Raw genomic sequence first — 60,948 nt, 5'->3', positions numbered from 1 at the left:
TGATGAAGAAACTGAAGATGACACACACCTCTGTGTTAAATGAAACGAACATAGAGGGTGTTGATTCATTGCGTTTGCTAGATCAGGTACATTGTTTACTTGCTGTCATGTCATGAAGAAATGGAAGTGTCTAGATCAGGTACATCGTTTACTTGTTGTCATGTCATGAAGAAATGGAAGCGTCTGAGCAACAATCTGAGGTTGAAAGTGATTATTTATGTACAAAATGAAGATTAGTGAAATCATCACTGATATTTGCAGAGTAAATTGGAAAGTTCTTGTGTTCGTATAATAATAATGAACGGCTTGTGATAAAAATGACTCTTACAGTCTGTCTTGTATAATCTTATCTTACTTGGAGAGGCATTCTGACAAATTCACTTCGACCAAAAAAAGGGTTCTTTGTTTATGCAGTCCTTGTTTACTTGGAGATGCATTCTTGCATCATGCATTGCATTTGCAAGTTCGTACTTACAATTTTGCAATATATCAGGATCAGACTTCAAATTTAAATCATGAAGAGAAAGGAGTGGATGACGGTCTAAGAAACTGTGAAGCAGGCCCAAGCAATAAACCTGAATGTGAAGATGTGAGTGACAAGGTAGGTCTTGAAATTGTTTTTATATTGTGCTTCCTACATGGACTTGAAGTTAGGATCTATCTAGGCCTGGTAGTGTGCTGTCTATCATGGCGTAGCAGATGTTAGGTAGCTTATGTTTACGACCTCATGCGTAAAGATCTTGTGGATCCATACCTTATTGCAGTTGTAATAGGCTAATAGCAGTTGTCTTCCCTTGTGTTCCTGGGGTTATATGTGGAGTGGTCTGTACTAAGGTTACCGTGGGAGTAAGGTCCTTAGGTTTGGTGTCTACAGGATGAGGACATATAACAAGGGACTTTATCTATTGTTTGAGACCCTTCTGCTCGTTTTTGTACGCTACACTCCAATGGTATGGGTTTTGCTTCCGCAGGAGGGAGATAATGACACCGAAAATGACTGATGCTGAGCTGATAAAGTGCTTAAACAAGCAGGCACGAGGTGCCATAACAGCAGCGCGTGGAGGCCGGAAGAGTCTTTCCTCCAGAAATACCTACAAAGATAAGGGCGATAGATCCTCTTAACAATTCCCAAATCCAGAAACAATTCAGCAGCTGGAAGAATATATGAAGTCCCAGCACAAAATCCAAGATGTCCGTACAATCTGTGTGCCAAATCAATTAGATTTGCACGCCATGGAGGCTACCTGCATTCGTATGAATGAGAAGATTGTTTATGTTCATTAATCAATATTGAACATCGGCTTTGAAACTGGTTATGAAATTCAGCTTTGAAACTGGTTATGAAATTTCTTGCCAATGGAGGCTGCCTGCATTCGTATGAATGAGAAGATTGTTTATGTTCATTAATCAATATTGAACACCGGCTTTGAAACTGGTTATGAAATTTCTTGCCAGTATTTATATAGCAAGATCGTGCATAACGTATGTATATATTTGAATCTATGAAAATTGGGGCATGATTGAAAGTTAAATTTACAAGAAACACTAGATGACAAGTCAAATCTAGGTAAGTTATGGATAACAATTTAGGCTTTTACTGTTAAATAAATATTGGGACTGTCAAGGGCCAAGTCTTTTATTTTCACCTAAAATGAGCGATGCGTATTTATTTTTACAGAGATGAACAGTGCACACGTCCAAAGATTTCTAAAGTGCTTTATATGTGGCATTGTCGGTGGCAAACCTTCTTTCACATTGTACGTTTAATCCAATCGGTTTTTACCTATAAAAAGCTACTTTATGATGGCATTTTGATAGTTTTGAGAGGATGAAAGCTCAAGTAATGTAAATTCTTATTTTTTATCAGTAGTCACATCAACAACCGGAAGTAGAAAGAATTATTCTGAGAGTAAAAGGCTTAAACAAGAAGAATGTTTGTTTTTTATAAAGCATCATAAAAGAATGAAAAAAATGACACTCAACTAATAAAACAAAAAAACTTTAAAGCTTTGCAAGCTTACCTTTTTTTTTTTATTTAAATTTCTTTTGTAATCCAGTTTCTTTGTACTTGTATTTATGTTTAAAGCTTTGCTACATTGCCTGTAGTATCCATTTTCTTTAAGAATTTTTTTTTAAAGCACTTCAGAAGCATGCAAATTAGCCCGACTAGCAAGAAAGTTTGCCTGACCAGGTCTAATCTATGTGAGAATTGCATACTAAGTTAAGCCAAGAGTTAACCAATTTGTAGTTATCACTAGAAAGTTTTGCATGCGCGTTGCTGTGGGATTAAAAATTGTAAGAAAAATCATGTTTCAAAGATGTAAAGACTACACCATAGAAGATTAAAACTACTTATATTGAAAATGTTGGGAAGTTTTCAGAATAACAAAAATATGACAAAAGTTGCTTATACTGCACCACTATAAGTTTTCCTCTGGTAGTGTTGATTGTCAAGGAAGCATCCTAGGCAAGGGAAAAAAATTGAAAAATATGAAATAAATTTATATGACAATAGAATTACATCATAAACAAAATAAGGATAAAGTATGGTTACCTAGTGTTTTTATGCATGGAAAGGAATGCGGCTTTGCATGAATTGGAGATGACCTTTTTCCGGCAATTTTATAGCACCTTATCAAACTTTTGTGCGTTTGCTTTGTTTCAGCATCTTAAATGTATAACAAAGATTGAAAAAGATAAATGTATATTAGATAAAAGCTGGATAAAACATAGGAAAAAATATTGTTTAGTAGGGTGCTACCGCAAAGTTATATTCCTGTCCATCAATTAGGGTAGCAAAAGTTGTAAACTGAGATTTCAATTTAAGCATTCTATATCACTGTGCATCATTCCTTTCCTAGTTTCTTTTAGGTCAATCTAAACCAATCAAAACAAATTATATATTAAATATGGTTTATTATCTCTCTTTGGAATTAAAAAAATATGGTGTTATGCTAAATTCAATGAGAAAAAGAAACGAAAATGTTGAAGTTTATGATAGAAATTCAATTAGCAAAGCCAAGCCAGTGATTGTATGCATTTATAAATTAGATGTACTCACAGATAAATAATGATCTTGGTATTTGCAAATGTGCGTATGCTGATCTTGAAGTAGAACTTGTAGTATTAGTCATGAAACCTGTAAATTACCAACAATTTGTTAGGGAAATATTATTTTGTTTCTTCTGTTAATCCAGATGAGGCAAACACATGCATAGGTTTAACAAATCAAAGACAAATCTACCTCATATTAGATCAAGGTTTAAAACTAAAACATGTCAAAAGTTTTGTGTCTTTGAAGAAAACCAAAGAGTTTTATGGACCATGAAAAAAGATTTTACACGATTGGATATCACAACCAGTTAGGACAATAGTGATACAGAATTTGCACAACATTGAGTGGCATATCAAAAGAAAGACAACATCGAAACCAACAAAATAATGTTCCATAGCAAGAACAACATATCCTAGTATCCTACCTAATCAACGCACATGGCTCGCTCTTCGAAAGGTGAGAATCTCTTGCCATTTTGGTGAGTTGAAGCTACAATAGTTGCTCAGAGCATAACAATTTCGATTACTTAAAAATTAAAACGTAGTAATAATGTATTAATAAGTAGTCAATCATAAACTTGAGAACTTTGTGGCACATGTTTGGTTGCTGAGAAAAAAAAAAGGAAAATCTGAACAATCAACTAAAACTGACAAAGAAAGCTATCTAACCAATTTGAATCGGGATTCGGGCACTCATTTCTGAAGCGATTAATGAGAATCTCCAAAGACCGTCCATTGCTAAGATCTTCAACCATAGCTCAAGTTAATTTTGGACACCCAAATAAATTAACGAAAAATAGGAAATGGAAAATTAGAAATTAGTGTCTACTCAAAGAAATTGAATTCTGTTTTCAAAATTTGGATAAAATTGGAATTATCTAACCTCTGATTTTTCTTGGTAGGGCGTGCCTGTAAGCTTCATCTCAAGTTCCTCCCCTCCATAATGCATGCGTTTTGTAAAATGGAAGTTTTGAAAATAATATGGCATTGGACATATTTATAAGCTGCTAAACCAAACTGTTACGGTTTCGTTCAAATGAACACAAATTGAAAATAAAAACTCATATATAGTTGTTGTAGAATGTACAACCATAAAGTCTAAGATAACCTAGAATTTGAATACTGAAATCTTCAATTTTCTCAGACTTTGGCAGATTTTCCATCACTGATTTCAATAACCCCAAATTATTATTATTTTTTAATATAAAGGGTAAATATGTATATTTAATAACTCTGCAATAATAAAAAAAAAATTAACTATTTATTGATCCTTATTCATAAATCTGAAAGATAAAAAAAAACATAAATATGTACTAATCTTAGAACTTGAAAAAACGGAAAGAATTAAAAGGTGGTGATTGTAAATATTGCAGCTTTATTACCATGAACCTAAAGCATTAGACAAAAACACAACTTAGCAAAAGACCGAAACTCGAAGGTATACAAAGATTTAACAAATGAATATCAAGAGCTCTTTTAGCTGAATAACCAAGCAACCTCAATAAATTCTTATAGTGGACATGGCCAATTGCTTCCATGGTTGGCTGGTTTGGTATTGCTATGCTTTTAAAAAAAGCTGCTGTGAGAATAAGCGGCTGTGCTGTGAGAATAAGCGGCTGTGAAATAAAGCCAGTAGAGTGTTTGGTAAACTTTTTTGTGAAAGTGCTTTTGGAAAAAAAAGCAGGATGATAGTGTGTCTTTTCATTAAAGGAGCAATGTAGCTTCGTGTGCTTTGAAAAAACAGGCTTTTTTTCAAAGCAGCAAATAGCAGCTTCAGCTTTTCCTTTGATTTTCAGCTTATTCTCACAGCAGCTTCCAAAATAAGCCTTTTTTTTTCAGTTTACCAAACACAAAAATGACCCTCAGCTTTTTTTCACAGTGGCTTTTTTTTTAAATCACCTCAATCCCAAACGGGGCCTTAATACGCTGAACTCCAGCACAATTTCTAATGGTAGAGTTAGACCTAGTTTGGGAGTGAGGTGCTTAAAAAAAAACACACATGAAAAAAAGCTGTGAGGGTTTTAGGTGTTTGGTAAACTGAAAAAAAAGAGCTTATTTTGGAAGCTGTTGTGAGAATAAGCTGAAATCAAAGGAAAAAGCTGAAGCTGCTATTTGCAGCTTTGGAAAACTGGTTTTTTTTCAAAGCACATGAAGCTATAGTGCTTCTTTAATGAAAAGACCCACTATTAGACTGCTTTTTTTTTCTTTCCAAAAACACTTTTACAAAAAAGTTTACCAAACACTTTGCTGATTTATTTCACAGCCGCTTATTCTCACAGCACAACCGCTTATTCTCACAGCAGCTTTTTTTCAAAGCACATCAATACCAAACCAGCCCTTAGGCTGCTTAGCTTCAATATCACTGCATTATTAAGCATCCAAATATGGTAATAGTCATGTCTACATTTTTCCTCATATCGACTACTTGTACATTCACATGGTGTTGAGAGAATAACCTTGAAAATAAAGCATTACATATACACAAAATATGTTCAGTAATAAAAGCAATAAGAAACTAATGTAGTTTTCATGAAACTATTGTAATTTTTAGTTTCTAACTTATTCATTTGATCAATATCATCCGAATCAGTGTAATTTCGTCAAATTCTAATCCATAGGTTACTTGTGTGCCTAAAAACTGATCGACTGTAACATCCCACATCGTCCAGGGGAGTGATCCTTAAATGTATATTCTCATCCCTACCTAGCACGAGGCATTTTGGGAGCTCACTGACTTCGGGTTCAATCGGAACTCCGAAGTTAAGCGAGTAGCGCGCGAGAGCAATCCTATGATGGGTGACTCACTGGGAAGTTCTCATGTGAGTTCCTAGAAACAAAACCGTGAGGGCGTAGTCGGGGTCCAAAGCGGAAAATATCGTGCTACGGTGGTGGAGCGGGCCCAGGACGTAGACCCCGGACCGGATGTGACAAATGGTATCAGAGCCAAATCCTGACCGGAAGTGTGCCGACGAGGACGTCGGACCCTTAAGGGGGTGGATTGTAACATCCCACATCCCTCAAGGGAGTGATCCTTAAATGTATATTCTCATCCCTACCTAGCACGAGACCTTTTGGGAGCTCACTGGCTTTGGATTCAATCGAAACTCCGAAGTTAAGCGAGTAGCGCGCGAGAGCAATCCCATGATGGATGACCCACTGAGAAATTCTCGTGCGAGTTCCCAGAAACAAAATCATGAGGGCGTAATCGGGGCCCAAAACGGACAATATCGTGCTACGGTGGTGGAGCGAACCCGGAACGTGGTGGACCTCGGGCCGGGATGTGACATCGATTCTTGACAGCAGCACATAAAAAATAGGGTAAAAGACTGTTTACCACCCTCATGTTTCGTGGTTTTCAACATTTAGTACATCAAGTTTTTTTCGTCCCAGAGTCATACCTAAAGTGTAAATTTTGGGACAGTCTCATACATCTGTTAGTCAAATTGTTAGTTCTCCCGTTAAGTGATGACGTGGCGCCCTGATTGGACGCCACGTGTCATTAAAAAAAATTTATTTAAATAAAAATAATATTAAAAAATATTTAAATAAATATTTAAATAATAAAATTTTTTTTTCCTTCTTCTCTTCTTCTTCTTCTTCTGGGTTCGGTTCTCTCTCTTTTTTTTTTTTTTTCTTCTTCCTCCTCCTCCTTCTTCTTCTTATTCCTTCTCCTTCCTCCTCATTCTTCTTCTCCTTCTTCTTCTTCCTTCTTAAGAAGGAAGGAGGATAAGGAAAAAAACAGAAAAAAAAAAAAAACCGAACCCAGAAAAGAAGAGGAAGAAGAAGGAGAGAAGAAGAATGAGGAGGAAGGAGAAGGAAGAAGAAGAAGGAGAAGGAAGAAGGAGGAGGAAGGAGAAGGAAGAAGAAGAAGAAGGAGAAGGAGGAGGAAGAAGGAAAAAAAAAAAAAAAGAGAAACCGAACCCAGAAGAAGAAGAAGGAGAAGAAGAAGGAGGAGGAAAGACAAGGAAGAAGAAGGAGAAAGAGGAGGAAGAAGAAGAAGAAAAAAAAAAAAAAAGAGAAACCGAACCCAGAAGAAGAAGGAGGAGGAGTAAGGAGAAGGAAGAAGAAGGAGGAGGAGGAAGAAGGAAAAAAAAAAAAAAAAAAAAAAAGGAAACCGAACCCAGAAGAAGAAAAAGAAAAAAAAAAGAAGAGAAGAAGAAAAAAATATATTTTATTAATATTTTAATATTTAAATATTTTTTAATATTATTTTTATTTAAATAAATTTTTTATTTTTTTAATGACACGTGACGTCCAATCAGGGTGCTACGTCATCACTTAACGGGAGAACTAACAGTTTGACTAACAGATGTATGAGATTGTCCCAACATTTACATTTTAGGTATGACTCTGGAACGAAAAAAACTTGATGTACTAAATGTTGAAAATCACGAAACATGAGGGTGGTAAACAGTCTTTTACCCTAAAAAATACTTGGAAAAACGAAGTTGTGTGCCTAAAAGCTTCGTTTTAAATGACGGAGAAGAGCAGAGGAACTTTACCTTAGGTTTGGTGTTCAAGATAGCACGAAACCACAAAAAAAAAAACTATTCAATTTCTAAGACCAGAGCACAAAACCAAGCAAACACGGCCACCTGCAACAAAAACAACATAGTAAAACAGAGTTCTAGAGAGAAAAAAAAAACAGAGGACTTTAATTTTACAGCGATCAAGCAATCGATCTAGACGAAAACCTTAAACCTCGAAGACCAAGATTTCCTATAATGAAAAATCGAATTAGATGGAACAGCCACACACAAATCATTGAAAAAAAAATAAGAAGAGATTTGAAAGAAAAAATTCAGACCTTAATCAGAAGGGGTTTGCAAGGTTGTACACAAAAAAAACCCTAAAATTCGCACACCAATTTTCCTGAAACAAAAAAACCCAATCAGATTAAACAACCACATTGAAAACACAAATTTTCTTCCCAATCAAAGAAAAGACAAAAAAAAAAAATCCGAGAAACCACCTAAAACAGTGCAATCAGCCGGAAAAAGAAACTCTTCACACGACACATGATCGACGCAGAGAGAGAAGCAGGGAAACACAAAGGGTTGAAAAGCACATAAACAGAGAGGAAAGAAAGGGAGAAGCGACGTAAGAAAATGGAAGAGCCTTCGAGCACATTCCCCACCAAAAACGAAAAGGAACGGTGGAGAACTCTTCGAATCAGACTAACGTGTCAACATCGCTTAGAAGCAAACAGGCAACAGGCACGTGTAGCACGTATGATGAAGGGCAAAATAGACAATTTACTGCACAATCCCACTAAAGCTGAAAAATCATGAAGAAAATGAGGGACGAAACCGGAACGGCACTGTTAATAAACAGTACCAATCCCCTGAGTTTTAGTAGATATAGAATTTGGCAGACATAAAGAAAATATTTAAAGTCCTTTCTAAAACATTGCATTAAAAAAAATTAAAATAATAAAAAAAAAACCTAACATGGATCTTAACCTCATTCATGGCACGATCGTTTTTATTAAAAACTCAGTTTACTTATGGTGCGGTTTACATTCAAATAACATTACAATTCAACATTTAAGTTGGTATATGCCAACAGTGGCGCGCTTGATATAACAAATCACTTGTTTAGAAGACCCTCATGCCTACTTAAAGTGTTGCAAGCATTTTAAACTGATAAGAGTTAAAAACACTCGCAGGGAGAATTGTATCAACAACATCCACTTTGATAGCATAATGCAGTGTATGCTGCAGCATATGATCCAATCGCAATGCTTGATTTCTCCGGCAGGTTTATTGAAGTTTACTTTGCTGTATGAGTGGCTGTTGGGGCTCAATTTCTCCGGCAGTCACAGCCGCAGCCGCACCTGTAGAAGTAGTGTCATGACGTTGGAGAGAAGATCCCTCCTTGTTTCCAACTTTCAGTTTTTGAGCCAATTCAAGTGTCGCTGAAGCCTCTTTCTCTTTCTCTTTGAGACCTACACCTACACCTACTTGAGTAGAACCAGCACCAGCACCAGAACCAGAACCATTCGCATTAGCTGCGTTTCTCAACGCCTTATTCTTTTTGGCCGACCGAGCCCACCCAACAAGCCCCTCTTGTATATGTTCTTCAAATATAGCCTTCTTGAACGAACTTCCCATCTTGATTTCATTACAAGCAGTAGACATAAGATGGATAGAGCAACAAAGGAAGGAGTGCAATTGCAGCAATAACTCTTCTATGTGTGTGTGTGTGTTTGCCCGCAATGCAACTCACCTGTGTGACAATTGCGTAAAGTGGCAAGGTACTGTAACTGCAGACGAACTGAACGAATACTCTTGAGACATTGGCATTCGGACGAGAGAGAAGAAAGAAAACATGTTAGCAGGTTTATGAACATGTGTTGGAATACGAATATATCAAACATTTATAGTTAATGAACATGGTTTTATACCCAATTACAAGCCTTGGGATAACATAACCAAGTTCCCCCATCATGCAGGAATGAAATTTATACTGAACCTGCAAGAGATTGAAGCACCAAATGTGAAATATGAGAAAGTAATCTACTAGCACTCGCATTTTGACCTTCAATTTGATGATTTTGAAGAAAAATGTTACCAATATCCAGAAGAAAAATGCGAGTTCAAACGAATTTTGGAACAAGATGATATGAACGAGTAAGAGAACGAGTCTGGGCCGGTGGAACCAAAAATGATCATCTGAAGGCTGAACAACCAAGTCACCTTCGATTGCAATGTGTTTCTCAGCAACCTCATGGGCCAGTTGACTTATTACATGCTCCAACTTGGTCCCAACCGCAAGTAAAAGCTGCACACCAATTCATAGACAATCAATAAAATTAAGAAATAATCACAACAGATGAAACAACCTTAGATTAAGTTACCTGCTTAGCCTGTAGATTTGGGGAGACAAAACGAGAACTAGTGCATTAATTTTACGAAGTATAAATTTGTCAAACTTACGATGAATGGAATGAATGCTATCCAGAAATAGGCATGCCAACCTGCATACAATTAAACATCACAAGTATGTGTGAGGTGTCGGTAATGATCTTCATGCGATGCAGCAGGTTCAAATTCTTGCCAATAAAACTAATACAATCCCAAAATTGTAACAGCTTACCCGACACATTCAGCAACAAGAAGATGACCACAAAGATCCAAAGATACCAGCTGTCATTGCAAATAAAAACAAAAAGTTAATAGAATCCTCAAAGTAAGAATGCCTTGTGACAGCAGAGGGAACATTCCAAGGACGATATATTCCAATATAAAATCTCATGATCCTCCAAGTCCACGAGTATGGAAGTGAGCTAATTAAACAGCTAGCAAGAAGATGCAGCTAATGGAACTATGAACATGATACTTGTGAATCTATGATGTTATCGGTTGTAAGTGTAACTAACCTTATCCCAACGACTCTTTTAAAGTCTGCTTCAAGGGCACGAATCATGTACTTGTGGAAATTAAAATTTGGATTTGCCTTGCAATGGGTCTACAGAAGAAAGAATTACTCTGAATTTCGAAACAGCAAGTGTAATTTGTGTGGAAACATTCAAAATGTGCAATATCGAGCACCACAAAGAGAAAAGAAAATAATAAACGAAATCAACTTACGCTGATGAAGCCTAGTCGCATTGTCATATAATCTGTTTTGGTCACAGAGCCATAAAATTGCTTGAAAAATGCATGCTGAAAAAGAAGGGATCCCTTTAACTCAGAATTTGATATTATGATGTAGCACTAGCACTAGCAGGCAGATGCAGATGTAGACGCAGACGTAGAGAGAGTAAGTTGATGAAGCTTAGCTAATTAAAGGAAAAAGGATTGTCGATACCCTGGATGCGCATTTAATTTACTCCTCAAAAAAAGGAAAAAGGATTGTTCATATTGATATGATGACTCACCAACCAGCCAAGAATAGCTGAATTCTTTCCAATACCACGAAAGCGGCCCCTAATAAAATCATGATCGTGGACGTGGGTGAACTTCATTGTCAAAACTGCACACATAATATTTCATTAGTGAGGAACAATTATCCATCTGAATCCTGATCAGTGGTGTAAACATTACATTAACTGTGTTACTTGTTAGTTAACCAGCAGTACCAACAGTATGTATTAGTGTTACCTTCTTGTGGGTTGTACTCCTTTTTGGTGATAGAATCCTCCCAAAGTTTCCATTGACGTATCTGCTCCATCGACAGTAATATAATTGATGGTATATCCGTAGAATGATTAGTGAATTAGATGGAGAACAGGAAGAAGACAATTAAGAATAAGAAATCAATTAAAGATGACAGTTAGTTAATTAATATTACCTTTGCTCCTCCAAAAAGAATGGTTAGAACACAGAAAGTCACATGCACCACAGCCAGCACAAAAATGAAGATGTGAAGATGATGCAATGCCGTGGTGGATAACAGAGGGACCTTCCCCTGGAAAAGAATTAGTTAGATTAATTAGATATACATACATATATTATAGAGTCGGTTAGATTGGTTGAGTTTTGATTGTCATGTCAAATCATCAGGTGGAACAACTCCAACATGTGAAAGTAGAGGTAGCTAGGTACCTCTGAACAGGAGCCGGACGTGGTGGAAGCAGAGTCTTCAGCAAGAAGACGACGGGCAGCACTGCTCCAGGGAAAGAACACGGTCTGGAAATGGGCACTGGTACTAGTACTGGTGGTCTCTTTCTTGCAAGGCAGCCATTGACCGGCCTGTTTTTCGGTTATACAGATTTTGGCTATACGTCCTTGGAACACCGTCAGCAGCAGTGATATAAACCCCAAAAGCATCAACTCTGCATGCATGGCGCACCACCAATTGGATTCATCATATAAATAATTCAATAGTATCGATTCATGAATGAATAAAATGGAATTTGACCGACCTTCTTTGATCTTCTGCAAGGCCTGAAAGAGAGGTTTCTGGTTGTGTTTCTTGAGATACTGAAGCAAGCAAACAATCAAGGAGGGTTAACTTGATTAGTTGTAGTCTCTTCTCTTATTCAAAATTGACATCATTGCTACTGATGGATAGGATTGGATTGGCTTGCCTTGCCAGTGTAGTGAAGGGTTCTCTCGAGGAAAAGTGATAGGATGACTATGACACTAGACACCAAAGCCACCACCCAAGTCGGAGTGTACTCCAAGGTTGTTCCTCCTTCTGCCATGACGGATTGGAATGGATTGGATTACGTGCAGCCTGCTGGAGATCACAGCGGAATGGAATGCGTGCCGGCCGGCAGAGGCAGCCTACTACCTCTATACGCGGTTTGTCCTGTGGCGGCTATATCTGTCTGTTGACTGAGTAGTGCCGTGTCGTCCCATGAATTAAGCGCGTCGCATTAAAAATGGGATTGGTACTAATTAGTCCGTTAAATTATTATTAGGAACAATGTCCAATTCAAAGCCAGGGAGACTAGTCATTAAAAATATAAAATTTATAAAAGTAAGGTTAGGCTAGGCTTTAAGCCTGTAAGGATGGATGTAAGGCTGTAATCGTATTTACATGCGCAGAGTGAGAGTGACGATAAAGAGGAGAATAATTGAGGAATTAGGTTTTGGAAGCTGTTAAAGCAAAAAGCAGCTAGAGGTTTCGAATGCTATTAATTAGCAGATGATTAATTCCCTTTTGGCCTACCTGCTTCTCCGTTCTTTCTTGTGAATTGCGTTTCTAGAGAATATATTATAAGTGATGATAAACTCACTGCACTGTCTTATTTTTCAATCTACATTTTAATACTAATGTTATCCTTTGTAAAATGACATCTAAGACCAAAGAAAAAAAAAAAAAAAAAAACCCATTGGCAGGTACGTTCTTCAAGGCTTGTCTATCTACAATCCATATATAGATTGAGTTCGATTCAAACAAAACAAAATCCAACCACTTTGTAGATGAAGTGGTAGAGGTTCGAGTCGATATTGTGAAACCCCTCTCAAATTTAGGGTATTTTCATATTGTTGTACTTTTGAAATTACTTTTTTACCCTTGAGTTGACATTGTTGACCGTCTCGTTGAAACGCGTAGGTTTAATTTAATTAAGTTATTCTTGTCGTACTCATCGGCACAAACGCGTAGGTGCGAACGGTTTCAAATTCGGATTTATAACGAAAATTCTACGTTCGAACATCGAATGTTTTTCGGATATTTTCATGTTTCGTCTTTAGTGACCTTGTTTTGTGAGCCACTAGGGCCCACATGTTTCCTTCTTTTTTCCCTTCCCCGTGACTCTTCTCATTCTTTCTGAAAAGCAACTCACTCCCTCTCTCTCATAACACTCTCACTTCTGTCCTTCTCGCATATATCTCTCTTTCACTATTCTCTCATTCTTGAGGACCAACACACTCACCCACCCACTCATCACGACGGCAACACCCCTACTAGTGTCGACCTTCTCCATCCCCCTCTCTGAAGCATAGAGAACCCAACAAACCTCTCCGGCGAGGTCCGACGGCTTCGAGCCCATTTCCTGACCACTTCCAGGCCACGATTGGACTTGAAAAAGGTATAATCTTAATCTACGTTCTTTAAGCTTCATTTTGGTGGGTGGATCGAGTCCTATGTTTGTGTATCAGAGTTGAACGGAGCTCGGAAGGCTCCGGCTTCCTCTTCGCGAAATTGGCCTGAAAGCTGGGTTGACCCAACTCGGTAACCCTAAACCCGGGTCTTTAGGCTGTGCAAACCTGGGCCTTCGGCCCACTAAACCTAGCCCAAGTCCAATAGCCCTAAAGCCCAAACCCAAGGCTTTTGGTCCTATCTGAACCCAAACCCATTGAACCTTTGGCCCAACCCATGTGGAACCAACCCAAATCCCATGCCACGTGTGAGCCTATGTGTAGGGGCGCATGGGTGCCTGCTTATGTTGGTGCGTGGAGCACACACGCCTCCACTAGAGGCACTGTGCTCTGTCATCCACTGTCGGCGGCGCCGATAACTTTTTAGGCAACCCATCTCAGCGTGTTGCCATTAGGGGAGGGGTACCTGAGGTACCCTTATGTTTTTCAACATCCTAAATCCATTTATGATGTCCGTTTTTTGAAATTCAATCGTTATGGTAGAGATTTATTAATTGGACCCTTTATGTGCTTAGGTACGATTATTAACGGCGTTTTTGTCCCTCCTTGTTTGTACGGCTATTCGACGACGAAGTATCAGTGAGTGGACCCCTTCTAAAATGCATGTTTTTACTATTAGAGAATGCATACATGAAAAGCATGATTTAATGGTTATGTTTTATGAAATGTTTATGAGTAAATTAGATTTACACTTTATGAGATAACATGCTTTATTGAGAATATTTTGGAATACCATACCTTATCGATTTTTACGTTCTTTGTAGTATATATGATTGATAACTATATACTATGAAGAGGTTTTAAGATATGATGTTTGAGCTACTGAGCTCCGTTGAGACATATGTATTATGTTTGGAAATATTATATTCAATGATTTTTGTGCTTCTTTGATGGTCACTGTTCTGCCTACGAGAGATGGTATTTATATTGGCTTCGGCTGTAAGATACTGATATATGATACCACTATTAAGCACACTATATGATATATGTTTTTCGAAAACCTATTACATATTATATTATTGAGTTTTCATAAAATTTGGGGATTAGTACGTTGTTGAATAACTATGTTAGTATTACTTATATATCAACTTCGTCCAATCATGTTTGTTTTGCACCCCCTCAGGACCTAGGAACGAGGCATTCCCCTACTAGTGATATCGTGTCATCCTCTTTGCTTTTGACATCACTTGTAATAGCACTTTCTGTCACACATTTCACTTGTATTCTGAATTAGATGTATACTCTGAACATGTCATGCATTATCACTATCATTTTATGGTCGAATGAATATTATTATATTATTTTGGTAAGGTTTGTATTAGAATATTACATTATATAGTTCGTGCGAAATTTATATGCATGTTTCACATGTTCTCGACATATGCATTCACAAAATGGCTTGCGTCACCCTCGGGTGTCGGCCAGCATGTGGCCATCCCGCTGTCCCCTGGACATCGGGATCAGGGCGTGTCAGATATGGTAGCGGCAGTTGCAGTGGGAGGCGCCGATGAAGTGGAAGACAATGTTCTTAGTGTGGATGGTGTGCTGGAGGACGAAGAAGACGCATGAATTGTGTAAAATGTAATTTACGCAATAATTTTTTTTTGAGTACATTGATATTTTTACACTATAGGGAGGCGAAGTTCGGCTAAACCACACAATGGGCAACCTAATTTGGTATCGAAATTGCCATCCACGAGATTCGAACCTAAGACTTTTCACTTCCAAGTGAAGAGGAATATCACCAGACTGCAGTACTGAGTGGCTTTATGCAATACAAATTAAAAAAAAAATTGAATATTCTAGAGGTTATTTTAGGAATAATAGAGGTGAAAAACTAACATTTTAATTTTTTAACTTATTGTGGTGGGTGGAGAAATAAGACATTGGGATGAGTATAGTAGCACTTTATATTATAGGAAAGAGAAATTGCCAAAACTGAACCATTTTCTTAGTAAAAAGGCTTAACCAAACTTTTTCTTAATAAAAAACCACTTAATAATTTTATTTAATGAAAAAAAACATAAATTTAATAAAAAAATGAAAGTTTAATGTAAAGAAAAATAAACTACGTATTAATAAAACACTCAACCAAAATTCTATGAAATTATCAGTATAATTATATAACGCTCTAATTAAAACTGAACATAAATAAGTAATATGGACATAAATATAATTTCACACAACCAAATTTTGTTGTTCTTTTTCAAAGCCTCACCTAAATGTAATCCTAAAATATCTCTAATTAAAAAAAAAATCTTTTCACTCTCACATTCTCTATCACTCTCTTCCTATCTTGTTCTACTTCAAAAAATAAAAATAAAAATTTTTCACACACTTTGTGTGTGCCCATTATAAAGAAAAACAACCTAAAAAAATTGGCAGCGAGTCAAGCCTCCTCCATTTCCATAATACATATCAGCCAACTTAATTAACAAGAACCCCATTGACATCTTAATCATATAATTAATTTTATAGATCATACAGTAAATCTGGGCTGGTGTGAAAAAAGTAGACGAGTGAGTAGAGGAAAGAAAAATACAGGATCAAGTGTTTCCAGTTTGCCGCCTGTGCGTAAGTGCATGTGCGTGTAGGGTCTGAAATATAGCATTTGTTCTCGTCATTAAATAAACTTGTTATATTGGCATATTATTTTGGTTAAAAACTAAAGTCTTGAAGTCCTTGTCATCACGTTTTTTTATATTATATAGATATTTTGGTTAAAATTGTTCTTGTGACGAGCATAACTTCTCAATGTGATTTCTGAAATTTGAAATTAATAGTAGTGGTTCCTAAATTTGTCCAGTCAATCATTTAAGTATTTTCGTAAAAATTTCTGTTAAATAAAGACCAAAATAACAAAGATATCCCCAATTTAATAAACAATAAGCCAAAATGATTTGACAAAAATTAAAATATTTTTGTCATTTTATTCTTATTTAACAGAATTGTTTTGTAGAATTACCAAAATAATTGATATTGGACAACTCAGCACTAGTTCTATTAATTTAAATCTTATAAACTAAAATAAGAAGTTATATCGATATTTGAGATTATTTTGACTAACAAGCCTAGGATATATAACTAATTACTTATTAATTAGCAGATGCAGATGATTAATTCCGAGGAGGAGGCGACCTGTGGAGATGCGGCTGGCCATTGGCTAGCCTGCTTTGTCTTCACTCTTTCTTGTTGACAATAATCTTCATGGGTTTTCACGCGGAAGACGCGGGCAGTGGGCACCACCACCTCCCAAAAGAAAAGAAAACAAAGAATTAACCGTCAGTTAAGACTGAAGACCAAGACCGATAAAAGCAGAGAGAACAGAACGTGTTGACTGTTGTATTTTAGGTAAGATCCCTAATGATACGTAATTCCGTGTATTCTCATGTAGTCACTTGTAATTAGTTATCTTTCCATTTATGTTAGGGTTGTACACCTATAAGTACCTTTTATTGAAAATAACTATTCAAAGCATTCTCTTCTTGGCACCAGAGCCAGGTTAAGAAAAAATTTAAAAAATTACTATCGCAATTTGTCCGAAGAACCCAGCACCAGAAATCCCTGTGCAGCTAGTTGTGCTGCGCACTGTGAAACCAGAGAGCGACGCTATCGTTCCTGATCCAAGTCCATTGAAGACCACCGCGCATCCAGTTGTGTAGCGTGCCCGTCCGACCAACGAGTGACACCGTTGTTGCTGATCAGAGTTCACCGAACCGATCCCTGCATCCACTCGCCACGACCCAGTACTGCATCACGTACCCACGAATTAAGACCCAACCCAGAAATCTTGCCGCTGTAAGAGACAAAACTTGCTAATTCGTCGTCGAACCAACCCATATTTTTTACCCATCATTGTTGAGTCGCTCCAACTGAAATCGTTCTCAGCAGCACAGGTTTTGCGATCATCACCCATCCTTGTCATGCAGAATCCCGTAGTCCCCGTCTGCCAAAAGACCCAATTTCGTTGAACCTGGTTGAAGCCCATCTCCGAGGATTCTTTGCTTATTCCTCGTTGCTATTGTTGTGGCTGCATAATTGCTATCTTTTCTGCAGTGCAACCCTGCACCTTGTTTTTATTATTAAAAAAAATGAAAGAAAGAAAAGAAAACAAGAAAAGAAAAAAAGGAAAAGAAGAAAAGAAAAATAAAAAGGTCGTTTGTTGTTTTTTGGCTACTATTCTTTTTTAGCCCACGTTACATATTTTTTTGTTGGCCTAAGAATTTGGGCCATATCTTTTCTCACTCAAATTACTTGGAGCAGTGGCATTTTGGGCTCATACCACTATGCATCGATCTGATCAAACTGAACAGGAAAGTAGGACCAATCGTGACCAGTTCAAGTTGTGTGCATTGGTTGCTGAAACTAAGGTAGATTCTGACCATACATATAATGATGGTAAGGCTTTTAAAGTTTCTGCATCTGTTATGAATAGTACATGGATAATTGATTCTGGTGGTACTGAACATATGACTTGTGATTCTAGACAGGTACAAACGTTAAAACCATCCACCAATACTATAGTTAGTGTTGCCAATGGTAATGTTGTCCCCATTATTGAGGAAGGTGATGTCTCCCTCTCTGATACCCTGAATCTTGACTATGTACTTGTTGTTCCTTCCCTTGACTATAATTTATTATCTGTTGCTCAAATAACTGTCGCCCTACATTGCCTTATTATTTTTTGGCCTTCCTTTTGTGTTTTAAATGACATTCAGACTCGTAAGACAATTGGTTATGGTATTCGGATGGGAAAGCTCTATTACTTGGAGTTTACATCGAACAGTTCTCGAAATTTGACTCAAGCTCTTGCCGTGGAAGGATCTCATAGGGAGAGGGATAAAGCTTCGGAGGTTTGGATGTGGCATCGTCGACTTGAACATGCTTCTTTCGGCTATTTACGAAGGTTGCTTCCTAGCCTATTTGTTAAGCATGACGTTTCTAGCTTTAAATGCGGTGTTTGTGAAATGGCTAAAAGTCATCGTACTTCGTTTATGCCTAGTTTGAATAAAAGTTCAATCTTGTTTATGATAATTCATTTTGATGTTTGGGGACCATCTAAAACTGCTACACTTGGTGGTGCTTATTAGTTTGTCTTTTATTGATGACTGCACACGTATGACTTGGGTTTGTTTGATGAAGTCAAAAAGTGAAGTTACTTCTTTGTTTTAGCGGTTTTACAAAATGGTACAAGTACAATATAAGTCACAAATACAGGTTCTTAGGAGTGACAATGGCGGCGAATATGTAAACTCTGAACTTCGTGCCTTCCTTGATCATCATGGTATTGTTCATCAGACTATATGTCCATATACTCCACAACAAAATGGTGTTGCAGAACGCAAGAATCGTCAGCTTCTAGAGGTTGTTCGTGCTTCTTTGCTCGAGGCGCGTCTCCCATTATCTTTTTGGGGAGAAGCTCTCACCTCAGCTGCGTATCTCATGAATCGTGTTCCATCTCGATTAGTCGACTTTCAGACACCGCTACAGACCATATCTTCATATGTTGATGCTCCTACAGTTCCTAATCTTCCACCTCACGTGTTTGGCTGTGTGGCCTTCGTTCATCTTCATAAACAGCAGAGAAGTAAGCTTGAGCCTCAGGCCTTACGATGTGTGTTTGTGGGGTATACCTCAAATCAGAATGGGTATCGTTGTTATCACCATCTGACGAAAAAATTGTTTGTCACTGTGGATGTTGCATTTCATGAGAATGATATGTACTTTGCCAATCCTGAGTCTTCACTTCAAGGTGAGAATCAGACAAAAGTTTAAACTCTTGATTATACTATTCTAGATATAGATAGTGTGAATGATTTGGATTTAAGTGGTGATGTCTTGGAAATAAGTAGTGATCATTCACATGAAAACAATGATGTGAATGAATTGGAACTAAGTGGTAATGTCTTGGAGACAAGTGGTGATCATTCACATGGAAACAATGTTGAAAACCTTGAAAGGGACGAGTCGACATTGCCAGATAGCTCACTGCCAGTTTCCTCACCACCGGACAATCCTATGTCGCCAATTATCTCACAATCGATCTCGAGTCCTAATAACCATAATCAATCGTCTTCAATCCCGGATGCACCACCACCACGTCGTCTCCCTGATCGCGTTAATCGAGGTATTCCTAAACTTACTTATGAAGCCGACCCTAAATGCAAAACTAGGTATTCGATGAGTAAGCCCAACCCTGAGTCTAATGTGTTATACCCGTTAAGAAATTATGTGTCTACCAGTCACCTGTCAGAATCAAATAAGTCATTTGTGCATCAATTATCTATTGTATTTATTCCTAACCGTGTGCAGAAGGCTTTAGCTGATCCACGTTGGTAAGCAGCAATGAATGAAGAGTTGAAGTCTTTGAAGAAGAATGCTACCTGGGAGATCGTAGACTTGCCAGTCGGCAAGAAACCTGTGGGATGTAAATGGGTTTATATTGTGAAGTATAAAGCTGATGGGACGGTTGATCACTTCAAGGCAAGACTGGTAGCAAAATGATACACTAAAAAAATTTGGAATTGACTATACAAATACATTTTCTCATTTGGCCAAGATCAATACAGTTCGTGTTTTGTTGTCTTTGGTTGTAAATCTTGATTGGCCTTTACAGCAGTTCGATGTGAAAAATGCCTTCTTGCATGGAGATTTGACATAAGAGATTTATATGGATCTTCCACCTAGATGTAATGCTCTAGATAAATACAAAAGAAAGGTGTGCAGATTGAAGAAATCCTTGTATGGCTTGAAGCAGTCCCCTCGAGCATGGTTTTGAAGATTCACAAAATCTATGAGAGCATTTGGTTACAGACAAAGTGACTCTGATCATACTTTGTTCCTGAAAAGATAGAATGGGAAGCTTACTGCACTTATTATGTATATAGATGATATGGTGGTAACAGGTAATGATCTGGAAGAACGTGCGGCCTTGCAAAGATACCTGTCTATAGAATTTGAAATGAAGGACCTTAGATCCTTGAAATATTTTTTAGGGATTGAGGTGTTGAGAAGCAGTTCTGGAATTTTCTTGTCTCAAAGGAAGTATATTATTGATTTGTTGCACGAAACTGACATGTCAGCTTGTCAGCCAGTAGCTACACCATTAGAAGAAGGATTGAAGCTTAATTTTGATCCTAATCAAGTACCAGTTGACAAAGGAAGATACCAAAGGTTAGTAGGCCGTTTGATGTATTTGGCACACACAGGACTGGACCTTGCTTATGCCTTGAGTGTAGTGAGTCAATACATGCATGATCTTGGAGAACAACATATGAATGCCGTGATGAGAATATTGTGATATTTGAAGGGAAGTCCAGGCAAAGGAATTTTGTTTAAAAGGAATAATCACTTTAGTGTTGAAGGTTATACTGATGCAGACTGTGGATGCAAATTTCTTCCTCTTTGATCTTGGACAAAATTGCACCTACAAAACAATTAACACCTTAGGTTAAGGCCAAGAGCCTCACGCACCCACGATGAATAGGGTGGGGCTTTGGCCGAAGAACCTTCGATGCCAAAGTTAGAATTTAGAGAGAAAAAATGTTTGAGAATTCTAGAGAATTTTAGCAAGAGTTTGAAGTCCTTTTTGGGAGAGAATGGTGAGCTATATATAGGGATATGGCCGGCCCTATTAGGAGAATAGGGACTGGCCGTTTAGGTATTTTTTTTTTGGTGTAAATTGTGGTTAATTAGCCATTAATAGATTAATCAGGTAATAAATTTATTAATTGACTAATTAACATATTTTGAAAGAAATTATTTGGGGAGTTATGGAATGATTAAGATAATTAGCTAAAAGAGGGAAAATGAGGTAAAAAAATATATGGAATGAAATAGGTTTTGGGAGTTACCTTGTAGAAGGGATTTGATAAGATAGGTTTTGAATTGTTACCTATTTTGGGCACTTTTGACTTGGTTGAGGGATGATTACCCGCTGCTCGCGCGTAGGAATCCTGTTATGCCTTAAGGGTATTTTTGTCCTCTTCTGTCTAAAAATCCACGTGTCGCCTTGTGATTATTTTTGTCTCCACAAATGCCCCCACACTTGTTGAGCTGCTTGTAAGAAAGGGCAACAGATGTAGATATCTTCTTGCTTTAGGGAACGTATGACTGCTTCCTATTTTGATGTAGATCCCATCTTTAATAGGTAATTAGATCATTCTAGGAAAAGGAAATAAATTTCTCTCAAAGCCTATTTAAGTCCACCTTAAGTGGGTTATTAAATCAACTTTGGAGAACGATTTATTCTACCCTACAAGAGATAGATAGCTTAGAGGATATTTGTTCCCCCTCATCTAGCAATCTTCTACATCTTGCCCGTGCAAAAGACCGTATTTCGTTGATTTCTTCATCTTCTCTATGCCGCGCCGATGTAAAAAATTTAATTTTTCTTGTTTTCTTCTTGGATAGTGCTATCGCGGGGCAGCCGTCGGGGTGGTGCGGCACGTCGGTTGGTAGGGGCTAGGAGTTGGCTCGGCATAGGCTAAGGATGTGTTGTGGCAGGGACCATTGCTTTAGGCTGCTCAACTTAGCTAGAGCCATAGACAGCTTGTGCGGCTAGGGCCGCAGATTGAAGTGCTGGGATGTAGTGCTAGACGGGCTGCATGACTCATGTCTTTTGGGCTCTTGGTCATGACACGAGCTAGGCCGATGATTGAAAGAAAGAAAAAGGTCGCGGGCCTCATGAGCGGCTGGAATGCTAGGCATGCAGGCCTCTTGCTTGCTGGAATGCTAGGTTGAGCTCCCTTGCTGAGTACCATGAATGACGTTGGTTGCTTAGTTATCTTCACCGGGAGAAATGTGGACTGCTCCGGAAAGATGAGGTAAAAAGGATCAAGGCGGATGCATTAGCTCGTCTGATCACTGTCGTGGAGCCTACTATGAATAAAGGTGGAAAGAAGAGATCTTCCACGCCTGCTCAAGAGATGTCGGTTGAGAAAAACTAAAGACTTCATCCACTGCTCATGAGGGCCTGCCTGCTGCCGAGATGCATGTGATTGACATAACTTCTTCCAATGGGAAGAAAAACTGAGGCTGCTAGATCTTAGCCTGTGGCGCCTGCCATGTCGAGAATGGCTAGTACGATTGCTGATAGGATTGCTCAGCGTAAAGGTTCTGTCATGCCCCAAATGCCGAAGTCTATACCAAGATGTCTGTTGGGAGCTAAGTCTGGTTCACCTTTGGAGAGGCTTGCTACTATGAATAGCGATAAGGTGGACTCTGCTGCTAAAATGGTGCTAAGGCTCACTCCCTTTGCTGCTGAGACTGATTCGCCTGCTAGGAAGGAAGAGACTGCTCGCGTGGGCAGCTATGAAAAATCCATTAAGCCTGCTTCTGGGGAGGCTGCTGAGATCTGTGTGCTTTTGAAACTAGATTTGCTTGAAGACATGGACGCTTGTGCCAATTTTGTTGATGGCGGTAGAAAGGTTGTTTGCCCAAGTTCCTTTGCGAAACATATGACCCAATATAGAAGGATTGCTCTGCTTGCTATGATGCATATATAGCAAGGCTGCCAATGAGGTAGTGAAAACTATGGCAGCTGAAACTTATTCTTTAGCCGAAGAGATCAAGAGGTTGGATTCTGAGCTTGTTGCTTTGAATGGGTCTAATATTTCTACCCCCACTTCTCTACAGCTTGAGACCGCTCGCCACGAGATCGTTGACTTGAAGACTAGGCTTGACGCGATCCAAGTTAAGTATGAAAGTGCAGAGAATGAGATTGGATGTTACATACCTCAGATTCAAGATCTTGAGTTTGCAGTTTCTGAGCTTCGTTTCGTTGCTTATGCAAATGATGAAGAGTTGATTACTGCTTATAATCAAGTGATCCACTTTAAGAGAATCGTCAATAGGCTTGAACCCCAAGTGTTAGAACTTCAAGGTGTATTGAAGATCAACGAAAGTTTGAAGAAGGAAGTGGATGTGTTGTAGCGCGTCCGTGTTGGTCTGCTTGAGAAGAATGAGCAGCTGAAGGGTGAGAAGGATGGGCTTGAGGTTTCAAGACCTTATCTATTTCTCCGGAAGACTTGCTTGCTTTTACTTTTGAGGCTTCCATTGGTGAAGTAGTTGGAGAAGTTAGTGCCCAGGCTGAGGCAGCCAGGGGAGAAGCACCGGATGATGCCGCTGCTAAGAGCGTCGCGGCTGCTGAAGGTGTGGCGACCAAGTAGTCGTGGGATGTATAAGTTGTTGTAATCTTCTAGGTAGCCTTTAGAATTTTATTTGTTTTTCCTTGTAGCTCTTGTTTTGCTTGAATTTCTTCGGCCTTTGCTAATTGTTTATAAACATGCTTCCTTCGCTTTTCTTCATCTTCGCTTCTTTTGTTCATGCCCTAATCTTTAGACTTGATAGACCAGTGGTAGGCATGATACTTTTTTAGAAGTAGAAAAGCTCGTGTAGCCTATGCAGCCGTAGGTGTTGGTGTAGAACTTTGCAAAGTTGTTAGCTATAGGGTTGGCAACCAGATGCCTTACTTACAGAAGTAGACAAGTCCGCGTAACCACGAGGCTGTTAACCTTGGCTTTCTCCAATTCCATAGGTTGCGTAGCAAGTATCACAACACTTTAGGACTTGGTGTAGGTTGTTCCGCGCTTGGCAGAGGTAAAGCTTATCGACTACGTAGCATGTTGGCAGTGGATAAAACTTCGTATATGCATGCTAGCTTGTTTAACCTTTCACAAGAATGTGCGGTTGTATAAGTCTAGCGTGGCTTTACTGCTCGAAGGGCAAGCCGTAGGCAGTCTTCCGGAAACCCTAAGCTACCTTAGTGCACTCGGTAGCAGCTTTAGGGTTCCAGGGCAGCCGTCTGTAGGGCATACTGCGTAATGTGCCCCTTCGTCTCTAGGGCCCGGTTCTCCACGGATTAGGCCAGAGACCCAAAATCCTTCAGCTAACTAAGCTTTGAAAAAGACCATTGTGGCTACTTCTAGGAATCCCGACGCAAGCCATCGTGCATCTAGTTATACTAGGGCAGCCAGGCTCATCCATGTCTGGATATTCGGAGTGTAAAGTTTATCCTCCCGTCTTGGAGAGCTGACCCATGTGGGTGTCCGGGAATTGGTTTACCCTATCGCACTGGAGAGCAATTAGTTTACCCTCTCGCACTGGAGAGCATAGTTGGTCAATCCCGGGGGGTATAATTCCTGCGATGAGTCCCTAAGAAGGGCGCAGTCTTCTTTTGAAGTGCATGAGTGATCAATTGTTGTAAGCATACAGCCAAGCCAAGTTGTGATTACTTCTGAATTCCTCATTGAAAAACGAGTGAAACGAACGAGAACTTAGTTGTAAGGTATGAACTGCATAACAACTGGATAGTCATCGACTTGTGAGGTGGTGCATGTTGAGCTTCTTGAGTCTTCGGGCTTTGATGTAGCGGGAGGTCACACATGGTACTTATTCAGATTGTAGACGCTCTACTGGTTTTTTATCTTTTTATCGTTTCATGGTGGCGATGGTGTAATTACTCTTGCCGCCTACTCTGCTGATCTTGTAAGGACCTTCCCAGATAGGATCCATCTTTTTGGAGCCTTCTCTGCGGGCAGTGATGAAGGTTTTTCTTAGGATTAGATCTTCAGGCTGGAACTGTCGGATCTTAGCCCTTTTGTTGTAGTTAGAAATGAGTTGTTGCTGGTAGGCTGCGATGCAGGTGATGGTCTGCTCGCGCTTGTCCTCTACCAGATCTAAGTTTGTGGTCATCTTCTTACTGTTCTGCTCAATGCTTAGTACTAGTGCGATGATACTTGGCTTGATGACATTAGGATGAATGATTGCTTCTGAGCCAAATGCCAAAGGGAAATAAGTTTCACCGGTTGCTCGTCTTTTGGTGGTGCGATATGCCCATAGACATCCGGGGAGTTCATCTGGCCATTTTCCCTTCTTGTTGGTAAGGATTTCTTGAGGTAGTCGAGGATCATCATGTTGGATGCTTCGGCCCGCCACTGCCTTGAGGTTATCTTGGTATGGACATGTGCTGCTTGATGCTATACTTTGGGAAGAACTTTGCCACATCTTGGCCCACGAATTGCGAGCCGTTGTAGGTGATAATAGACTAAGGGATGTCAAATCGGCAATTGATGTTCCTCCATATGAAGTGCTATATGTTCGTCTGAGTCGTGGTCATCTTGGGCTCTGCTTCTACCCATTTGGTGAAGTAGTCGGTTGCCACGACCATCATGCCTCTGTCCTCAGTAGCACGTGACATAGTTTTTACCAGGTTGATTGCCTACTACATGAACGGCTAAGGACTCATCTACGGGTGTAGCTCGCTGGCAAGCCGTGCTGGTACCAGCTTGTAACGTTGGCAACGGTCGTACTTTTGTACTAACTCCTTAGCGTCTTGGTGCATGTTAGGCTAGTAGTAGCCTGCGTTAAGAGCCTTATGTGCTAAGGGTCGACCTCCGGAGTGATTTCCACAAACGCCTTCGTGGATTGAGCTTAGAACCTTTAAGTCATCGGGAAGCGTTAGGCAGCAGATATGTGGTCCGGTGTAGGATTTTCGGATGAGAATGCCGTTCCACATGTAGTAGCGTGTTGCCTTGATTTGGAGCTTCCTAGACTCCAATCTTTTCATGGGGAATATGCCATTGACCAGGTAGTCTACGATGAAATCTTGTCAGTTTGGAGTTGTACTAACCTGTGACACCTCGGCTGCTGGCTTCGCCTCTGTGGTCGGCTCGTCTAGATACTCCACCGGAATAAAACCTTTGAGTTGGTGGTCAAGGGTGGAGCCTAGGCTGGCTAGTGCGTCCACGTGAGCGTTGTCTGCCTGTGGAACTTGAGTGAAGGTGTAAGTCTGAAACACTTCAAGCAGTTTTGCTAGCGATTGGCTAGGAATCAGAATGAATTGCGAGCTTTTTCACTGCTAAGTTTTTTGCCATTTGGAAGCCTGCTAGTAGGGTCTCGTATTCTGCTTCGTTGTTGGATACTTTGAAACCTAGGCATCTAACTGTCTAGATGACAAGGACTACGCCTACTCTTGAACCTTTGTAGTTGGATGCGCCGTGGACATGCAAATGCTAGAAGTCTCTATCGGGTGGAGCAAGTGCAGCTAGGGCGCGCTTAGCTACCTTCGGGGTGTCGTTGGGCAGCTTTGTTGCGTCATGAATGCATGGTAAGGAGCCGTGGAGCTGGGGTCATGTTACACGCAACATGAGATGCTCAACTGCTGGTATTGGACCACTTTAAAGTTGAATTATGGAGTAAGGGTCAGCTAGGACCGTGTGATACGTAGTAGGAAGTGGTGCTGAACTGCCGGTACATGTTGCTCTATGCAGAATCTTTAAGGCGACAAGGACAAAACTTGCTTTCGAGTGTGTCTTTCCAGTGTTCGTCTGCCCTTGGCGCGTCTGTTGGGCCGAGTTGTTGCGTTCGTCAGAAAACTTTGCATTCGCCAGGGTCTTACGTCTTTATCGTCACGTGTCTGGATTAGGCGAAATAGTGCGTCATGAGGATGACTGCATGCGTTTGAAAGTAAAACTTGAGCTTCTAGGTTACAACAACTATCGTCAAAGTTAGCTTTTGAATTTTTAATAGCATCGATGAGAGCTTTTGAACTGTAGAATACAGGTAGTCGGGCCCCCAGCTCTTCTCGTATAATGGTAGAGCTTATTGCTGCTTTAGATATCATCAAACATGCGAATAAGTCATTCGCTGCTTCCGGTTTGGATAGTAGAGAGGTGATGTCGGGTATTTCTTCAAGTCCTTGAATGTGCATTGGCGAGCTTCGTCCCAAAGTGCTTGCTTCTCTGCCAGAGCGAAAGAGTCTGTCAGAGTTAGATCTTCTTTCATGATCAATTTTCCGAATAGCGGGTGGTATGCTGGAAGTCCTTTTTAGAATGCTGCTCTAGCTATCGAGTCGTTGCATCCGACTATCCTTGCCTTTTCTGCTTTAAACCTTCTCACATAGTCGCGAAGCGACTCTTTTGGGTTCTTCTTGACGTCGAACAAATGGTCGGACTTCTTTTTGATCGAGCGATATGATGAATATTCTTTGGTGAAAACCAAAGAAAGTTCATTGAAATTCCAGATGGATTGTGGCAGCAGGGTATAGAACCAATCTTGCGCCTCACCTTGTAGAGTGGTGGCGAATATCTTGCACATGAGATCATCGTTGTTTCGATAGAGGATTATTGCGCTTCGGTAGTGCTTTAAGTGTCTCTCCGGGTCTTCATCCCCCTTTGAAAGATGTGAAATGTGGCATGCTGAACTCCCGTGGAGGCTGTGCCTGCTCGATCTCATCCGTGAAGGGTGACCTGCTTATGTTGGTCATGTTCCGTCGTAGTGCCTCGTTGGTGACCTCGTTGCGTTGGAAATTGCACAATCGCTTGGTCAAAAGTCTTTATACTTTTTCCTGAATTTACCTTTGTTGAGGTAGTGGAGCTTTCGGCTACCTCCAACCGTGACTTGCTAGTCTAAGCTGCTCTTCTATGTGTTTAGCTCGTCTATGCCGCTGATGCGATGCGTGTAGCGCGTTCCTAGCAAGCAAGCGAGTTCTTCGCAGGCTGCTGGTTGAACTTGAGCCGGATTAAATGACTGCTTCTCTCTGTCCGTCCTGCTGCCTACTCCAATGTGAGGTGGATGATGGTCCTTACGGGCTTAGCCGCGAATGAACACTTCGCCTGGAAGGTTGCTCATGTTGACTATCGGAGTGTGACCCCAACTGTGAATGTATGCTCGTCTGTAGGCCTAGTCGAGAGTGCACACTCATCCGCGCTCTAAGATGGGAGTATACGCTATCTCGGGGGCCTAATCGGGAGTGTACACTACCTGAACGCTCAGTTCGTGGCTGGTCGAGTGACTGTTTACCGGGACGCTGCTGGAGAGGTTCTTTGTCTGCCCTTGTCCTACTTCGGGACACCTCATCTGGGGCACGTTGCATCTCGGTGCTCTGCAAGAGCTGGTTCACCAAGGTCGTCTGTTGTGCGAGGGCGCTCGTCAACTCTATGACTTGTCGAGACAAGTGTTGTTCTCCATTTGGGTTGGAATAACTTGGAATGAATGCGTCTTCTTGAGTAGTGGAAGTGTGGTAGACTCCGGGCCCGAGATTTGAGTTGGGAAATGCCAAATCTACATAACAATATGGTGAAAATGCTCTTGGTTCGATCGTTAGTCTGGCAATTTAGAGCCGGGATAATTAAACTAATCTTGGATCGATTTGGGCTACTTGGAAGGCCACGAGAGCAGACTGGGCCGTGGAAACAGGTTGGGCCATGTGAGTGGGCTACTCGGCTGGAGCAGGCTGGGCCACGGGAGCAGGCTGTGTCACGAGAGTGAACTGCTCGGCGGAAGCAGGCTGGGCCACGAGAGTGAGCTGCTCAGTTAGAGTAAGCTGGGCCATGAGAATGGGCTGCCCAGCGGGAGCAGGCTGGGCCACGAGAGTAGGCTGCTCGAAGTGTGATGCACATGGGTGCGAGGCTTGGGCGAGGCTTGGCAACGCGTTGGGCTTGGAGTGACATGGCTTTGGCCGTGGCCTTGGTGATGTGAGCCTTGGATGGCACTGCTCGGGCCGTGGTGAAGGCACCATGGATCTCGCCACGGGTGGCTACCGAGGTAGCCACCGCGGTGGTTCCCGTGGTGGAAACTCGTGGTGGTGGTGCCGTTCCACTTATTGTCGCATTTAGCCTCGTGGATCGCCGTGGTCCCATTCCTTGGTTATTGGAATTTTCTAAATTTCTAGCCATTGTATTCTTCTTTTACATTTTATCAAAGAATCTTTGCAAATAAAAAATTCTAATAATAAGAACGTACGAAAAAATACAAGTAGACTAGAAAATAGAGAAAAACCTTTTTTATGCGAGAGTCTTCTACGAGTGTAGATTTCTTCTCTCAATGAAAACACCAATTTGTGGATGCAATTTTCTTCCTCCTTGATCTTGGATAAAATTGCACCTACAAAACAATTAACACCTTAGGTTAAGGCCATGAGCCTCACGCGCCCACGATGAATTGGGGGGGGCTTTGGCCGAAGAACCTCCGATGCCAAAGTTAGAATTTAGAGAGAAAAAGTGTTTGAGAATTCTAGAGAATTTTAGCAAGAGTTGGAAGTCCTTTTTGGGAGAGAACGGTGAGCTATATATAGGGATATGGCCGGCCCTATTAGGAGAATAGGGACCGACCATTTAGGTATTTTTTTTTGGTGTAAATTGTGGTTAATTAGGTAATAAATCTAATTTGGACCCGGCACGACCCTTGCCCATCCCTAATGCCATCGCCATTTGGAGGCAATTGCAATTGCCACACATTATTAGTAGTTACTCCTTTTGGGCAAATGGTCCGTCCCTTGATTTGCAAATCGGGATCTAAAATCTGAAAGAAATTTTAGAATCTAGTTACATACATGATACATACTACAACACGAGAAATTATCGTTTATATCCAAAATTTATGTCTTAAATTCAAAATTGTCAGTTTTTATAAAAACTATCATTTATAGCCAAAACCTCACATCAATATACCAAATTACCCTCAAAATGGAAAACAAACGCCAAAGAGATTCTCTTTGTGTTCTTTTTCATTTTAGGGTTTAATTATTTTCATATCTCAATTCGAATCCAAAAAGATAGAAAGAGGAGCCTGATGAAATTAAACATTTAATAAAGAGGTATTTATTCTAATGGAAATTAAGTCAATCAAATTATCAAATTTCATTTCTTAATTTACAAGCCTACAACGAAGATCATGATAAAAATTTCACATAACTACAATTTTTGAATATTCTTGTGTGATAATTAATTGATATTTCTTAGAAAATTTTGTTAGAACTATTAACTTCTGGATATTTTTAAAATTGTATTCGGCAGGTAATTTTTTTTTATGAAACTGCGATTGCATGTTCTTATGCATTCTGCATATGATCTCTTTTAAGTAGAGGGTTACCCAAATTAGGCATTTAATTAAGGGAAATTGAGCATAATATGCACAACCGGTGAATCAATTTTAATATGGATCTGTAAAAGGCAAAAAGAAAAAGAGGGAGGCAGGGGAAGGTCTTTGCAGCAAATCACTCCAGACAAGTGCATTGGAAGATGAGAATATTTTAGATTGATTTTATGGTGACGAGGAGAATCATATATATGACGATTCAAATCCAAAGTCTAAGAAAATTGATGTTGTTGCCTCTGGATCCCAATATGGCAGCAATGTTACTGGGGAATAACGATGCTTAATTAGGTTTTGGTTTTAGGTGTAATTAAGTTTTAATTTTGAGGGTAGTTGGGTCTATTCAAGTGAACTTTTGGCTATATTTGAATTGTTTTATAAAAACTGACATTGATGAATTTGTGTGCTAAATTTTGGCTATAAATTATAAATACCCCTACAACACTTCTGCCGTGTGTCGGTGACTCCCTCACTTTCTCTCCAGACTCGCGGACTCAGAGACTTGCCAGTGGGAGGTGGTGGGTCTCTACTCTATTCTATCATAGATTACAGGTCTGAGTAATCTTCTCATCGACAAGACAAGACGCAAGCAAGAGAAGGAAGGATGAAGGTGATAGAGAAGATCCAGGAGTCATTGGTGGATGAGAAGAAGGTGGTCTTCTCCTTCGAGTTCTTCCCGCCAAAGACGGAGGATGGCGTGGAGAACCTGTTGGAGAGGTTGGATCGGATGGTGGCCCACGGCCCGGCCTTCTGCGACATAACCTGGGGTGCCGGTGGCTCCACGGCGGATCTGACGCTGGACATTGCCAACAAGATGCAGAACCTCATCTGCGTGGAGACCATGATGCACCTCACCTGCACCAACATGCCCGTCGACAAGATCGACCACGCCCTCCAAACCATCAAGTTCAACGGCCTCCAGAACGTTCTTGCTCTCCGGGGCGACCCGCCCCATGGCCAGGACAAGTTTGTTCAGATCCAAGGAGGCTTTGCCTGTGCCCTGGACCTGGTTCGTACCTTCTTTATTAGTTGATCATCTCTTCTTCTTAATCTTACTGAAATTCTCGATGACGATGATGATGATGCCATAATTCCCCAGATATGTCTGACACATTCATTCATCTATTGCTTGCGAATTGCACATTGCAAATTCACTGTAAATTCCAAAATCAGTAAATCACCCATTGCAATTGCAGGTCACCCATATCAGAGCCAAATATGGTGACTACTTTGGCGTCACTGTTGCTGGTTATCCAGAGGCTCACCCAGACGCCATTGCAGCTGATGGCCTCGCCTCTCCAGAAGCATATCAGAGTGATCTATTTTATTTGAAGAGAAAGGTTGATGCTGGCGCCGATTTCATTGTTACTCAGTTATTCTACGACACTGATGTTTTCCTCAAATTCGTGAATGACTGTCGCCAAATTGGAATTACTTGTCCCATTGTTCCTGGAATTATGCCCATTAATAACTACAAGGGTTTCATACGCATGACTGGCTTCTGCAAAACAAAGGTATTATTAGTCGCCTTTTTGCTCTTCACTTTTCTTCCTCATCACCCCACTTTACAAACAAGAAAATGGCACACTGTAGATACCAGCTGAGGTTACTGCTGCCTTGGAGCCTATCAAAGACAATGAAGAAGCTGTGAGATTATACGGAATTCACCTTGGAACCGAGATGTGCAAGAAGATTTTGGCTCATGGGATTAGGACATTGCATCTTTATACTCTCAACATGGAGAAATCTGCATTGGCTATATTAACGGTTTTCTCTTTATATCTTTCTTATTCTTCTGACTTGATTTCAGATGTACATCAGAATAATATGAGTTGCTTGATTAAAACTTACCACCAAATATGTCCCCCTTACAATTGTACTAACTACTTTGGCAGAATCTTGGTCTGATTGAAGAGTCCAAAATATCAAGGCCCTTACCTTGGAGACGCCCTGCAAATGTTTTCCGTGTTAAAGAAGATGTTCGTCCAATTTTCTGGTATGCAACCCAACTGCTCCCCCAAATACACACACCCCCCAAAGAAAATATCTAATCGTCCTGGCAATTGATGGTAGGGCTAATCGTCCCAAGAGCTACATATCAAGAACCGTAGGCTGGGACATGTACCCACATGGGCGGTGGGGTGATTCCGGTAACCCTTCATATGGAGCACTGACTGATTATCAGGTACAGTAAACACACAAATTTGGTCTTGGGGCCTATAATTTCGGGATGGATTTGGGTGGATTAGTCAACATTGTTAAATACTTGAGCATTCCAATGGTGTTCTCTCAGAGAAAATTTTACTTTTATTCCTAATCCAGTTTATTTCATGTGATTAAAGTTTTTCACAACCACATGTTCTTTCTTACTTTATATTTTGCCTTTGCACTAGAGTTGGGTATGCATGACTTTAAGTCATAATTTTTCAACAGTTCATGCGGCCACGTGCACGTGACAAGAAACTTGTTGAGGAATGGGTTGTCCCATTGAAGAGCATTGAAGATATCTACGAGGTGAAGTTTCCATCTCACTCTGTTTTTTCTTAGCTTTGTCAGCAAACTACCTATGAACTGACGTACTGGAATTGCAATCATATCAGAAATTTAAGAAGTTATGCCTTGGAAAATTGAGAAGCAGCCCTTGGTCTGAACTAGATGGGCTTCAGCCAGAGACGAGGATCATAAACGAGTTGCTAGGAAAAATTAACACTAAAGGTTTCCTTACCATCAACAGCCAACCAGCGGTAAATGGGGAAAGATCTGACTCGCCGTCTGTTGGTAAGCAATAAGGACAAGTATGTTTGTCTGTTTGCGATTATGATAACCATTCGAAGATTCAATTTGTATCTCATTTTTTGCAAGTGAGGCTTTATCTTAATTAACTTGATTTTTATCATCAAGAGTTTTTATCAGGATCACTGAAATCACTTGATAATTACAGGATCGCAAGTCTAGGTTCAGCGGAAAACTAGCTTGAACTTGATAATATGACACATTATTTTATTTTTCAATCATGAAGATCGGATTGAATTACTTTTTCAAAACTACAGCACAACTAAGAGATTTATTATTTTTTGTTTCTCTTCTTTTCCTTGAAACTAATATTTATATTTGATGATTATCCTCGTATGAGATCTTGAAAATTGCATATTTATCTAGACTCTAACATTTCTACCTTGTTTCTCAGGGTGGGGTGGCCCTGGAGGATATGTTTATCAGAAAGCCTATCTAGAGTTTTTCTGTTCGAAGGAGAAGTTGGATGCTCTTGTTGAAAAATGCAAGGCTCTTCCATCTCTAACTTACATGGCCGTGAACAAAGACGGGAGCTGGATATCTAATATTGGCCAGACTGATGTGAATGCAGTAACATGGGGCGTCTTTCCAGCAAGGGAGATAATCCAACCAACTGTCGTGGATCCTACGAGTTTTATAGTTTGGAAGGACGAGGCATTTGAAATCTGGTCAAGAGGATGGGCCCGCTTATACTCTGAGGGTGACTCATCTAGGAAATTGCTCGAAGAGGTTTGTGTTTTTCATTAATGTCTCTTCTTGCCTGTTAACATATTTATGATTTGATTGTTGAAATGTACCCCACAACCCCAACCCCCAAGACACCTTTCCACTCGATCTTTTGATGGAAATTGAGTTGGTAATATTGACACGATCTTGTTCTCAACTTTTGCAGGTGCAGAGCAGCTACTTTTTGGTCAGTTTGGTAGATAATGACTACATCCACGGTGATGTTTTTGCTGTTTTTGCTGATTTCTGAATGAGCTGTTTCGTCAACTCTTCCATTTCTTAAATCCCTTAAAAGCGGTGCTTTCGTTGCAAGTTTTGTCATTAAGTTGTGTAATAATACCTCATTGGGATTTTTGATATCCACCCTGTTTCATGCTGCAAATTGCATCTGCATTCGCGATTGATCACCGCACCGGCGTATATCATACTCTGTCAGTGTGTGGCTTAATGGATACGATCTGGTGTTTTTGTTGATCCGCTTCTCGTATGTAGTTGTGACAATGTAATCCACATTATATGATTTATACATGATGTTATCTCTTTATTAATATATTTTGTATCCGCTTCCTACATTGTTCTACTCGAAAGGATCGTCCAATCCTTTATTATTATTATTATTATTATTATTATTATTATTATTTGGAGAAATCCAATCCTTCATTATTAAAAAAGAAAAATTGCTTTGAACCGTGTGGTGGGAGGAAGAATGCACAATGGGATGACATAAAATGTTAACCCAGACAAGAAAAAGACAACCTGGTTAAAATTGTTTAGTTTTTGGTTTTCATGTTGTGTACGATTCCATGTGCATTTGTTCCGCGTCTTACCCATCACCTTTCCGATATCCTTTATCCTTATTCATCCCTCCTGTTTGTTGTAAACATCTATTTCTAGCAAGAAAATAAAAGCCAAAAACCAAAAATGCAAAATAGTTATCGATGGACCCTAAGCTAACCTCCATAGAATAAAGTCTCTGTTTTAGATTTATGGGAAAAAAATCCTATGCCCTCGATCTCACTAATTTAGTCGGCTGCCCAACTAGTGACTATCACCCAGAAGAACTTGTGGATGCAAATTTCTTCCTCCTCGATCTTGGACGATTTTGCACCTACAAAACAATTAACACCTTAGGTTAAGGCCAAGAGCCTCACGCGCCCACGATGAATGGGGGGGGGTTTTGGCCGAAGAACCTCCGATGCCAAAGTTAGAATTTAGAGAGAAAGAGTGTTTAGAGAATTTTGGGATTTTTGCCAAAGTGTTGGAATTAGCTTTTTGGTGAGAATGGGAGTATATTTATAGGGATAGGAGGTGGCTAGGGTTTTTAGGTTTAATTTAGGTTTAATTAGCCAATTTATTTGGCTATTAAACATAAGATGAATGTTTTGGTGGTTTTTGAATTTATTGGGTAATAAAAAGGAAGAAATGGTGAAAAAGGTAGAAAAAAGTGATGGATTAGGTTTTGAAATGGGGATAGCCGGCCATGTGGTGTTTTAGGGTTGAATTGGATGTATTTTGTAGTTATTTGGATATAATGGATGATTTAATTGACAATTAATGGGTTAATTAGGCAATAAACCCATTAATTAGTCAATTAACATAATTTAAAAGGAATGTGTTTGGGAATTACCTTGTAGAAAGGATTTGATGAGATGGACTTTGAATTGTTACCTATTTTGGGCACTTCTATCTTGGTTGAAAGAGGGTTGCCCGCTGCTTGCGCGTAGGAACCTCGTTGTACTGCAAGGGTATTTTTGTCATTTTTGTCCAAAAATCCACGTGTCGCCCTGTGAATATTTTTGGCTCCACAAATGCCCCCACACCTGTTGGGCTGCTCGCAGAAAAGGGCAGCAGGTGTAGAGATCTTCTTGCTTTAGGAAACTTAGGACTGCTTCCTATTTTGATGTAGATTCTCTCTTTAATAGGAAATTAGATCCTTCTAGGAAAGGGAAATAAATTTCTCTCAAAGCCTATTTAAATCCACCTTAAGTGGGTTATTAAATCAACTTTGGAGAGCGATTTATTCTACCCTACAAGAGAGAGATAGCTTAGAGGATATTTGTTCCCCCTCTTCTAGCAATCTTCTACATCTTGCCCGTGCAAATGACCGTCTTTCGTTGATTTCTTCGTCTTCTTTATGGATAGTGCTACCGCGGGGCAGCCGTCGGGGTGGTGCGGCACGTCGGCTGGCATGGGCCAGGAGTCGACTCGGCATGGGCCGATGAGGTATTGTGGCAGGGACCACTGCTTTAAGCTGCTCGACTTGGCTAGAACCAAGGGCAGCTTGTGTGGCTGGGAACTCGGATTGTGGCACTGGGGCGCAGTGTTAGGCAAGTCACATGGCTCATGTCTTTTTAGGCTTTTGGACATGACTCGAGCTAGGCTGGTGATTGAGAGAAATGAAGAGGTTGCGAACCTCATGAACTGTTGGAATGTTGGGTTGAACTTCCCTGCTAGGTACCACGAATGACGTTGGCTACTTTAACTCTTTTCGTCAGGAGAAACGTGGGCTGTTCCCAAAAGATGAGGGGAATAGGATCAAAGCGGATGCACTGGCTCGTCCAATCACTGTTGTGGATCCTGCTGCAAGTGAAGGTGGGAAAATGGATCTTCTCTGCTTGCTCAAGAGATGCCGGCTGAGAAAAAACCAAAGACTTTTTTCGCTGCTCATGAGGGTCCGCTTGTTACCAAGAGGTATGTGATTGACATGACTTCTTCCAATGGGAAGAAATGTAAGGCTGCTAGATCTGAGCATGTGGCGTCTTCCATGTTGAGAATGGCTAGTACAATTGTGGATAAGATTACTCAGCGTAAAGGTTTTATCATGCCCCCAGTGCCGAAGTCTGTACCAGGACGTTCTTTGGGAGCCAAGTCCGGTTCATCTTTGTAGAGACTTGCTATTATGAAGAGTGGTAAGGTGGACTCTGCTGCTAAAGTGGCGCCAAAGCCTGCTCCCTTTGCTGCTGAGATTGATTCGCCTCAGATTCAAGATCTTAAGCTTGCAATTTCTGAGCTTCGTTTCGCTACTTATGCTAAGAAGAGAGTGGATGAGTTGCAGCGCGTCCGTGTTAGTCTGCTTAAGAAGAATGAGCAACTGAAGGGTGAGAAGGATGGGCTTGAGGTTTTAAAACCTTCTCTATTTCTCCGGAAGACTTGCTTGCTTTTACTTTTAAGGCTTCCATTGGTGAAGTAGTTGGAGAAGTTAGTGCCCAGACTGGGGCAGCCAGGGGTGAAGCGTCGGATGATGCCGCTGCTAAGAGCGTTACGGCTGTTGAAGGTGTGGCGACCGAGTAGTCGTGGGATGTCCAAGCTGCTGTAGTGTAGTATTTTAGGTAGCCTTTAGGATTTTCTTTGTTTTTCCTTGTAGCTTTTGTTTTGCTTGAACTCCTTCGGCCTTTGCTAGTTGTTTATAAACATGTTTTCCTTTGTTTTTCTTCATCTTCACTTCTTTTGTTCATGCCCTAACCTTTAGACTTGATAGACCAGTGGCAGGCATGCTACTTTTTTATAAGCAGACAAACTCGCGTAGCCTATGCAGCCGTAGGTGTTGGTGTAGAACTTTGCAAAGTTGTTAGCCATAGGGTTGGCAGCCGGATGCCTTACTTACAGAAGCAGACAAGTCCGCGTAACCACTAGGCTGTTAACCTTGACTTTCTTCAATTCCGTAGGTTGCGTAGCAAGTATCACAACACTTTAGGACTTGGTGTAGGTTGTTCTGCGCTTAGCAGAGGTGAAGCTTATCGACTACGTAGCATGTCGGCAGTGGATAAAACTTCGTATATGCGCGCTAGCTTGTTTAACCTTTCACAAGAATGTGCGGTTGTATAAGTCTAGTGCGGCTTCACTGCTCGAAGGGCAAGCCGTAGGCAGTCTTCCGGAATCCGTAGGCTACCTTAGTGCACTCGGTAGCAGCTTTAGGATTCCAGGGCAGCCGTCCATCTGATGTACTGCGTAATGTGCCCTCTCCGTCTCTAGGGCCCGGTTCCCCACGGATTAAGCCAAGAGACCCAAAATCCTTCAGTTAGCTAAGCCTTGAAAAAGACCATTGCGGCTACTTTTAGGAATCCCGGCGCAAGCCATCGTGCATCTAGTTATACTAGGGCAGCCAGGCTCATCCATATCTGGATATTCGGAGTGTAAAGTTTATCCTCCCGTCTTGGAGAGCTGACCCATATGGGTGTCGGAGAATTGGTTTACCCTCTCGCACTGGAGAGCATGGTTGGTCCCTCGGGGGGTGCAATTCCTGCGATGAGTCCCTAAGAAGGGCGCAGTCTTCTTTTGAAGTGCAGGAGTGATTAGTTGTTGTAAGCATGCAGTCAAGCCAAGTTGTGATTACTTCTAAATTCCTCATTGAAAAACGAGTGAAACGAACAAGAACTTTAGCTGTAAGGTAGGAACTGCATAACAACTGGATAGTCCTCAGCTTGTGAGGTGGTACCCGTCAAGCTTATTGAGTCTTCGGGTTTTGATGTAGCGGGAGGTCACACATGGTACTTCTTCAGATTGTAGGCCATCCATTGCTTTTCAATCTTTTTGTCGCTTCATGGTGGCGAGGGTGTAATTACTCTTGCCCCATACTCTGCTGATCTTGTACGGACCTTCCCAGATGGGATCCATCTTTTTGGAGCCTTCTCTGCCGGCAGTGATGAAGGCTTTTCTGCGCCGTCGACATGCAAATGCCAGAAGTCTCCATCGGGTGGAGTAGGCGCAGCTAGAGTGTGCTCGGCTACTTCTGAGGCATCGTTGGGCCGCTCTGTTGCGTCACCTAGGCTCGGCGTGAAGGCGCAGTAGGGAGCTGTGGAGATGGGGCCATGTCATACGCAGCAGGAGATGCTCAACTGCCGGTATTGGGCCACTCTAGAGTTGAATCATTGAGCAAGGGTCGGCTAGGGCCGTGTGATGCGCATCAAGAAATGGTACTCAATTGCCGGTACATGTTGCTCCTATGTAGAATCTTTTAGGGTGACGAGGACAAAACTTGCTTTCGAGTGTGTCCTTCCAGTGTTGCGTTCGTCAAAAAACTTTACATCCGCCAGGGTCTACGCCTTTATCGTCGCGCGTCTGGATTGGGCAGAATAGTACGTCATGAGGATGATTGCATGCGTTTGAAAGTAAAACTTGTGCTTCTGGGTTGCAACAACTATCGCCAAAGTTAGCTTTTGAATTTTTAATAACATCGAGGAGAGCTTTTGAACTGTAGAATACAGGTAACTGTGGAATACAGGTAGTCGGGCCCCCATCTCTTCTCGCATGATGGTAGAGCTTATTGCTACTTTAGATACCGTCAAACATGTGAATAAGTCCTCCGCTGCTTCTAGGGAGGTGATGTCGGGGACTTCTTCAAGTCCTTGAATGTGCATTGGCGAGCCTCATCCCAAAGTGCATACTTCTCTGCCAAAGCAAAAGAGTCTGCCAGAGTTAGATCTTCTTTCATGATCAATTTTTCGAATAGCGGATGGTCTGCTGGAAGTCCTTTTTGGAAGGCTGCTCTAGCTATCGAGTCATTGCATCCGACTATTTTTGCCTTCTCTACTTTGAACCTCCTCACATAATCGCGAAGCGACTCCTTTGGGTTCTTCTTGACGTTGAACAAATGATCAGACTTCTTTTTGATCGAGCGATATGATGAATATTCTTTGGTGAAAACCAAAGAAAGTTCGTAGAAATTCCGGATGGATTGTGGCGGCAGGGTGTAGAACCAATCTTGCGCCTCGCCTTGTAGAGTGGTGGCGAATATCTTGCACATGAGATCATCGTTGTTTCGATAAAGGATCATTGCGCTTCGGTAACGCTTTAAGTGTCTCTCCGGGTCTTCATCCCCTTTGAAAGATGTGAAATGTGGCATGCTGAACTCTCGTGGAGGCTCTGCCTGCTCGATCTCGTCCGTGAAGGGTGACCTGCTTATGTTGGTCATGTTCCGTCGTAGTGCCTCGTCGGTGACCTCGTTGCGTTGGAAATCATGCAATCGCTTGGTCAAGAGTCTCTCTACTTCTTCCTGAATTTGCCTTTTGTTGGGGTAGCGGAGCTCTCGGCTGCCCCCAGCCATGACTTACTGGTCTAGGCTGCTCTTCCATGTGTTTGGCTCGTCTATGCCGCAGATGCAGTGCATGTGGTGCGTTCCTAGCAGGCGAGCGAGTTCTTCGCAGGCTGCTGGTTGAACTTGAGCTGGATTGAGTGACTGCTTCTCTCCGTCCGTCGTGCTGCCTACTCTGATGTGAGGTGGAGGACGCTCCTTGTGGGCTTAGCTGCGAATAGACACTTTGCCCGGAAGGTTGTTCATGTTGACTATCGGAGTATGACCCCAACCGTGAATGTATGCTCCTCCGTGGGCCTAGTCGAAAGTGCATGCTCCTTCGCGCTCTAAGACGGGAATGTACACTGCCCAAACGTTCGGCTCGTGGCTGGTCGAGTGGCTGCTTGCCGGGACGTTGCTGGAAATGTCCGTCTGCCCTTGTCTTACTTCGGGATACCTCGTCCGGGGCACGTTGGATCCCGATGCGTTGCAAAAGTTGATTCACCAAGGTTGTCTGTTGTGCAAGGGCGCTCGTCAACTCTATGACTTGTCGAGACAAGTGTTGTTCGCCATTTGGATTGGAAGAGCTTGGAAGGAATGCGCCTCTTTGGGCAGTGGAAAGGTGGTAGACTTCGGGCGCGAGATTTGAGTTGGGAAATGTCAAATCCACAAAAAAATGTGGTGAGAATGCCCCCAGCTCGATGGTAGGTCCGGATGGTTGAGATAGTCTTGGGCCGACTTGGGCTGCTTGGAAAGCCACGGGAGCAGGTTGGGCCTTGAGAGTGGGCTGCTCGAAAGAAGCAGGCTGGACCAACGGAGTGGGTTACTCGTCGGGAGCAGGCTGGGTCACGAGAGCAGGCTGCTTGGTAGGAGCAGGCTGGGCCACGGGAGTGGGCTGCTTGGCAGGAGCAGGCGGGGCCACCGGAGTGGGCTGCTCGACGAAAGCAGGCTGGGCCACGGGAGTGGGTTGCTCGTCGGGAACAGGCTGGGTCACGAGAGCAGGCTGCTTGGCAGGAGCAAGCTGGGCCACAGGAGTGGGCTGCTTGGTAGGAGCAGGCTGGGCCACCGGAGTAGACTGCTCGACGAAAGCAGGCTGGGCCACGGGAGTGAGCTGCTCGTCGGGAGCAGGCTGGGTCACGAGAGCAGGCTGCTCGGCAGGAGCAGGTTGGGCCGTGATAGTGGGTTGCTTGACGGGAGCAGGCTGCTCAATGCGCGGTGCATGTGAATGCGAGGCTTGGGCTTGGGTCCACGTAAACTTGGATGGCACGGCTTGGATCGTGGTCTTGGTACCGTGAACCTTGGATGGCACGGCTCGGGCCGTGGTGAAGGCTCCATGGACCTCGCCACGAGTGGCTACCGAAGTAGCCACCGCGGTGGTTCCCATGGTGGCCGTGGTGAAGGCACCATGGACCTCGCCGCGGGTGGCTACCGAGGTAGCCACCACGGTGGTTCCCATGGTAGAAGCTTGTGGTGATGATGCCGCTCCCCTTATTGTCGCATTTTGCCTCACGGATCTCCGGGCCGTGGTGAAGGCTCCATGGACCTCGCCACGAGTGGCTACCGAAGTAGCCACCGCGGTGGTTCCCATGGTGGCCGTGGTGAAGGCACCATGGACCTCGCCGCGGGTGGCTATCGAGGTAGCCACCACGGTGGTTCCCATGGTGGAAGCTTGTGATGATGATGCCGCTCCCCTTATTGTCGCATTTAGCCTCACGGATCTCCGCAATCCCATTTCTTGAACATTAGAATTTTCACTTGTGGAATTTTCTAAATTTCTAGCCATTATATTTTGCTTATACGTTTTATCAAAGAACCTTTGCAAGTAAAAAATTCTAATAATAAGAACGTATGAAAAATATTCAAATGGACTAGAAAATAAAGAAAAAACCTTTTTGTGCGAGAGTCTTCTACGAGTATGAATTTCAACTCTCAATGAAAGCACCAATTTGTGGATGCAAATTTCTTCCTCCTCGATCTTGGACGATTTTGCACCTACAAAACAATTAACACCTTAGGTTAAGGCCAAGAGCCTCACGCGCCCACGATGAATGGGGGGGGCTTTGGCCGAAGAACCTCCGATGCCAAAGTTAGAATTTAGAGAGAAAGAGTGTTTAGAGAATTTTGGGATTTTTGCCAAAGTGTTGGAATTAGCTTTTTGGTGAGAATGGGAGTATATTTATAGGGATAGGAGGTGGCTAGGGTTTTTAGGTTTAATTTAGGTTTAATTAGCCAATTTATTTGGCTATTAAACATAAGATGAATGTTTTGGTGGTTTTTGAATTTATTGGGTAATAAAAAGGAAGAAATGGTGAAAAAGGTAGAAAAAAGTGATGGATTAGGTTTTGAAATGGGGATAGCCGGCCATGTGGTGTTTTAGGGTTGAATTGGATGTATTTTGTAGTTATTTGGATATAATGGATGGTTTAATTGACAATTAATGGGTTAATTAGGCAATAAACCCATTAATTAGCCAATTAACATAATTTAAAAGGAATGTGTTTGGGAATTACCTTGTAGAAAGGATTTGATGAGATGGACTTTGAATTGTTACCTATTTTGGGCACTTCTGTCTTGGTTGAAAGAGGGTTGCCCGCTGCTTGCGCGTAGGAACCTCGTTGTACTGCAAGGGTATTTTTGTCATTTTTGTCCAAAAATCCACGTGTCGCCCTGTGAATATTTTTGGCTCCACAAAACTCAGATAAGCATCAAAGTAAACAGGTTACAAGATAACCCCAATCACCTTCATAGTTGATGCATCCATTTATATGTACAACTTGTTATGACATACAATTCTACACAGAAGTGAAGATTTTCTTGGAAGCAAGCTGTGACTCTAAGAATAGATGAGATGATGCATCCCAAAGTTCCTCCCCAAGTTTGGCATTGTATGATAGCACAGAGGAGTCGACGTTTTCTGAAATTGATAGAGAATTGCAAATAAAAGAATCTATTTGATGTTCTGAATTGTTACTTCTCACTGAACAACTCCATTTCAGGAGTGAGGATGTATATCAGATTATCAATACAAGACAGAAATTGAAACGTTATGTTCCTATCCACTGCCAGAAGAACTAATACTCAAATCAAGGACATCACCACTCAAACCACCAGATATCTAGTTATGCGCAAGGACATCCACTGGACATTAGGATCGGGGCGTGTCGAGGTACTCGGTCTGCAGTGCATCATGGATGCGTCTTCGAATGAAGATCATAGCAATAGTTTTCTCAGCTTCGTCGACGGGTTCATCGTTGATAGGTTCCTCGATGATGGCTCTAATACCCTTTGCGGTAAGATGAAGCTTTACGTCTTGAACCCACTTCAGGTAGTTTCTTCCAAATACTTCCAGAGCGGTGAAATCGAGCTTGTTCAAGTTTGACATGTCCCTAAAACAGAGGGTACAAAAATGTGGTTAGTCATATGGAAACTCATAGACATACATCGTAGAACATTCGAGTTCTATAGAGGGCTGGTTCCATATGGGATACCGAATCGAAAATGACATAGCAAATCCCGAACTGAAAATTTTCGGGACTGAAATAAGACGACCAATCTAGAACCAAAACTTCGGGATTCCCAAGAAAATTTCGGTATTTCCCGAAACCGAACTTGCACTGAAATCCAAATCAACTAGATTGAAATCGAAAACATTCGAACCTGCATGAAAAACCCAAAATGAAATCAGAGAAATGACAGTGAAGATTGATGGGAGATAGAGAGACAGAGTGAAGAGATAATTCGTCCTCCTCCTGACCCGAGCCCCTAATTCAAAACCTTAAGCCCCAATTCGAAACCCTAATTTGAAACCCTACATAGAGAATTAATGGAGAGAATCGGAGGTGGGGATGGAGCCGTGAGGTGTGGTGGTGGCCGAAGCCGAGATAGTTCGTCGGAGTGAGATTGTGAGAGGGTGGTGGCTGCTGAGCTTCGAAATTGAGAAGGAGAGATAGAGAGAGAGAGAATTTGAGATTTAGTGAAGGGCCAAAGATAAGAAATGAGAGAGAGTGAGTAGGGATGTGTTGGCTTGGGTTTGGATTGAGTTGAAGGAATGTTTTGGTGGCTTCGCCTTTCTGGGTTGCATTGCAGATGGAGATAATTTGAGAGAGGGAGAGCAGCAGACAACACCCATGTGCTTTGATAAAACTTTAAACGCCACACTACACACGATCAGATTCTTATCCCCACACTTAAGTTATTCTAATAATATAATAATAGGCCATATACATATTCCAACATATATATAACAATAGGGTTTAAAGTTCGGTTCGGGATGGGGATACCAAACAATTTTAAAGTGTGAGACCAAATCCCATACCGAACAATTCGGGATCGGTTTGGTTTTGGTATCAAAATTTTCCGGATTTTTAGTTTGGTTTTTTTCCGGTTTGGTTTCGGTATGGTTTGGGATTTTCGGTATTTTTTTCCACCCCTATATAGACATGTATAAGTTTAATTTAAGCATGAAAGCTACAGGTTTCATGTGGTAAGTTTTGAATGAAAACTTCGGGTTTCAAAGACACTAAATATGAAACTACAGGTTCAATTTAGTTTTATGAACGATTAGTTTATAAAGGAGAGGTTCCTGTAAGAACACGGAATGCAATATATTGATTGAAGTGTAATTGATTTGAGTTGCTTCATAAACTTAAGTGTGAGAGCTTCAGGACAATGAAAGGATGTCAACGGTTCAAAGTATAAAAATAAATTATTGAATCGTTAATGTCCAAAAGTGATATTCATGTCAACAATTTTGGATTAATTATCAGATCAATGGACTGCTAGTCACTTTTAATTAATTCAATAGATAGGGACCAAACGAGGTCAATCGTGGAAGCAAAAAAATCACAGACGAATCATATTAGCTTCGGTTGGCAATAAACCAAGTGATATTAAATTAGAATTAATTAGCGTAAATCAAAGTACCCAAAAAAAAAAAAAATTGGGCATCATTTAGAACACGGGGGTGCCAAAAATTAGCATTGGGTCAAAAAATAACGCAGCCCAGCCAAAAGTGGGCTGGCTGCGATGTGGAGACGGGCCCTGCAGCACGATTGCAGGTCATTAGGCTGTGGGAAGGCTGCAGGCCTCTAGGCCGTGTGGTCTGGGTGAACGTAGCAGTAAAAGCTGCTGGTTTGGACAAAAAAACAAGGCACGGGGCAAGCCCAGCCCAAGGTTGGCTTGCAGGTTGGTGTGGGGAGGCCCAACCAAGGCTAGCTTCCGGGTTTTTGGATCGAGGCAGGTCAAGCCCAGCAGCGCAAAGGTTGTTGACGAGTTGGGCCGAGGGGTGGCGAAGCCCAGCAAGCGACATGAGCTTGTTGCAGGCAAGCATGTGGCACTGGACAAAGCCCAGCAGCATAAGGCTGCTGGCAGGTTGGGCCGGGGACACATAGACGGGTCCAAGAAGAGCTGCAGGCCTTCTTAGGAGTTGAGCTAGGTTGTGGGCCCTTGTAACCCTACCAGGATGAAGGCCTGGCGTGTCCGTGTAGGTGCAGCAAAGCCCAAAGGGCTGCTGCATGGTCCAGATGTCAAGACGACATCGTCTTGGTGGTGTGCTCCAAGCGGTTGGGTTGTAGGCCAGCTGCGGTGGTCGGCGATGGTGCCAGTGGTGGCACGGCGGCGAGCCACATCTATGCCACATAATTCCCATATTTTTTTTCGACTTTCTAGGGTTTGTGAAAAACCCAAATTGATTCTAATTTATTTATATGCTTTGACTCACAAATTCCACATAGCAAAATAATAATTGCCTAATGCATGAAACGTGTGTGTGTGTATATATATATATTGACAAATATATGAATCATGTACAATATATATATCAGAAGGAAAATATAAATACAGGGGGTTCATGCATGAATGTTTTCATGCTTCGTGGACGTTTCAAATATCTTACTTTATTTTAAGCGTACTTGATTGGCAGAAAACAAATAAAAACCTTTAAATTTTGTAGAAGAAAGCCTCCTCCTACAATCCTTTAGTTTCTTAGCTTATGGCAAGAGTGTGCTGATAACATGTTGTAGGCATAATTGACTAAACTATTCTAAGGAAATAGAGAGGGGGAGGCCGGTGACAATAAGAGAGAGAAGAGAGAGATTTAATTGTGAGGTGTGTGTTATTTCATCCCATTGTGCTTTTATTTATGCTAGTAGGATAGGTTAAATCCTTACTCTAATAGGATTACTACTCTAATATGATAATATCTACTAAAAGGAATATTCCAACATATCCCTAAATACATTAGAATTTAAACAATCACATTTCTATTCTAAGGGGGTGTATTCAATTGGGAATTTGAGAGATTTTAGGGTGTGTTTGTTGCACCAGACTATCTCGGACTGGACTAGCTTCAGGGACTAAGCTAGACTGGCTTAGACTAGACTAAGCTGGACTGATTTAGTGAAGTGTTTGGTGCAGCGTTGGACTAAGAAGCAGGACTACAATATTATATTATTTTATATTAATTTACTATATATCAATTAATATTTTATTATTACTTTTTCTTTTTCTTTTTATTTCTAGAATCCTCTTCTTCATTTTGGAAAGATCTTGCCATAAACCCACTTAAGCAAACTGACATTCCATTCTGAGAAAACAAAGCAACAGTCCATCTCGCAAAGCCTTCTCTCTCGCGGGTAACTCCCAATTGTTCATCAATCTTTGCTCTTCAATTATTAATCAATCTCTTATCAATTTTATTTTAGATTTTGTGCTTAAACCTTCATGGGTTTTAATGGATATTTCAAAATTTTGTTTTCTGCCCCTTTCCCTTTTTCCCCATTTTTGTCCCTCCGCCTCTCCCTCCCATTTCCCTTTTCTCCCCATCTTTGCACCTTTTTTTTTTGTTACCAGTGTCTCCATCCCCTTCCTTTTGTTTCTCTCGTTTCACCTCTGTATAATTTCCCCTCTCCCATCGCTCTCTTTGTATTTATTTTTTCTTTTTTCTTCAAATTTGGTTCCTGTATTTTCTGGGCAAATCACAGTTGGTCAAGAAAAATCACTCAGAGTCATTGTACCAATGCTAAAGTTTTCAATCTTGCTGTCGGCAGAAGAATCTGGATCACCATGAGACCCGTTTTTGCCGTCGTTCAGGTCGACCCAGATGGAAAAAGACACCAAATCACCGACCCAGATGCCAAAAGGGCGCTGGGTTTATGGGACGATGGAGGGCTGATGCTGCTCATGCGGGTTTGAGCGACGTTGCTTGCAGAATAGGGAGACGGGACTAGCAATCCCGTGGTTTTTGGGGGGTCTAACTAAGACCTCTTAGTGAAGCCTTTAGTGTAGGCGGCGAGTCCGGGCTAGTCTCATTAAGACTAGTCCCGCATGATAACAAACATCAGACTGGACTAACTATTAGTCCAGTCCAGTCCAGTCCCACTTAGTGAGGGCAAACAAACGCCCCCTTAATGGATTTATAAATCTATGGATTTTTATGGAGTTTAACTGATTTGTAGAAATTTCATGTAAAATTTTGATTCAATTCCCTCGAAATCTCATGGATAGAGATGAGATTTGTGGATGCTTAAAATACAATGCAAGATCTCTCAAATTCCTTCAAATTCCTCAACTTTTCCAAATTCTTTAAATTCAAATTCTAATTGAATACACCTGGAATGTTATAAACTTCTTTAAAATTATAATTGAATACTTCTGAATTTATAAAGATTTTAATAAACTATTTAAAAATCCTGATTGAATACTCATTGAATTTCAGAGAATCACTCAAAATCCTGATTAAATACTCTAAATTCATTAAAAGAATTAAAATTCCTCAAAATCCCAATTAAATACACCCTCCTAAATATGACAGCAACAAACCATTATTTAATTCACAATAATAAAGTCATTTTCATTAGTTTTTTATTTAAACTTTTGTTTGGACTTTTTTACACCCTTCAACATCCACGACCCATTGACCTCGATTAGTACCCGGATCCGGCTATTTGACATTCTTGAAATATTCTGTGATTGATCTCCCTCTCCTCTCTTTCCCCCTCTTAATCAATTTCGATCTCTGTCCAATTAATTCCAATTTATTTGGGTTCTCTCTCCACAGTCCATAATCCATGGAGAATGATGACGTCAAATTGGGGTCTGCCGGCGGACTCAAATCCAACAACAATAAGAACGTCAGCGAACAAGAACAAAACCCTTGTTTGAATGAATGCGAAGAACGAGGAGAAGAAGTAAATAGTGAGCCTTCGCAGGAACAGGAGGTGGATCCTTCCTCCTCACCTCCTGTTCCCCTGCCTTCAAGAACTCCCTTCAGTAATCTCAGTCAGGTCGATGCCGACCTAGCCCTTGCTCGAACCCTCCAAGAACAGGTATTCAATTTCTCGTTGCATATTGCTTTGCTTGATTATTATTTGACCAAGTCTGAAAATTCAAACATGATTTCTTACTTGTTTTTTCATTTGTTATGTTATGGTTGCAAACAAAGGATTCATGTTCCACTCATTTTTTCTTCCTTAGCAACCGAACTTGGCCTTAGAATGTTATCTCGGTACTTGTTTGATACCCCCTCCGATTTTGTTTCCTCTTTCGTTCACTCAGTGACTAACGGAAATTCCATTGCGGATTGATTCCGATCATCAATCTCCATTCAATGAACAACTTGTGTTTCGGTTTCCATTATAAATTTTAAGATTGTTATGTGATATTTAGAAGGTAAAATACAACCTAAGACATAATTTATAGTTTTTGTACCATTCTGGTTATCTCAATTTTTGTTCGAAGAAACCATTTTTTTTCTGAATTTCAGACCACTCACTTCAGGTCCGCTCACCTAAATCTCCACTGGCACCTCCACCGACATCATCATTAACCCAAGTGTCACTTATGAATTTCTTTCAACTAAAAGAGTGAGGTCCAGGCTTGAAAAGCACACAAGGCATCGTCCTAATGTGCCTTGCAATCGGCAACTTAGAGGCTTTGATGTTGATAGCATCATGTGGGGGTAGTGAGATAATGAGTGGGTTGATGAAGAGTTAGTTGGGATTAAAGGAGACGACTACAACAACAACAACGACAAAGCCTTTTCCCACTAAGTGGGGTTGGCTATATGAATCCTATAACGCCATTGCGCTCAGTTCTGTGTCACGTCTTCCGTTAGATCCAAGTACTGTAAGTCTTTTCTTAGAGTATGTTCCAAAGATTAAAGGAGACTACTGGTCAAGGAAATTGGGATTGAATTTGGTTTGCAGGGAATCGATTGGTTCTTTGTGAAAGCCTTTTGATGGTTTCCTTATCTTTTTCATTGAAAAGTTTTTAATATTTTTTCTGTGTGAGTTCAATTGTTTAGATCTACCCAAAATCATTTTGCAAGGCCGCTTCCTTTTAGTTTGTGTTAGGGTGTTCTTCAGCGCACTGGAGTTGTCTTTTTCTTTTCCTATTTCTGTTTGGGGTGGTTTGCTTGACCACCCTTTCTGTTGTTTCTGCTTCTTTCCACTTTTAATACACACACACACATATATATATAGACTTCAATTGTTTAGCATTACATATCTGACGATGATTATATATGCCCTTTCCTCTCAATCCGATCTCATCAAAGTACACACTCTCTTCCTTTTGAAGAATCAAAGGGTTCAAGATTTAGCAAAACTTGATTGCTGAGTGGTTCTATCAGTAGCTTTAAACTCCCTTGCATACTAGTGCCCAAATTCTTGTGTGCATGACACTGCGTTTTGAAGACCCTGATTTTCTGGGGTTGTAATAGTAGGGTTCGTTTGGGACTTCTTATGTAGGAAGCACATTCCAGAAGCAATCTCAAACAGGCCCGTCGTTGGGTTTAGGAGGTTGTGTCTATGGATATATAAGGTGGTGAGCTATGGTGGCTTTTGTAATCTTGACTCAAAGCTTCAACTCTCCTTCAATGTTCTGCATTTATAACCATTCCAATTGACTAAACAAAAAGAATTTGGAAGGAAAAGGAGGTTATGTTGTTCAGGTACCAAATTGATGCAGGACATACAAGGTGAATGTTGCTTTGGGATGTGGTGTGTTTTAGATGGCAGAAATTTTGTTAATCAAGAGAGGTGTAGAGCAGGAAACGATCTAGGGTTGTTGTAAGCTAGAGCAAGTAGATAGATGGAGAAGAATGTGGAGGAGAAAGAGGGCAAAAACAGTTTCCCCAAGCCTTCAACAAATCCTTCATTGTGATTTCAAATCTCCTTTTGGCTTACAAATAGCCTTGTTTATAGGCTTCAAATAGGACTTTTAATGACTTCTAAACATAGCAAAAAGGCCATTAAAACTGCAAAAATACTTCATTAGATATTACATAAATATAAAAAGACTCATCATATACAAAAGACATTAAATAGTAAAATATTGTAATTTTGCTAGGGGCCAAATAAATACTCACAATAAAGCTTCATACTTGCTCAAAAAGAGAAGCAGCTTATTATCAACTCTTTGATTTTTTTTTTTCCGTCTTTTTTTGGGTGTGGCAAAGGTTATCAACTCTTAGATTGTGTGCTTGACTTATTTGTTTATTTTTCTATTTCGTATTGACCGGCTCAGACAATTATTGATATTTCATTTTAGACCAGAAAGGACTTATTATTAGATTTTTGGCCCAGTGGGATTTTAGTCTTGTATTTTCAAAGAAGGATATTTTCTATCAAGCTATAGGTATTGCATCATTCGATCTTAATGTGAATGCTGTTCACTGTCAATCTTATCTATAACTATAAGTCGTCGTGGTTGTTTTTGGAGAGGTTTTGTTTGATCTTGTTGTTCATGTAATCTTATTGCCGTTGTTTGTCTATTGAGTAGGAAAGGGCATACATGATGCTACGAATGAACAATGAAGGTAGTGATTATGGAAGTTGGGAAGCTGGAAGTTATGTGCATGAGGATGATAATGATTTCAATGAATTTGACGACGATGCTGATGAGGAACAATATGATGGAACTGAGGTTGACAGTGATGAAGATGCATTTGATTTGCATGCTCAAGATGATGCTGGAGAGGATGATAACCCCAGTGTCGAATATGGTCCGGCTGTTTTTTCAAGTGATGAGGCCTATGCAAGAGCCCTGCAAGATGCTGAAGACAGAGAGATGGCCGCTAGACTGATGGCACTTTCTGGGATCAATGACCGTGAGTGCTTGTGACTGTTTAGAGTTGTCGTATTTTTATATCATCTCATTTTGAAGTCCTTGAAATTATGCAATATTTAATGTTTCTGGTATCTTATTTTCGTTTCAGGTGAAGTAGAGGACACAGAGGAACATGGTGGTAACTCTCAGGTAACAATTTGTTGCTTGTATGCTGAGATTAGTATGATAACTGAGACTCTTCTAGAAGGCAGTAGCAGTTTACTGTCCTCTGCGTCAACCTTTTTTTCTCATCTACTTTTGGTTTGTAGGATACATGGGAGGAGATTGACCCAGATGAACTTTCATATGAGGTAAGGTGGTTCTAAATTCTAATGCTTCCAGTAGTGCATTTACCTTTTGGCTTGGTTCCATGACTTTTATATAACTATATCAGGAGTTACTTGCATTGGGCGAAGTTGTTGGAACTGAGAACAGAGGGCTCTCAGCTGATACTATCGCCTCATTGCCTTCAGTAAGCTACAAGACAGGAAGCAGCCAGAATGGGAGCAATGAGTCGTAAGCACATAACAAATTCCTTAGTTTTATGTTATTGAGTGTTGTGTTTGAGGTTTATTTCAAAGTTTTACTTCTGTTTCAGGTGTGTCATTTGTCGGTTGGACTTCGAGGATGGTGAGAATTTGACAATACTATCCTGCAAACATTCCTATCATTCTGAGTGCATAAATAATTGGTTGACAATAAACAAGGTACGATTTTGAAATTTCATGTTTCTTTTCACTGGCAATTCAATGTTGCTTACTCTGTTATAATCTGTTCATGTAGTATATAATTTCTTCATTCTTTCCAAAATAAAATTATTATTTATCATGTTCTTTTGTCACTTGCTCTGACATCAAAACTTGAACCAGTTAAAATATTGTGATATTGATATGCATATGGCAGTAGGTGTGGCGATGGTCAAAATTTGTATGATGTTGTATTCACGGTTTTTGGTTGTACATTGAAATTTTCCATAATTTTTTTGCTTTTAGTTGAGGCATTGGTGATTTCTTATTAGAGTAGCCATGTTGAAATTGTGTTTGCATGTGTGCTTGTGGATAGAGACAAAAAACAAAACGGACATTCACTTGCTATGTTACTGCAGATCTGCCCTGTTTGCAGCGCTGAAGTTTCCACATCTGGAAACAGCTAGCAGAATTTGTGGACCATCTTTACTTGCAAATCTAAACGACCATTTGTACAAGTCGGTGCACAAGGGTTAGAGTAGAGCCCTTGTATTGTTATTCATATTGCGGTCTCCTTCACTTACGAAAATGTTCTATCCAACCATTAAGATTAGATTACAATGCTTGTATTATATGAGAAACATTGTGGTCAGGTTTTGGTTACTTGTAAGTTTTCTGGATTACCCTTATGATACAAGATGATGGTCAATTATTTTCCCCAGTACTTTTCTATTTGCTATTGAAATTTGTAAGCCTGTAAGTTTTCTGGATTACCCACCCTCTTGATACATTCCGACTCCTATTTTACGGGCATGCTTGTCTATTTGTTTGTATGTATGCATTGATAGTAGTTGCGAGTTGAGTTCATCATTATGAATCCAAATAAAATGAAATTGAATTGAATGTGCCACATTGGATAGTGGATACTATATCAAATGAGCTATGTAATTGAATTAGCTTATTTCTAAATTTACCCTTTAGAAAATAAAGTGTCAATATCTGCCTCTCAGTCTGTCATGTCATGTAGCAGGATGTCGTCCTACATATTTTTACACGAAGTCCTCTGGATTTCCTACTTTTTCTTTGTTCAAACTCATCTCATGTTTTCATTATTTTGCTGATTTTGTTGAACAAGCATTATCCTACTCTTTTGAGTTTGAGTGTCCGCTTTTAGAGCACTTCCAGCGTGCTCTTTAGCCCGGTGGACAGGGAACATTTGCAACCCAATCTCCTCCCAAATTAGCTCCCGCCCATTCAGGCAATTGGGCTAAAGAGGAGCTCGTGGAAGAGGGCAGACGGGAGTCCAAGGCCCGCGCGCCTAAGGGGGATTGATGCAAGGCTGACGTCAACCACGTTATAAAAAATGTTGCGTCAGGCGTTTCAAGTGGTGGGGCCCGCGGTTCACAGTGTGTCTTAGCCGTTACTGGGTGCAACGTGGCGCCCTCTTGACCGTTGGATTTTAACGGCTCTTTTTTTTGGACTGTTTGATTTCCAACGGTAAAAATAATTTTCAAAAATCCCCCAATGGCTAGATGACGTGGCACAATCTGAACAGTTCGATTCCAGATTAACGGTCCATGTTTTCAGGCTTTAAAAAAAAATTTTAAAAAACAAAAGAAAAAATTTCTGATATGTTACCATTATGCCACGTGTCACAATTTGGAGGGTTGGATTTCAAATTTTCTGTAATCCAACGGTAGAAATTAATTAAGTTAATAAAATTTTAAAAAATATGTTAAAAATTAATATAAAATCCGAAATTTGTTTTAAAAAAATTATATATATAAAAAAATATATATATTTTTTATAAATACCTTATCATTATCTTCCACCTTATAAGTTATACCACACTTTCATATTTTCCTCAACGATTCTAAAAAGGTAATGACACATGGCGCGATGAAATTGAATAAAAATCTTATCGAAAACTATCATAAAAAATTGTACTTTCGGATAATGATACGCAGCATAACGAGACCGTTAAAAAATCCTATACGAAATTACAAATAAAATTATTTTTTATTATTTTATAAAATAAAAAATATTAATATTTTATTACCTATTACCATGACTATTCAGTTTAAGGGTGGAAATGCAAAAAATAATTATTGCTCATTAAAGACAGTTACTATTAAGTGAAGGGGATTCAATTGCCAATTGCCATGGGGGCTTTCCTACACTGGAAGTGCTCTTATACATCAAGGAATGCCACCCAGGCAACACTTTGATGATATCCTATCTTTCTTAAAAGACGTTGACACTTTTACTCATTTTGGTTCAAATTTCATCCATGTGAGAACAGAAGGCGATTGACCCATGTGTGAATAGAAACCTAACATGCGGGCGACCTTTTTGTCTCGGGATTTTGACTGAGCTGAAGAGAATTTAGTAGCGCGTGAGGTTAAGCTGCAGAGGGAGATTAAAGAGGTGAAGAACAAGAATGCAAAGCTGGAAGAACAGCACCAGTTTGATCAGTTGGAAATGCTCAAAGTTGCGGATAAGCGAAATGTTGCAAACGAGAGATACGAAAAGTTGTTGCAGGAGATGAAGAGGGGAGTTGCAGGAAATGATAACGATGCGGTTATGGAGCTGATGAGGAAGTGCAGAGGTTGAGAACAAGAAGCTTGAGGTTCTGCTTGAACGGGAATATTCGGAAACGGAGAGAGAAGACTTTCGAGGATGGAGGAGAAAGCAAGAAATTGCGGAATGTAAGGTGTCGGGATGCAGGACATAGGGAAGGAACCAGAGGTAACGATGTATGAAAATGTTTTAAAATTATGACTTCATGTACTATTTTGGGATAAAAAAACTTTATGTACCAAATGTTGAAAATTAAATAACTTCAGGATCGTTAACTGAGATTAACCCTATAATGAAATTGTAGAAGTTTATGTTCAAAAATATATGTATTTCGTATATGTTAAGAGTTAACAACTAACTCATATATATGAGTAGTAAAGAACCGGTTACAACCAACCATCCCTATACAAAACTCTTGGGACAACACAAAGATAAAAAACTGAGAGGACTTATAATACTAACAGCTCCATAACCATCTCCATGCTGCCCGTGCTTGTCTTTGTCGAAGACCACACATGATGTGGAGATAGAAAGCTGACAGAACAAGAGATAAAAAACTGAGAGGACTTATAATACTAACAACTCCATAACCATCTCCATGCTGCCCGTGCTGCATGTGCTTGAGTTTATTATACAATATTCAATGTCCATACTTCTTGGTTATCTCCATGCTGCCCGTGCTGCATGTGCTTGAGTTTATTATACAATATTCAATGTCCATACTTCTTGGTTCCAACAGAAATACGTATGTTTAAAAAGTTAGTGGATGGGAACGGCCGATTTGGCGCTAGAAAAAAAGGATTGGTCTAAATCTGTAATTAGCTCTTAATATTTATCTGTTTTGATAAATAACACTCTTTTTAGTTGTAATTAAAGAAATGAGTTTTTATCAGGTGGATTAAATTAGCATGACACCGTAATTAAACAAAGTTAGAAAATAATTAAGGGAAGTGTTATTGGCACTTTAAAAATCTCATTCTACACTCCTCACAAGTATATTTTTTTTTCTAATATAGAAAGTTTGGAGTGTAGAATGAGATTTTTAGAGTGCTAATAACAATTCCCATAATTAATTGCCATATCTACTAATACTATTGTCACATCCCAACTCCCCCCTTCACACTCCAACATTTTTACGATATTACAGACAATGGTCAAGATTCAAAGACCCGCAAACCAAAGGCCCGGCCCTAGCCTAAGGCAGCCATGGCAACCGTACAGGGCCTCAAAAAATCGGGGGCACAAAAAAATTTAATTTCTATTATTATAATGCTATGTCCAGTGAGCGTATAAAAATATAAAACTGGATATTTGTCATAAGTTATCACTTGCAGTAGTGTTTCGCTGCTTTCTTGCAATGGAAAGGAACACGAGTTCGAAACTCAAAACTGCCTAATTTTTTATGCATTTATTTCATCTTTGGTTTAAATAAGTAGCTATATTTCTATATGTGCCTTTGACGAAAGTGGTTTTTACAAATTCATTTTCAATTAATTACCACCCTTTGGCAAATAATAATAATAATAATAGTAGCCACCCAAGTCCAGATCAAAATGAGGGCCTTTTTCTTTTGGGAGTTTTAACGAAAAGTTCCAGTACTATTCACTAAAAAATCAATCCTAACACTATTCACTTTATCCTTTATTTTGTTCTTATCGTTAAAACTCAAAGTTTTCAAGTCATTTTCATTAATTTTTTTTTCTTTAGCAATGATGTTCTGTTTCAATACAATGTTAGGGTTTAGGGTTACTTTTCTTTCTTATCCAAGAAAAATGAGTTGTATTTTTAATAACATATATGTGGTATTTGGTTTTTCAATATTTTTTTTGGTTCATTCATTGTTTATAACATTATATATAAAAATTAGAGAGAGAAAAATATGACAATTCTTATGAGGCCCCAAGGCACAGTAAATTAGAAAATTATCCCGATAATTATAAGTTTTATACAAAAAAACCTGTCATACTTTAATTGATTTTTGCTTGTGAAATATTTGTGTACCCTTATCTAATTACAAACTAAAGTGTAATGTTATGGCTTAGATGTGAAATCTATTTTTTCTTCACTTATAAGTGAGAGGTCTTAGGTTTGAGTTTTTTAAATGACAAGTTAGATACCAAATTATGGCCAACCCATCTTGTTGCTTAGCATAATCCCTCACATCCTGCTATCAAAGAAAAGTTACATCGCATGAACAAATATGAACACTAAAACAATTGAGTTTTTTTTTTTTTTTTTCTGACGTGGAGTTATATTAGGGCACTTTTTTTGGTATTGCCCCGGGCCTCAAAAATCTCAGGACCGGCCCTGAACCAAATCACCTTCTTTTTCCTTACATCTTCATCTTTGCATGTCATGACACGCCATGCATTCTCTGTAAATCCTAATGCACCGCTTGATTTCTCGGAAAATTTAGGAAATTGAAACTAAAAATTTGGAGAGGAGAGAAAGAGAGGCTCATGTACATGATCAGCGAGTGACGGAGCCGGTTTATTAGAGAGAATTCGAAGCAGAATTTTGAAAGCTAACGACGTTGTTAAGGTAAAGCTAAGGAAGGTGAACCGCACGCTAAAAGAATGCATGTCATGACTTGTCTTGACACATTAACCCTCGCATCGTGGCACACCAAAACATCGTTGTTGGCATGCAATGACATGTCATGCCATGCATTTTGCCAACATTTTGCGCGCTTGGCATGGCTTGTCATGACTTGTCTTGACACGGTAAACCTCAGATTGTGGCACGCAAGAACATCGTTGTTGGCCATGACATGACAAGCGTCTCGAATTGTCGACAGAATGAATGTCATGACATGCATGCATTCTCTCTATAAACCCTAATGATCTGCTTGGTTTCTCTGAAAATTTAGGAAATTGAAACTGAGGATTTGGAGAGGAGAGGAGAGAGGCTTACGTACGTGATCGGCGAGTGACGAAGCTAGTTTATGGCTTGTCATGGTTTGTCTTGATATGGTAACCCTCACATTGTGGCACACCAGAACATCATTGTTAGCCACGACATGACAAGCATCGCGAATTGTCGGCACAATGCATGTCATGACACGCCATGCATTCTCTCTATAAACCCTAATGCTCCGCTTGGTTTCTCAGAAAATTTAAGAAATTGAAACTAAGAATTTGGAGAGGAGAGAGAGAGGCTTACATACGTGATCAACGAGTGACAAACCGGTTTATCGGAGAGAATTCAGAAGAGAATTTCAAAAGCTAACGATGTCGTTAAGGTAAAGTTGAGGAAGGTGAATTGCTGTGCAGTTTTTCTTTTTCCTTCATGGGTAATGCCTGCCAACAGCGATGTTTTGGCGTGCCACGATGCGAAGGTTGGCGTGTCAAAGTGTTAGAAAAATGCATGCCATGTCTTGACACGGTAACTCTTGCACTGTGGCATGCCAGAACATCGATGTTGGTCACGATATGACAAGTGTTGCGAATTGTTGGTAGAATGCATGTCATGATACACCATGCATTTTGTCAACAATTCGCGAGGCTTGTTATGGTGCATGCGATGTGAGGGTTAACGTGTCAAGACAAGTCATTACATGCCATGCATTTTTCCAACACCTTGCCAACTATTTCGGAATAATTTACAAAAAAAAAAAAAAAAAAAGATCTAGGAAATATATGATATGAAACGTTTTTACCGGTAATAACATTTGTAAATATTCAGCTCAGGTAATGAACGTGTTCTTACCGGTAAGAAGCTGTGTAAAATATTTAGTTCATATATTGAACATGTTCTTACCAATAAGAAGTTGTGCAAATAAAATATGCATGTCAAGACTTGTCATGACATGCTAACCCTCGCATCGTGGCACGCCCAAACATCATTATTGGCATGCGATGACATGTCATGGCATGCATTTTGCCGATGTTTTGCGCCCTTGCCACCACTTGTCATGACTTGTCTTGACACGGTAACCCTCGCATCATGGCACGCTAGAACATTGTTATTGGTCATGACTGACAAGCGTCACGAATTGTCGACAGAATGCATGTCATGACATGCCATGCATTCTCTCTATAAACCCAAATGCGCTGCTTAGTTTCTCTCAAAAAATTTAGGAAATTGAAACTAAGAATTTGGAGAAGAGAGAAAGAGAGGCTTATGAATGTGATCGGTGAGTGATGGAGCCAGTTTATGGCTTGTCATGGCTTGTTATGACACAGTAACCCTCGCATTGTGGATCGCCAGAACATCGCTCTTAGCTACGACATGACAAGCGTCGCGAATTGTCGGCATAATGCATGTCATGACATGTCGTGCATTCTTTCTATAACCGCTAATGCTCCACTTGGTTTCTCGGAAAATTTGGGAAATTGAAACTAAGTATTTGGAAATGAGACAAAGAGAGGCTTATGTACATGATTGATGAGTGACGGAGCTGGTTTATCGGAGAGAATTTGGAGGAAAATTTTGAAAGCCAACGACGTCGTTAAGGTAAAGCCGAGGAAGGTGAATTGTCGAAAGCCAACAACATCTTTAAGGTAAAGCTGAGGAAGGTGAATTGCCATGCATCTTTGTTTTTCCTTTCTGGGTAACGCCTGCCAACAATGATGTTTTGGTGTGCCATGGTGCGAGGGCTAACATGTCAAAGTGCTAAAAAAAATGCATGTCATGGCTTGTCTTGACACGGTAACCCTTACATTGTGGCATGCCAAAACATCGATGTTGGCCACGACATGACAAGCATCGCGAATTGTCGGCAGAATGCATGTCATGACACACCATGTGTTCTCTCTATAAACCCTAATTCTCCGTTTGGTTTCTCGAAAATATAGGAAATTGAAACTAAGAATTTGGAGAGGAGAGAAAGAAAGGCTTACATACCTGGTCGGTGAGTGACGGAGCCAGTATATTGGAGAGAATTCAGAGGAGAATTTCGAAAGCCAACGATGTCGTTAAGGCAAAGCTAAGGAAGGTGAACCGCTGTGCAGTTTTGTTTTTTCCTTTCTGGATAACTCCTACCAACAATGACGTTTTGGTGTGCCACGATGCGAGGGTTAGTGTGTCAATGTGTTGGAAAAATGCATGTCATGGTTTGTCTTGACACGGTAACCCTCGCATCGTGGCACGCCGAAACATCGTTGTTGGCTATGACATGATAAGAGTCGTGATGTACTGATTGGAGGACTCTATAAGAATAAATAGCTTGACAAAGCCTTGTCTATATATTCGGAGATGAAGGCGTTGGGAATCCATGCTGATGCTGGGATACTAGCAAAGCTCATACCATCATTTTCTGATGAAGTGGTAATGATTCGGGTACTTTGGGGAAGTCCAAGGATATTTTGATGAAAAGGATATGCTTTTGCTTTAATGGTCTTACTAATAATGGCTCCATTATAAGGCTTACAACTTCTTCAGGCAATGGAGCAATAAGAATCTGGTTATGATGGTCAGGTAGATAAGATCCTTGTAGTTAAGAAAAGGGTTCGTCTTGTGACAACTGATTTTGAAATTGTTATTGGTGGTCTACTTAAGTTTGGTAAGTTTGACATGGCCTTAAGCCTGTACAAAGATATGATTCAGATCGGCTGTATACCAAATGTATCAATTTATAAAAATTTGATTGATGTACTGTGCAATTCAGATAGACTGGACCAAAGTTAAAAGCTTTTGAGAGAGATGGAGCAGTCAGGACTTGAACCAACACATTTTACCCAAAACTCTATATTTGGGTGCCTCTGTAGAAGACAGGATGTTGTAGCAGCCCTTAACCTAGTGAAGGAGATGCGTGCTTGTGGAAATGAACGGTGGATAAAATATTCCATCTTGCTTGTGAAGCAGTTGTGCAAGCATGAAAAGGTAGTTGAACCTTGTAATTTTCTTGATAACATGGTTCAAGAAGGTTTTCTCCCTGATATAGTCGCATATTCTGCGGCTGTGAACGGATTGGTCAAAATTCAAGAAGTAGATCGAGCTTTGCAGCTGTTCTGGGAAATCTGTGCTCTTGGCTGTTGTCATGATGTAGTTTCTCATAACATATTGATAAGTGGGCTTTGCAAGGCCAAAAGAGTGAAGTCGAATCTTTTTTTGGATGAGATGGTGATGAAGGGTCTTGTTCCCATAGTTGTAACCTACAATCTGCTGATGAATGGTGTAAAAATAGTCATGTTGATAAAGCGATACTTTGCCTCTCCAGGATGTTTGGTGAAGACAAAGAACCAAATGTGATTACCTACAAAACATTAATAGACGGGTTGTTCAATGCTGGAAGTGTCGATGATGCTCTTGCGCTTTGGAACATTATGGGAAAGAAATGATGTACTCCAAATAGAATTGCTTATGTGGCTCTCATTACCGGTCTTTGCAAGTGTGGCGGGCCTAATGAGGCACTAGTTTATCTTCATGAGATGGAAGAGAAGGAAATGAAACCTGAGATTTTTGTATATGCAGCGGTAGTAAGTGCTCGTCTCTCTGAGTTAAACCTGCCCTGACACTGAAGATATTGGATATTCAAATTTGTTTTAAAGCTAGAGAATTAAGTCATCGCGAAGAGGGAGGCTGCTCATTACGGGTCTTTGCAAGTGTGGCAGGCCTGATG

General features: G+C 40.5%; 5 protein-coding genes and 1 long non-coding RNA gene across 21 annotated transcripts; 3 read left to right on the top strand and 3 right to left on the bottom strand.

The window, feature by feature from the left end:
* Positions 1–233: 233 nt before the first annotated feature.
* Positions 234–8,205, bottom strand: LOC103446410 (uncharacterized). 12 transcript variants are annotated; one of them, XR_011571034.1, is made up of 9 exons: positions 5,399–6,641; positions 4,954–5,017; positions 4,552–4,598; positions 3,938–4,058; positions 3,724–3,799; positions 3,480–3,544; positions 3,062–3,139; positions 2,555–2,668; positions 2,338–2,463 (listed from the first exon to the last, which is right to left on the bottom strand). XR_011571034.1 is itself a non-coding variant. In XM_070804706.1 (9 exons), exons 5-9 carry the CDS (start codon positions 4,040–4,042, stop codon positions 2,408–2,410), a joined length of 429 nt encoding a protein of 142 aa, XP_070660807.1. In that variant the 5' UTR covers positions 4,043–4,058; positions 7,557–7,649; positions 7,749–7,773; positions 7,862–7,926; positions 8,027–8,196; the 3' UTR covers positions 2,338–2,407. The 12 variants fall into 12 exon arrangements, 4 of the variants coding, with proteins under 4 accessions (XP_070660811.1, XP_070660807.1, XP_070660804.1 ...); XM_070804706.1 differs by lacking the exons at positions 3,480–3,544; positions 4,552–4,598; positions 4,954–5,017; positions 5,399–6,641 and adding exons at positions 7,557–7,649; positions 7,749–7,773; positions 7,862–7,926; positions 8,027–8,196; XR_011571037.1 differs by lacking the exons at positions 4,552–4,598; positions 4,954–5,017; positions 5,399–6,641 and adding exons at positions 7,557–7,926; positions 8,027–8,200 and having other exon boundaries at positions 3,724–3,792.
* A 302-nt stretch (positions 8,206–8,507) lies between these two features.
* Positions 8,508–12,511, bottom strand: LOC103446400 (MLO-like protein 1). Its single transcript, XM_008385510.4, has 14 exons — positions 12,089–12,511; positions 11,924–11,981; positions 11,604–11,833; positions 11,350–11,466; positions 11,160–11,220; positions 10,937–11,031; positions 10,647–10,721; positions 10,436–10,524; positions 10,153–10,202; positions 9,993–10,033; positions 9,628–9,837; positions 9,461–9,528; positions 9,283–9,343; positions 8,508–9,167 (listed from the first exon to the last, which is right to left on the bottom strand). Exons 1-14 carry the CDS (start codon positions 12,203–12,205, stop codon positions 8,817–8,819), a joined length of 1,623 nt encoding a protein of 540 aa, XP_008383732.1. The 5' UTR covers positions 12,206–12,511; the 3' UTR covers positions 8,508–8,816.
* A 5,555-nt stretch (positions 12,512–18,066) lies between these two features.
* LOC139192144 (uncharacterized) lies at positions 18,067–18,644 on the top strand. Its single transcript, XR_011576011.1, has 2 exons — positions 18,067–18,176; positions 18,329–18,644. It is a non-coding gene; the product is annotated as an uncharacterized lncRNA (long non-coding RNA).
* A 6,396-nt stretch (positions 18,645–25,040) lies between these two features.
* On the bottom strand, positions 25,041–25,616 carry LOC139187959 (uncharacterized). The gene has a single exon (XM_070804628.1). It carries the CDS (start codon positions 25,614–25,616, stop codon positions 25,041–25,043), a length of 576 nt encoding a protein of 191 aa, XP_070660729.1.
* Positions 25,617–30,585: 4,969 nt separating this feature from the next.
* On the top strand, positions 30,586–34,554 carry LOC103426685 (methylenetetrahydrofolate reductase (NADH) 2-like). The gene is made up of 9 exons (XM_029108011.2): positions 30,586–31,494; positions 31,682–31,999; positions 32,079–32,252; positions 32,381–32,481; positions 32,559–32,670; positions 32,919–32,999; positions 33,086–33,263; positions 33,673–34,007; positions 34,171–34,554. The coding sequence occupies exons 1-9, from the start codon at positions 31,090–31,092 to the stop codon at positions 34,252–34,254; spliced, it is 1,788 nt and encodes a 595-aa protein (XP_028963844.1). The 5' UTR covers positions 30,586–31,089; the 3' UTR covers positions 34,255–34,554.
* A 13,366-nt stretch (positions 34,555–47,920) lies between these two features.
* Positions 47,921–52,579, top strand: LOC103446374 (E3 ubiquitin ligase BIG BROTHER-related-like). Of its 5 annotated transcripts, none has more exons than XM_008385476.4 (7): positions 47,921–48,338; positions 50,794–51,121; positions 51,239–51,270; positions 51,390–51,431; positions 51,515–51,636; positions 51,719–51,827; positions 52,226–52,579. In XM_008385476.4, exons 1-7 carry the CDS (start codon positions 48,081–48,083, stop codon positions 52,271–52,273), a joined length of 939 nt encoding a protein of 312 aa, XP_008383698.2. In that variant the 5' UTR covers positions 47,921–48,080; the 3' UTR covers positions 52,274–52,579. The 5 variants fall into 5 exon arrangements, with proteins under 5 accessions (XP_008383698.2, XP_070669667.1, XP_017192966.2 ...); XM_070813566.1 differs by having other exon boundaries at positions 47,929–48,338; positions 52,144–52,579; XM_017337477.3 differs by having other exon boundaries at positions 47,929–48,338; positions 51,236–51,270.
* The last annotated feature ends 8,369 nt before the right edge of the window (positions 52,580–60,948 follow it).

Source organism: Malus domestica, chromosome 02 (assembly GCF_042453785.1).
Source record: "Malus domestica chromosome 02, GDT2T_hap1".
Classification (NCBI taxonomy): Eukaryota; Viridiplantae; Streptophyta; class Magnoliopsida; order Rosales; family Rosaceae; genus Malus; species Malus domestica.
The sequence above is the reverse complement of the archived record's forward strand: the minus strand, read 5'-3'. Positions and strand labels throughout refer to the sequence as shown.

Excerpts from the sequence above, each read along its gene's own strand:
- LOC103446410 (XM_070804701.1), bottom strand. The coding sequence starts at position 4,042 with ATGCCATATTATTTTCAAAACTTCCATTTTACAAAACGCATGCATTAT. Across the intron at positions 3,800-3,937 it reads CCTACCAAGAAAAATCAGAG|ATCTTAGCAATGGACGGTCT; the intron begins GTTAGATAATTC and ends CTATGGTTGAAG. Across the intron at positions 2,669-3,061 it reads ACCAAGATCATTATTTATCT|ATGCTGAAACAAAGCAAACG; the intron begins GTGAGTACATCT and ends TATACATTTAAG.
- LOC103446400 (XM_008385510.4), bottom strand. The coding sequence starts at position 12,205 with ATGGCAGAAGGAGGAACAACCTTGGAGTACACTCCGACTTGGGTGGTG. Across the intron at positions 11,834-11,923 it reads CTTGCAGAAGATCAAAGAAG|AGTTGATGCTTTTGGGGTTT; the intron begins GTCGGTCAAATT and ends CCATGCATGCAG. Across the intron at positions 11,032-11,159 it reads GGAGTACAACCCACAAGAAG|TTTTGACAATGAAGTTCACC; the intron begins GTAACACTAATA and ends TTATGTGTGCAG.
- LOC139187959 (XM_070804628.1), bottom strand. The coding sequence starts at position 25,616 with ATGTGGCAAAGTTCTTCCCAAAGTATAGCATCAAGCAGCACATGTCCA.
- LOC103426685 (XM_029108011.2), top strand. The coding sequence starts at position 31,090 with ATGAAGGTGATAGAGAAGATCCAGGAGTCATTGGTGGATGAGAAGAAG. Across the intron at positions 32,482-32,558 it reads GATGTTCGTCCAATTTTCTG|GGCTAATCGTCCCAAGAGCT; the intron begins GTATGCAACCCA and ends AATTGATGGTAG. Across the intron at positions 32,671-32,918 it reads GAGCACTGACTGATTATCAG|TTCATGCGGCCACGTGCACG; the intron begins GTACAGTAAACA and ends ATTTTTCAACAG.
- LOC103446374 (XM_029098506.2), top strand. The coding sequence starts at position 48,081 with ATGGAGAATGATGACGTCAAATTGGGGTCTGCCGGCGGACTCAAATCC. Across the intron at positions 51,432-51,514 it reads CAGATGAACTTTCATATGAG|GAGTTACTTGCATTGGGCGA; the intron begins GTAAGGTGGTTC and ends TAACTATATCAG. Across the intron at positions 51,637-51,718 it reads CAGAATGGGAGCAATGAGTC|GTGTGTCATTTGTCGGTTGG; the intron begins GTAAGCACATAA and ends CTTCTGTTTCAG.